The sequence below is a fragment of the Oreochromis niloticus genome, unplaced genomic scaffold, assembly GCF_001858045.2.
Source record: "Oreochromis niloticus isolate F11D_XX unplaced genomic scaffold, O_niloticus_UMD_NMBU tig00000235_pilon, whole genome shotgun sequence".
Classification (NCBI taxonomy): domain Eukaryota; kingdom Metazoa; phylum Chordata; class Actinopteri; order Cichliformes; family Cichlidae; genus Oreochromis; species Oreochromis niloticus.
In genome coordinates this window covers 211,388-267,011 of record NW_020327097.1, presented here as the reverse complement: position 1 = coordinate 267,011, position 55,624 = coordinate 211,388, and the positions used below count along the sequence as shown (strand labels likewise).

Genomic DNA, 55,624 nt, shown 5'->3' with positions numbered 1-55,624 from the left:
GCCCACGGGCAAATCTAATCAAATTTAATCAAAGACACTGAAGTAAATAAAATAAGCTTTTAATCTTAAGAGTCAGTAATACAATCACCTACCCAAGATGCAAAAACTATGTATGTATGTTACACAAACACGTCTTTTTCTTTCTTCTGACGAATTGATACAAATACATTCCACCTATGGGCTAACATTTCAATGCAAAGAACTTGCCAATTCTTTGGGCACTTTTTGATTTTACTGCAAGCAGCACAAGTATTTTTGTGTTAAACACTCTAACATTTCAAGACACCAGATCAAGGCACACACTCAGTGTTTTGATTTAGTCTCTTCTGGTTCCAAAAACACTATTAATACCCAGTGTTGGGGAGTAACGGAATACATGTACCGCCGTTACGTATTCAGAATACAAAATATGAGTAACTGTATTCCGTTACAGTTACCGTTTAAAAAGGTGGTATTCAGAATACAGTTACTTTGGTGAAATAAATGGATTACACGGCGGTACTTCCCTGTTTCATATTGTCGCGGGTCAGGACTGTTTGGGTTTGTTTGACAGCTATGTTCTGTTGTTCCAGGCGGCAGCGTTACGGTTGCCATGGTTACAGGGTGACGCGCTCTCTCTTTGCGTGTTTCCTGGGTGAGAGAGCGCCTTTTTGTTGTTGTTGTTGTGCTAAGCTAATAGACAGAATGCTACAGGCATAGCTCTAAAGCATGTAGCCTGATGGGCAGTGTAGTCCGTGCTGCAGGGAGAATGGACTGCCATACACGTTATGTGTCTGTGAGCGAGGGAGGGAGAGAAAGAAAAAGTCCGAGCTGTCACGGAGCAAAAACGGGAGCTGGAAGCATGTAAATATAATAATAACCACTGCAGCCAAGAAGAGTGCCTGAGGAGCCCATTTGTAAGTAAGTTATTAAGACTCAACTGTACACTGTGTTCGTGTTTTCCTCCGGAAACAATAAGTTTCGTTGGAGCAGCCTTTCAACGCCTCTCTCTGTCTCCCACAAGCAAAGTTGACCCAGACAACAAAGTAAAGCTAGTTTTCGGCTACCAGCCCGACACTAACCCGAGGTATTAGTCAGAGGTCCCTTTACTACGTTTCGGACCTTCAGTAACAGTAATAAATCACAGCAATAGTACATTCACGTAGTTGTAAACAGCATGATAATATATTAAGTATTCCAAAGTATTCAGAATACGTTACCCTCATTGAGTAACGTAACGGAATACGTTACAGAATACATTTTGGGGCATGTATTCAGTATTCTGTAGTGGAATACATTTTAAAAGTAACCTTCCCAACACTGTTAATACCACTACTTGTGAAATAACAATAGTCCCATGGGCTTCTACCAGGTCATTGCTGTGTGGATTTTTAACATTTTCTAAGCGGTAGAACGAGATATTTAGCTTTTCCACTACTGAAACAGTTTCTGCCATTACTGCTGTGTGAAAATGGGTTTAATAATCATTTCAAAGGTTTTACCAACAAAAGAAAATCACAACTGGACATCTGGGTGTCATTTGGCACCCCCTCTGTTCAAGGATGGTCATTCACAATGGACATAGATGGCTTCTTTCAGTCCTCTTTCAAACCGGTCTTGTTCTGTGGAGGTGGTTTTTCTATTTAGTGCCATGTGTTATGGCATTATGAAGTGGCTGTCTAGCCTCTCCAATAGGGCTGCTCAATTAATCGAATTTTAATCTCGATTACGATCTGGGTTTTCAACGATCATTAAAAATGACTGAGCCGATTATTAGCACCTCCCTCGTGCTTTACTCTCGCGCTGCTCCGTGTGGCAAATCGAGCGCACCTCTCTGCGTTTCGAACACGCGTCACAACAATTAAGAGGACCCGAGGGAAGCTCGGAAAGCTAAGCAGAAGTTATTTGGAGAGGAGAGGATAATGGCTGCTGAAGAAAGAATGCCGTTGGTTGAAAAGAGAGGTAAAACGACTTCAGTGGTGTGGAAACCAATGTTCCCTCTAAGCTGCGCACGTGCGCAATTGCGCACTGCTGGCACGGTCTCTGCGCACAGAAAATCTGCGTTGCGCACAAAAAAAATTAACCTGAATTGAAATTAAAATTAAAACTTTAACAATTCTGTTTTGCAGTGTTAGTCAGTAAGTGACTGGCTGCTCCTGTATGGGATTAGAACGATGCCACCTTATCCTATAGTCCAGCCAATAATGCGATTCACATTCGTATATACGCAGCCAATCAACGCCGTTGACAGGCTATGACAGCGTCCTTATGTGCCGACACCGGTGTTTTAGCTAGCAAAGCGGCGTGGCTGATGTGCAGTGAAGCCACATTAATGACAACGTGTACAACCATTGGAGATGTGAGCAGGACAGACGGAACAATTGACGGAAAAAGTGTGGACTTTATACCAGTTTTTAAATTGTGTTGATAGGCCACGTAAAACCAGAGTTATGATAAAAATATCTGCAGTGTTTGGTTTTCTTCCTGAATACTATCGTTGTTTATATTTACTGCGGGAAGAAACGGTAAAAACGGCGTTTTATAAGGAAAACGCTCGAAAGCACTCTCCGCCTGTGAGCAAAAACAAAACCAAAAAACCCCCCACCCTTTCCTATTGGTCGAAAAAAGTACCGTGTCGACCAATCAAAAAATGATATGGCAACGTGGCATCTAGTTGTTAAGAAACAGGGGGAAGTTTTAGGAGTGACGGCGGTGTTCTGAGATGTGAGAGATTTGAGACGTTTAGCGCAAATCTTGTGTAGTTAGTGTGTAGTGTAGTCAATAGTTTTGCTGTGTGTGTCAGAACAATGAGGCGGCTGCTGAATGTTACAGGTGTTACAGGAGTGATACATCTCCTGTTGTCAGGCCTGCAGGTATCAGGCTGTTGTTCTCCTTTATCTCATAGTGGACAGAAATTATTTTTTGGAGTGGCACAAATAATTTGTGTGGCATCAGATTTGATGCAGAACAGCTGATTGTTCTGTAAATAGTTTGAAATGTTTATTTAAAAACGCCTTGGCTGCATTAAAAAAAATAAATAGCTGCAAAAAACTTTGTTGTTTGCCAAACTGAGTTACTTTTTTGAAGTAGTAACTATATAATTAATTGCCCAACATTGGTCATTATATCCTGTATTTTGCAGACAGAGAGTTACAGGACTCTCTCCCAGACCACAGACTCATAATACAAGTCAGAGCTTTATGAAGAAAAAGAAAGAAAGAAAGTTGTGTTTTCAAAATTGGAGTTCAAGTTATTTTTACTTCCAATAGTGTTAACATACTACACCGGTCATGAACAGGATTTTTTACATTTTCATTGTAAGTGGGCTAAAGCAGTTAATTAAAAGTAGTCTAACATAAATGTAAATGCTGTAATTTGATTATTTTAATAAATCGTGTAACTTGGATGGATTAGATGCTGGCGTGACCACAGTGCACACGTCTGCTGTCGCTCACAGTGGTCCAAGGGATCGCTCAGGGAGTTTGTGTGTTCGCTCAGACACGTGAAATATTTGAGGGAACATTGGTGGAAACATTATGGGTTCGCGGAGTCAGACGTGGATCAAATATTGTGCAGTATTTTGAAGTTCACTAAACATAGATGTTTACATTTTTCATTTATTTTTTATATTGCAAACATTTGCACTGTAATCAGTATTTGCACACTATTTTATATAATTTTTTGACAATCTTTAAAGCCATTATTCAATACATTGTTATTGTTAAATAAATATCATCAAATAATCGAGATCTCAATTTCAGTGAAAATAATCGTGATTATCATTTTTGCCATAATCGAGCAGCCCTACTCTCCAATGTAGAAGTCTGAGCATTTCCTGGGCAGAACACTGCAAAAGTCTATGAACTGGGTGGAGAATGATCTCGTTTTCCGGTAATTGTTACAATGGATGTGGTTTCACCTTACTTCCCTGGTTACTCCACAGGTGGCAGGTGAGCAGTGTTGGGACTAACGCGTTATTAAGTAACGCGTTACAGTAACTACGTTATTATTGTGGTAACGAGCACGGTAACTAGTTATTATGCCAAAACCAGGAACGCGTTACTCGTTACTGGGATTTAGATAGGCTCGTTACTCGTTACTTCGTGTGGTGGATATCGCGGAGCTTCCACAGATTCAATAACATTAGCAAGTGGTGGAAGCCAGCAGGTGGATGAAGGAAAAGGGAGGCAAGAGGAGAGACCCGAAGCGGCCCCCGGTCCGCGTGTCAGGTGAACTGAACTTCAGGTAAGAAGTTATGACCTGCAGTTTATCGGAGTCAGATATAAACCAAGTTTAGGTGGAGTTTATTTTCGGTATGCTGACATTTTTGTACTGCGTGCTAGCTAGCATGACGGAGTTTCTATACAGCTGGGTGGGTGCTATATTACTGATGTTGAACTTTATTTTGTTCATACGGTTAATTATTAGAGTTGCCAACCGTCCCCTAAAAAACAGAATCGTCTCGTATTCAGAGAAAACATTATGCGTTTCGTACTGAGGTGAAAAGGAACACAGTTTGTCCCGGACTTCAGCTACAATGAAAAAGACACAAAGCTGGAGCTGCACAGCTGCCTCTTCTTCTCTCATTCTCTCCCGTTTCTACTTCAATCACGAAACTGATCAATGATCAGCTGATCGGCTTTTCTCTCTTGTTTGTTTATCGCTCACTTTGCGCCAGAAAGAGGAAACCAGCGGATGTCGCGTTAAACAAGAGCAGCACGTTTAAGCTTGATCAGCTGTTGTTAGAATTTATTTAATATTAATTTCTAGTATCAGCTGATGTTTGCTGGAGCCACAGCTGTAAAGCTGCTGGTCATGATATCGGTTTGGTTATCTGGTGAGAGGGAAACATGCAGATGAAACCAGGAGATGTCCTTACTGAATCATCAGAGCTGAACAGGTGATGTAGAAACAGGTTTACCTTTTAGGTGACATGAATGAGTTGAAGGGAAGTTATGAGCTGTTTCTGAGAGACAAATAACACCAGGATCCTTTTCTAAGTAGCTGACAGCTGGTAACTGTGCAGGGGCGGATCTAGCAAAGTGTTGCCAGGGGGCCAGGTAGGGCATTAACAGGGAAAGGGGGGGACAAGGAAATACTTTTCTTTATTATTCTCATTTAAAATGTCTCGCTTTTAAAAAAAATAATTATCTGAGTCTTACAACAAACGATTGATAGATTGATACATATATACCATCAGAACAGTGTACATCACTGTCACAACAGTGTTTATTTTCATTCAAAGGCTTTATGATTTTTCCTATAACGGTGGGCCGGTCTCTAGTCATAATGCCCGGGACGATTTTTTTGTCCCAGTCCAGCTCTGTATGCAGCTCATCTGCAGTCTGGTGTTACCTACATCTTCCTATTCAGAAGGCAGAATTTCCAAGTTCTGAGTACAATCAAAAGCACCACGACTGCAGTTTTTGTGTTGGATGTAAAAAGCAGGCTAGAATCATGCGGCGATCAACGACGGTCCAGGCATGGGATTTCTCTCGTGGAAATGTGCACATTATTTTTTCCTTTCTATTGGTAGGTGGCACAGTGCACTTGTGGCAAGTAAGCAAGCTAGAAGACTGACAATCTTGCTGGGTATCCAGTTACGGAAGCAACACATTAACAAGAGAATTCTGAGTAAAACCAAAGTTACTTTCCCTAGTAACTAGTTACTTTGAAAGTAACGAGTAACTTGAAGTAACTGAGTTACTTTTTTAGAGAAGTAACTAGTAATGTAACTAAGTTACTAATTTAAAGTAACTTACCCAACACTGCAGGTGAGTGAGGCTTTAGGGATGGGTATTGATAATATTTTAACGATTCCGATTCCATTTTCGATTCTGTTTAACGATTTGATTCTTTATGGATTCTCTTATCGATTCTTTTGAAAAAGGAGAACACTCAGGTCGATTAGCTTAGAACTTTGTTTTTATCTTCTCTTTGAGCAAGATAGAAATTTAGGAGTAACATGGCCTTACAAACCCAACAGTGCGATCTCAAGAGAACCAGCCTTCAATGGGGTGTCACAGGGTCCCCAGGAAAAAAAAAATGTAAATGTAAAATAATAAAATAAATATTCTTCTGTACTATAACATAAATTATTCTGTAGCAATTACACAAGAATATCCAGTAATGTCCCTACCTACAATTAAACACCTTCACTTACCGAAAATCGGGGGCATCTGCTGTGACAAATGGGTGCAAGCCTTTGACCACAAACTTAGTCACTGCTCGGTGACATTCATCCTGGCCTGAAAGGAGACGCTACCGGTAGACTGCAGCGAGAACTGCCAGCAGCTGAGCCAGCCAGACTCTGTCTGTCTCTCTCATCACGGTCACCTAAATGCACAGTAATGGCAGGTTTTGTAATAAAGCAGATCGCGCTAAAATAAATGCACTGTTAGTTGATTATTTACCTGCCGCATTAACGGGAGAGGACGCACAAACATTACCGTTGCTGCTGAGTTCAGATTCACGAGTCCGGAGCGGAATTAAAAACATGACATTCATTTAAGGTCATCGCGTGTTTTGTGAGCAAATGCTTTTGCAGATTCGTAGTGTTTCCTCCCTTAAGTGAAATATCTACTTTGCAAGTATTGCAAGTTGCCCAGTTGTCATCCGTTCTGGTAAAGTATAAACAAACTTTTGAGCGTTTGAGCCGCCATGGTTCCTGCCAGGTAAATGACGCTCCGCAACATGGTGACGTCACTCGGAGCGACTGGAATCGATAAGGGAATCGTTTAGAAAAATGGCAAACGATTCCAAGGAATTGAAACAGTGGGAACCGGTTCTCAACAAGAACCGGTTTTCGATACCCATCACTATGAGGCTTAGATATTTTGTATTGACTGTCTCTATGGGTTCTATTCTCATCACTCTTTCATCACAGACTGATTTCAAAGTGATGTTTTCTGCCATTCATGTCCACTGCTGTGAATGTGTCACCGTAAGAGCTCAATTTAGCCTCTCAGTGGCCTTCTACACTGTCAGCATTGCCAATTGTTTATCCAAAATTGATAGTGTGTCTCTTAATTCAAATATGCTGCTAAGAACTGATGGTGTTTCAGATTAACAGGTATTGCAGATTATATGGTGTTAGTCCAGCAGGTGTATGGCAGACTTGCTTTGTTTTAAAATTTGCATTCCCTGATTTTTTTTCTTTTTTGTGTGACATACAGAAATGTACTGAGACATTTTCTAATGCTAGTTTATGCTTTAGAACAGGATTCAATATATATTCAAAATATACTTGTTTGATAATTAAATTTTCCACACTTAGCTGTTTTGTAATTATTATTTTCTTCAGTTATTTATCTGAATGCATGACAGCAGCACTGAGTTTACATTCAATCACAAACCTCTTTATTACTTGCTGCTATTTTTTGCGTTGTTTAGTGTAAAATAAAAGAGAACCAATAAATATCAAGCTTTAAAAATGTTGCCTTAGTGTCACAGTCCTGGGTCATGAAAAACAGTGGGTCGTGTGACCAATGTTCCCTCTGATTTTTCACGTGTCTGAGCAAACACACAAACTCCCTGAGCGATCCCTTGGACCACTGTGAGCAACATCAGACGTGTGCACTGTGGTCACGCCAGCATCTAATCCATCCAAGTTAGATGGTTTATTAAAATAATCAAATTACAGCATTTACATTTCTGTTAGACTACTTTTAATTAACTGCTTTAGCCCACTTACAATGAAAATTTTTTAAAAAATCTAGTCAATGACCTGTGTAGTATGTTAACACTATTGGAAGTAAAAATAACTTTAACTCCAATTTCGAAAACACAACTTTCTTTTTTTTAATTTTTTTTTATTAAGCTCTGACTTATATTATGAGTCTGTGGTCTGGGAGAGAGTCCTGTAACTCTCTGTCTGCAAAATGCAGGATATAATGACAAATGTTGGGCAATTAATTATATAGTTACTTCTTCAAAAAAGTAACTCAGTTTGGCAAACAACAAACTTTTTTGCATCTATTTTTTTAATGCAGCCAAGGCGTTTTTAAATAAACATTTCAAACTATTTGCAGAACAATCAGCTGTTCTGCATCAAATTTGATGCCACACAAATTATTTGTGCCACTCCAAAAAAGAATTTCTGTCCACTATGAGATAAAGGAGAACAGCCTGATACCTGCAGGCCTGACAACAGGAGATGTATCACTCCTATAACACCTGTAACATTCAGCAGTCGCCTCATTGTTCTGACACACACAACAAAACTATTGACTACTCTACACACAAACTACACAAGATTTGTGCTAAACGTCTCAAATCTCTCACATCTCAAAACACCGCCGTTACTCCTAAAACTTCCCCCGTTTCTTAACAACTAGATGCCATGTTGCCATACCATTTTTTGATTGGTCGAGATGGTACTTTTTTGGACGAATAGGAAAGGGAGAGGGGGGTGGGGGTTGTTTTTGCTCACAGGCTTTCAAGCCCTTTTTCTTATAAAACGCTGTTTTTACAGTTTCTTCCCGCAGTAAATATAAACAATGATAGTATTCAGGAAGAAAACCAAACATTGCATATTTTTTGTAATAATTTTTTTATCATTTTATTATGGTTTTACGTGGCTTATCAACGCAATTTAAAAACTGGTATAAAGTCAACACTTTGCCAGCTAAAACACCGGTGTCGGCACATAAGGACGCTGTCATAGCCCGTCAATGACGTTGATTGGCTGCGTATATACGCATTATATACGCATTATTGGCTGAACTATGGGATAAGGTGGCATCGTTCTAATTCCATATGGGAGCAGCCAGTCACTCACTGACTAACACTGCAAAACACAATTGTTAAAGTATTAATTTTAATTTCTATTCAGGTTATATTTTCTTTGTGCGCAACGCAGATTTTCTGTGCGCAGAGACCGTGCCAGCGGTGCGCAATTGCGCACGTGCGGAGCTTAGAGGGAACATTGCGTGTGACCTGCTGTTTTTGAAACATTGACTCACAACACACAGCAGTCGTAGGACAAGTAAAAACTTAAGCAAAACAAACTAACAGTTTGCACATTTCCAGGAATCTGATTTATTCATAGGACAGTACAACAAACACAGGAAGCAAACACACACACTCTCACCCACAGCAGCTGATTGTAACATGAGCTCATATGAAAGACTTTGGAGCCACAGCAAGGACCGTGAAGCTGCGTTGGAATGAGAGCTGTGCCAAGGGGGCTTTCCAGAAGCCAACAGAGGAGATTGTGGACAACAGACGGGCACCTTAAGGATGAGGGGAGCGTGCCAAGCTCCATCGACAGCGCAAAGGGAGTCCAAGGATGACATCATGATTCTGTGAAAAGCACAGGAACCAGAAGCTGATGACAGAAGTTTCCTATGAACATCACATAATGCTGTGTCACTGTACTGTGCATACAATGACACACTGAAGACAGCTGGGATCATAACAGCAGTAAGACAACTGGATCCAGCACCGAGTATCCCCCACAGGACAAAGGCCTGAAGTGAGGTGATTGGGGTTGATAGAGGCTATAAAACTAAGGCTACGTTCACACTGCAGGCGAAAGCACATCAAATCCGATTTTTTCGCCCCTATGTGACCCGTATCCGATCTTGGTATGACAGTGTGAACGGCACAAATCCGATATTTTCAAATCCGATCTGGGTCACTTTCGTATGTGGTACTGAATCCGATACATATCCGATGTTTTAGAAAGCAACTGCTGTGTGAACGATCAAGTCGCATTAAATCCGTCTTTTACGTCACTGACACAAGACAGACGCCAATTATCAGCGCCGGAGAAGACATCGCGAAAGATTTCCTACCATCCGGTGAAACTGTTGGGAAGACAAAGTTGGAGAAATGTGAACATTTTATTTTTACTGTATTTTCTGCAGATTCTGACAGAAATCTGCAGCTATCCTTTGAAGCACCGCTCCTCTAAAACAGCAAAAAGGATCATTATTAGGTCATCTACATTATTATGTAAATAACAAAATAACTTAAAGCAAAAATCTGGAAACATAAAGTCCGAAGTCTTTATATTAAGGGCAATCAGTCAAACAATATTGTTTGCTCTGGGTCTAAACAGAGTGAGTTCTGTGTGACATCATCTTTTGCGCATGCGGGCCGCTTTGAGCGTTCACACTGGAGAGCGTTTGATGTCGCATTTTATGTGTAGTGTGAACAAGCAGACAAAAAAATCGGATTGATCAAAAAATCGGTATTGAGCATTAAGACCTGCAGTGTGAACGTAGCCTAAGAGTGCTGATGAGGCCTGCTACTTTCAAGATAGCTGAGACCCATGTTGACAAATAACAAAACCAACTGGTATGTTTGAATGTCTATTCTACATACATTTGGACTCTGGTCCTATGGACAGTGATGGGAACAACTGGAAGAGACATCTATGAGGCACTGTAGAACTTAACTGCTCTGCAGAAATATGTGGCGGACCACACATCAGGAGGAGATGCGTCACAAGGCTGCATAGCCTGGTTGACATCTGGACAATGGTGGAATATGTTCTTAAAGTTCTTGACACCCATTCTTACATTGGTGGCATTGTTTGACCTTACCGGAAGTACTCCGGAAGTGTGTAATATAATCCATAAGCGTGACGAATTGCATCCGGTGAGGGGAGGGGGGGGACTCCGGAAGTGTGTAATATAATGACAGGAAGGTCCACGTGTTTAACAATGGCTCTGATCAGCCTGGAGAACAGCACCAGGTTTACAGAGACCGAACAGAGATGAATGAAGACCTGCTGAGAACTGGAGACCTCAGTCTGACCCTGAAACACCCCACAGAGAGAGATAGTGGAGGATACAGATGTAGAGTCTACGGGGAGATCAAGAGATACAAAAGAGTGCTGCTCAGAGTCAAAGGTTTGTGTGTGTGTGTGTGTGTGTGTGTGTGCGCGCGTGTGTGCGTGTATGTGTGTCTCTAACTGTCTTATGTGTCCTCTGCAGGGAGAGATCAGGTCCAGGATCAACCAGGACAACCAGAAGCAGCTCTACTGATCTGACTCCTCTGATGGCTGATCAATCAGTTTGATCTGTGTGTTCTTTGATTATTGATCAGTGATGTCAGAGTGGAGTTGTGGTGGATTTTTGTGTGATATGTATAACTATGTAACTATATACACTATATATCTATGTGCACTGAACATATATATTTTAACTTTCATGTAGAGTCTTAACCACAAGACATGTTGCTTCACCGAGGTTTATTAGGTAGGAACAGTAACAGGGCAGTTAATGTAAGGGGAGAGTTCTCCTGAATAATTTACTCTCTGGTAACTAACCTTCCCTAATACACGCTCAACGTCTTTCATGCAGCACAACCAAAACAGTAACATTGTAACAGAGATCCTGAACACATCACAATAAAATATCATACAATATAATCACACACACACACACGCACACACACACACACATATTTTGAACCCACACTGAAGTGTTTTTATATATGAGAAAGCATGTAACCTATGTAGTTATAAGATTATATGTTATAAGATTGTTCCACTTGCTGTATAAGATTTAATAATTAGGATTAATGTGTGACCTTTGACCGTGTCATGACCTATTGTGATAAGCCAGAGCAAGGGGTAGTCAGAGTCCTGATTGGCCTTTGGCCAAGACTTTAGCCGCTACCTGACCCCTGCAGCTGTGTTGGGCGCGTGGGAAAGTTAGCCAGCAGCAGTGGGCGGGGATACTGGTCCCTATATATTAGGGGACCAGAGGACACCCCCAGAGCTCTTTTCCTCCTGCTGCTGCTTCATGTCCGTCTCTGTGTTACTCTGCTGTCTGTGCTCAAGGCTGTAGACCCCAGGGTTTTTGCTTTGCTTGCTTTCTGCTATATAATTCTCTTGCTAAATGTCTGTATGTATTTTTCCTGCTGTTCATATGACTCAGTGTATTAAACTCTGTTCCAAGAATTCTACTCTTTTACAGAGCATCTTTTTGAGTGTCCTGTTTTTAATTGGATCTAAAAGGGTTTTAGCATCCGGTGAGGGGAGGAGGGGACTCCGGAAGTGTGTAATATGATCCATACGTGTGACACCTGTTGTGAAAAAAAAAAGTTTTCTTCCTTAGAGGGAGGGGGGTCTGCGGAGGGAGGAGAATAAAAACAGAGAGGGCCGGCACTTTTCTATGCACAGACAACATGGAGCCCTTCATTCTGCAGCCCTGTGTTCCTCTGTACTTGGACGGGGAAGAGATCTGGGGATCCGAGAGGGAGGGGTTCCTGAGGGGTGACGCAGCAGATTTCTGTTGAGTCAGTGCTGTATAGAGAGACAGAGCGACAGTTAGTTTTCCACAGACAAACTCATAGTTTGAATGTTTAAATATAATGACAATTTTCTCAGTAAAGGAACAATTTCTTTCAATAGCGGCTTTATTTGACTTTCTTATATTACAGATGCAATAAAAAACCTTTAAGATTATCCGACTAGTAACGGATTGCAATTATATAGCGCTTGGTGGAGGCAAGCTACACCATTGCTTGTATGTGTTTAAAAAATATATATATATATCTCCCTTAGTGAAAAGAGCACCTCACACATATTCAGAAATCGGCCTTACTTAAACAATTAAAACACTCTCGGATGAGGTATTTTGGTTTTGTGCAGTGTCAGGAGTTTTCCTGTATTGCAACCCAGGTTGGAATAAAACGCTCAGACAGGTTACCGTGTACACGGGGAGACCCAGAGAGACTCTCCCTTATAGCATAAAGAAGTAGTCTTTTATTGAAAGCACATACAGGAAGTGATACAGGAAGAGATAAAATAGCTGCTGCGTGCAGACTGGAGTACAGAGTGTAACTTCCCCATTTAAGAGTCTGCACAAAGTGTGACTTACTGAAAGAGCAAACATAAACATAAAGAAATGTACTTTTGAGCATAACATAATAAACATTCTAAAATCCTAAGAAATCCCTTAACATGCAGCCACTCCTTCTCAGACCAAAGTAAACAGTTTTTCTTCATTTTTTGAGCTACTTTTCCAACAGGTTTTCTCAGTAGCAGAAAATAGACAGAAACCCTCAAAGAAAATGGCCTTGTTTTACGCACACCAAGGAGGAGTCAACAAAACGTCATCCATAAAAACAACCCCTCTAATTGATATTAGTATTTCTTAATGCTTGTAACCTAGCAAAGTACCGACACCCGTGCAAAGAATTTCATACACATTAAAAACAATTTCATCCTCGGATGAGGTATTTTGGTTTTGTGAGGTAAAGCGAACGGGTTTTCTCATAAGCAGAAAACAACCAGAAACCCTTAAAAGAAAACGGTCTTGTTTTACACACACACATCGCGGGTCAAGAAGTAGTCAACAAACCGCTCTAGTTATTATCAGTATTTTTTAATGCTTATAACCTACAGTGCGCCCACATCATTTGTGTAACAAATAAATAAATAAATATCCTTAGTGAGAAAAGCCTTGCGCACATATTCAGAACTCTATCCCAATTTTTTTATTAAAACACCTATATGAGGTATTTTGGTTTTGTGCAGCCACTCCTTCCCCGATCAAAGTAATGAGTTTTTCTTCATTATTTTGAGCTACTTTTACAACACGTTTTCTGAATAGACAGAAAAACAGAAACCCTCAAAGAAAATGGCCTTATTTTACGCACACCAACAAGGAATCAGACGACCGTCCGGGTAAATTACCTCCAAGAGATCGGGATGCTTCCACCGTCTCATACCATAAGCGTATGAGAAAAACAAACAAACATTATTTTTGTAAGAGTGTGTGTGTGTGAGAGAGAGAGAGAGAGAGAATCGATCAAACTTTTCTACAACACGTTATACCACTCCGGGTCAGGAGGGGCGATATAGCACGGACCGGCTGGATGACTACGCCGGATGGAAGCATAACCAGAAGCGTGGCAGCGAGTTTCCCTTTGGCCTTCATTTTGCTCCATGATCAGCCGTTAAATCTTTCCTCAATATTGCTGTAATATAACAACAAAGTTAGTTTTTTAAGATCAGACAGGTCCCAAAACATTCCTTACACACAGTCACTGAATTAGCATCTGTGGAACAAATAAGCTTCAGGGACTGACTTGTTTTTTTAGAACCGACCTTTGACACTTGGATGTTGGCTTAATTTTTACCCAAAGAGAAATTTGACCCTAATACGATACTGTTGTAACCACTTACCTCAACTTTGATGGGTTTTTTCACAGCTATTTATTTGGGAAAAAAAGTAAACAGGTTACAAGGACACAATGCACATTGCAGAGTACATGAATGGGAATTCCTCCTCTCTATACTTACACTCCTCCCTAACAAATGCCAAGTCATCATCTCCATATTGTGTGTCCCACTTTTTGAGTTTCATTGATGTGTGCCCAAGTGCACAAGATGTAAAAGAATGCATCAGTTTTTTAAGTCCCCGGTCCAACAAGATGCCATTCATTTAAGAGACTAATCATTTTTTGATTTTAAATGGTGCTAACTTCAACGCAGTAACATTACAAATAAAACATATTAGAACTCATTTTTTGTTGGACACAAGAACAACTCAAGCATATTTTTCGGGAGCCGAACTAGGGCTTACAAGTTTGCCGTGCCCCTGGGGACCAGTGCGAGGTTCTGCTGCAGATCCTGGCGTGGAGGGTCCAGACACTCCCACAGCGCAGACTTTGCTATCCGCAAAGAGCGTTTCTGGTGTGGCTTATGCAAGAGACAAAACAGCTCCCGGTAAGCATGTCTGTTGTAGCCTGCCCTTTATAAGTATCTCTTTGATTATTCAAACAGTGTTTAAATTGTGACTCGTTTGTTATCCAAAAACATTTTATCTATGTTACTGATTTAAAATATACATACATATATTTCAAGTTTTTACCTTAAACAGCAGTGATGGGTCGTTCGTGAATGAAATGGCTCTTAGAGCCGGATCTTTGAAGTGAACGACGCAAGCCGGCTTCTTATCGCGAGCCGTGGGTTTTTTTTCTTTTCTTTTTCTCACCCTCTCTCCAGCACTTTTTTTTCCGCTTCACTCCGAGCCTTGTGCTTTGCGCTGGGTAGAGGGGGGAGGGGCGGTAGTTACAGTCGCAGTAGCAGAGGAACAGAGCGGGAGGGGGAGAGAGAGAAAGAGAGCAGGGACAACAACGTCATATTAAAAAGGTATAGTAATCATCCACAACTATTTTCAGTTGCAGATAATAAAGGATTCAGAAAGTTTATTCATGCAGGCCCATATGACAGAGAATATGCATCTTCTTTTTGTTTTCATATTTTAATTTACATTTAATTGTGCTGTGGTTTGCAGTGTTTTGTGTTGTTTCATTTTAAGTTTGTTTAAAAGGAAAAGCTGAAAATTTAAATAGTTAAAAGTTGAACAGTGACTTGTTGGTTTTTGTATTATATGATTTATTTATTACATTTTATATGGAGTGACTAAATAAAAGTATATTTACGGTTGCACCTAGAGACAAAGCAACACGTACAAACTTCAAAACACGTACAAACCCTGAAACACGTACATACTCCAAAACACGTAAAAACTCAGAAGCACGTAAAAACTCCAAAACACATAAAAACTCCACACGTACCCGGGTATTTTTGAAAATGGAGATTTCTAAAAAATGCCTGTCAGGGTGGATATTTTCTAAAACTCCGTTTTTGCATTTACGCGTGGATGAGGAAAACGGAGCAAACGCAGCGTCAAAGATGTGCACCTTTTTTGACGTCACACTGTGTGCCACGTTCGGTGAAATGAATTTCTACAATACTGTTACTGTTAATTGTACTCTCTGCAGTGTTTAAATGCTTACATATACACACACAGTTACTGTCCCTCCACACATATGACTCGGTTCTGCTTCTATGACCCATCTTTGTTTACTATTTTCCACCGAGGCTTCTAGACTTCTGATTGGCCAACATTTCTACACATTTAGGAATATATCGGTACCTGTTGCTTTGGCATGCTCCTAGCAGCGTTTTCCTTCATTTCTGCATTTACATGTGGACGGGAGTATTTTTAAAAATGAAAACGGAAAATCTCTGTTTTCAAAAATACCCGTGTACGTGTAGACGTAGCCTCAGAAGCACGTAAAAACTCTAAAACATGTACAAAAGACAACAGAAGTGCTCCAGAATGCTAGGCGCAGTGTTGAGCTTTTGTTACCTAGAGGCTACACAAGCCAGCAAGTACCAACGACCGGTGTGTGGTAGTAAGAGGTAAATGAACTTTTTTTTTTTTAATTATTTGAATATATATGAGTGCTTGTGTATAAATACACAAACAATATGCATATGCTTTCAATTGTGTAATTTAAGTTATCTAGGTAGCTCTGTTTTGGAAGTTCAGTTAATGCTAGAAATGTGTTTTAGAGTTTGTACGTGCTTTTTGGAGTTTGTACGTGTCTCTCGAGGCCACTGTATATATTGTAGCGATGGTTAAATGTTATGTTACAGTCAGGTTGGTTATCTCTGCACGCTGTTGTTTCTTTAAGATACATGTTTGGTTGTGCTGCAGGAAAAAGGGTGTTAATGTGTGCAGGAAGGGGATGGGGGTCCTGTTTTTTTGTTGTGGTTGTGTGTGACTGCGCGGGGCTGAAGTGAGGGGTTGTACGAGTGCACTCTCCCCGGAGTTAACGGCCCGTTTGCCTGTGTCACTAAATAAACGGACAAACTGAGATCGAAACGTCTGTTTTTTGAGAACGTTACACTGGTGTCAGAAGTGAAGCACGACCACCTAAAACGCCTGACACCCTGTTGCTGGTGACGCCGACCGTCACGAGACACGAGGATGTTGCCGGACAAGGTTGAGAGGGAGATGGAGGAGAGGGAGGTTCGTCCACGCTCGCCTGCCCATGGAGTGAGGGAAACGGCGCTGCGGCTGTCTTCTGAGGCTTGGCTAGGCTCGGGACCTTTTCGCACCGTGGCAGCGATTCCAGTAGGAGGGAGTCGTCCTCGCTTGGCGCGCCGTCACGTGATGTAAACAAACATGGCGTCGGCCAGCAAGTTGCGGCGAACATAAAAACGCCTAAGTTCAGCAGCAAGACGCCATGGGAAGTGTTTATTGCACAGTTTGAGCTGTTAGCCGTTGCAGCTGGCTGGTCTGAGGAACATAAAGCTATCCAATTGGCTTTGTGCCTGTGTGAGGATGCAGCTGCATGCCTGCTGCTGCTGACCGAGGAGCAGAGGGGAGATTATAATGCTCTGGTTGGGGCACTTCAGAGACGTTTCGGGCAGTATAACCAACCGGTGCTGCTGAGCTCGGAGTTCCATAACAGACGCAGATTGCCAGGAGAGCCCCTTCACATTTTGGCCCATGAAGTCGAGTGTCTTTGCCGGAGGGCGTATGACAGCATGCCACCATCAGTGCAGGCGGAGTTAGCTCGGGACCAGTTCCTGCAGGCCCTGAGCCCTAAAGAGCTCCGTATGCAAACTCAGCTTGCTCGACCGGCCACACTCAGTGCAGCCCTGGAGCTAGCGTTGGAGAGGGAGATGCTTGCAGGATCCTCTGGGGGCGCTGATGACACACGTGGTGAGGGCTGTGTCAGCGCCTGTGGAGCAGATGGAGATGCCAGCGGGCCTGTGCACTTTGGTTCAGACAGCTTCTCTGCGGTCACCTTCCCCTCGGGCTGGCCCACGCCGCCGACCACAGAGCTGCTGGGGATGTGGACAAGTCGGACACCTCATCAGGCAGTGCCCCAAGCTTGCAGCGGTTCAGGGAAACGCCCACGGGCCCGTGTAGGTGGAAGTACACGGGCCAGGGAGAACGACATCCCACACCACCGCCATTTCCACCCGGTGCGGTCATCGCTGTGGGCTGGACCCAGGTTGGCGACTTTTGCCATGTTCTAGTGATGATTGCGGGGGTGTCCTGTACGGCCCTTCTGGACACGGGGTCCAATGCGACGCTGGTCCGACCCGATGTCGTCCCAACCGGAGCTGCTGTGCAACCAACTAATGTGCAACTTAAGACTATGACCAGTGATCTGGCCCCTATTAGAGGGAGGGGAGTGTTCCAGTTTAAGGTGGGGGACCTCGGTGTGCCTTATGCTGCCTGGGTGGCTGACGTGCAGGACGCCTGCATCCTTGGGCTGGATTTTTTGCGAGCCATTGGTGGTGTACTGGACTTAGGCAAAGGCTTCCTTATACTTCCTGATGGGAAGAAGGTGCAGGTTATTCCTCCCCCGGTCTGCCCAGCATCTGCCGCTGCGTCCACCTCCACCTCGGAGACCCCCGCAGACCCCCCGGCGGAACAGCAAGCGGGGGAGGAGGAGAGGCTCTCAGCAGTGAGGAGCATCTGGTCCAAGAACTGTGAGGGGCTGACTCCACAGCAGCAAGAGAGTCTATGGCAGGTACTAAGAGAGTTTAGGGACATTTTTGCCCTGAAGGAAAGTGATGTTGGCTTGACACACTTGGTAGAGCATGTCATTGAGACCGGGGATACCCAGCCTATTAAAGTGCGCCCCCGCCGCCTTCCCCTGGCTCATCAGGAGGCTGCTGACAGAGAGTTGTGTGAGATGATGAAGGCGGGCATCATAGAGCCATCTGATAGCCCGTGGGCCTCCGCTGAGGTGATGGTGCCTAAGAAAAACAGCCCAAGGATGCGTTTCTGTGTGGACTACAGACCACTCAACAAAGTCACGAAAAAGGACTCTTACCCCCTTCCCAGGATTGACGAGTCTCTCGATTTAGTAGCCGGATCCTCCGGGTTCTCCAACCTGGACCTGCGGAGTGGCTACTGGCAGGTGCCACTGTCCCCTGAATCCAGACTGAAGACAGCCTTCTGCACTAACAGGGGACTATGGCAGTTCAAAGTCCTGAGCTTTGGTCTTTGTAACGCTCCTGCTACCTTTGAGAGGCTGATGGACAGTGTGCTGGCTGGTGTCCCACGGCAACGGTGTCTGGTCTACCTGGATGACCTTCTAGTACACCGGAGCTCCTTTGATGCTACCCTGGATGCCCTGAGACAAGTGTTGGGGAGGGTGGCAGCTGCAGGCCTGAAACTGCACCCAGACAAGTGCCACTTCATGAGGAGGGAGGTGGAGTTTCTGGGCCACAAGCTGGGTGAGGAGGGCATCAGCACTTTGGAGGAGAAAATTCACACCATTACTGAGTGGCCCACACCAGCGGACCAGAAACAGCTGAAAAGCTTCCTAGGACTGGCGTCTTATTACAGGAGGTTTGTGAAGGGCTTTTCCTCTATAGCTGCACCACTCTTCCGCCTGCTGCAGAAGGACCGTGACTTCATCTGGACCCAGGACTGTCAGCAGACATTCAACACCCTCCACAGATCGCTGACAGAGTCCCCAGTCCTCGCCCCCCCTGACCCCACCCTGCCTTTTGTCCTGGACACTGACGCAAGTAATGTGGGGCTGGGAGCTGTGTTGTCGCAGGTTGGGCCGGAAGGTGAGAAGGTGGTGGCGTACTTCAGCCGGGTCCTGAACTGGAGTGAGCGGTGCTGCTGTGTCACACAACGAGAGCTGCTGGCCATGGTGGCAGGGGTGAGACACTTTAAGTACTACCTATGTGGCACATCATTTGTTATCAGAACTGCTCATGCCGCCCTCCAGTGGCTGATGTCTTTCAGGGAGCCAGAGGGACAGGTGGCTCGCTGGCTGGAGGAGCTCCAAGCCTTCAATTTCACTGTGGAGCACAGAGCAGGGACGCACCATTCCAACGCAGACGCCCTCTCTCGCCGCCCATGTGCTGCAGCTGGCTGCCGTTACTGTGAGAAGCGAGAGCAGATAGAGCGGGAACTCACAACAATAGACGGAGCAACACAACTCGCCTGCAGGGCTCTTTTGGTGGTAGATGCAGCGGAGTGGAGGGCACGGCAGGAACAGGACACTGACCTGCTGCCAGTCCTGCAGTGGCTGGAGAGGGGGGAGCGACCCCTTTGGGATGAGGTCACTGGGTTTTCTGTCTGTACCAGGGGGCTGTGGGCCAAGTTTACGGCTCTCAGGCTGAAAGAGGGGTGGAGCGTGCCTGGAAGGATCCTGCCACAGGGGAGGAGAGGTGGCAGGTTGTGGTGCCAAGGTCGCTGAGGTCAGCTGTGCTGGAAGCCTGCCACGGGAGCACTGGCTCTGGCCACTTTGGGGTCTCCAAGACCCTCCGCCAGGGGTACTACTGGGGTCAGCAGCGGAGGGATGTGGAAGACTTTTGCCGCAGCTGTGACGCATGTTCCTCGCACAAAAGGCCACAGGACCAGTCCCGGGCTCAGCTTCAGCAGCAACCAGCAGGAGCTCCAATGGAGCGAGTAGCTGTGGACGTCATGGGCCCATTTCCTCATACAGACAGAGGAAACCGCTATGTCCTTGTGGCCATGGACTATTTCACCAAGTGGCCAGAAGCATATGACATCCCAGATCAGGAGGCTGAGACTGTCGCTGATGTGTTAGTGGAGGGGATGTTCAGCCGCTTTGGAACAGCAGAGACCCTCCACAGTGACCAGGGGCGTAACTTTGAGTCCAAGGTATTTGCTGCCATGTGTGAACGCCTTGGGATTAAGAAGACCCGCACCACCCCACTTCACCCCCAAAGCAATGGACTGGTGGAAAGGTTTAACAGGACGCTGGCCCAGCAGCTAGCCATCCTTACCTCAGAACACCAACGGGACTGGGACTACCATCTTCCCCTTATCCTCATGGCCTACAGGTCGGCATTGCAAGACTCCACCCAATGTACGCCTGCCCTGCTCATGTTAGGGAGAGAGCTTAGAACTCCTGCGGAGTTGGCTTTTGGGAAGCCCCCGGACGCGCCAGAGGCACCACCAGGCCGGGACTACGCAAGGAGGCTGCAGGACCGGCTGGATTCTGCACATTCCTATGCCTGGGGTCAGCTGGCGAAGGCAGGCCTGCGCCAAAAGAGGAATTATGACATCACCACTAAGGGGACGCACTTCCGTGCTGGGGAGCTGGTGTGGGTCTACAGCCCAAAGAGAAAGAAAGGACGGTGTCCTAAACTGGATAGCAGCTGGTTGGGGCCCTGCAGCGTCCTGGAGCGAGTGGGGGAAGTTGTCTACAGGGTGCAGTTGCCTCCTAGAGGGAGGAAAGTGGCGTTGCACAGAGACCGGATGGCCCCCTATAGAGGGCAGTCCCTCCCCTCCTTCCTTGAGCGACGTGTACAGAGCCCCCATGACCCTGCACAGAGGGACCCCCGGCCGGAGCTGCGTTCCCCTCCCTCGGACTCTTTAACGATGGTTAAATGTTATTGTTATGGGGTGGCTGTAGCTCACGTGGCAGGGCAGGTCAGCCACTAATCAGAAGGTCGGTGGTTCGATCCCAGGCTGCTCCAGGCTGCATGCCAAATATCCTTGGGCAAGATACTAACCCCATGTTTGCCTACTGGTGGTGGTCAGAGGGCCCGGTGGCGCCAGTGTTCGGCAGCCTCGCCTCTGTCAGTGCGCCCCAGGGCAGCTGTGGCTACAATGTAGCTTGCTGTCACCAGTGTGTGAATTAAGCACCGGTTGTGCTGCAGGAAAAAGGGTGTTAATGTGTGCAGGAAGGGGAGGGTCCTGTTTTTTTGTTGTGACTGTGCGGGGCTGAAGTGAGGGGTTGTACGAGTGCACTCTCCCTGGAGAGGGAGACGGCCAGTTAACTTTTTTAATTATTTGCTTGTGCTTGTGTATAAATACACAAACAATATGCATATGCTTTCAATTGTGTAATTTAAGTTATCTAGGTAGCTCTGTTTTGGAAGTTCAGTTAATGCTAGAAATGTGTTTTAGAGTTTGTACGTGCTTTTTGGAGTTTGTACGTGTCTCTCGAGGCCACTGTATATATTGTAGCGATGGTTAAATGTTATGTTACAGTCAGGTTGGTTATCTCTGCACGCTGTTGTTTCTTTAAGATACATGTTTGGTTGTGCTGCAGGAAAAAGGGTGTTAATGTGTGCAGGAAGGGGAGGGTCCTGTTTTTTTGTTGTGGTTGTGTGTGACTGTGCGGGGCTGAAGTGAGGGGTTGTACGAGTGCACTCTCCCTGGAGTTAACGGCCAGTTTGCCTGTGTCACTAAATAAAGGGACAAACTGAGATCGAAACGTCTGGTTTTTGCGAACGTTACAATATTTATATATAACTGTGTGTCTGCTGTTGACAACATGGAGAGTTGCAGAGATTTTTTTTTGTTACCCAAACAGGTGTGACCAAATGTTGGTAACAGTTGGTCGCACTGGTGCGACCAAATGTTTTTTTTTAGTCGCACCACGGAAAAATTTGGTCGCACTCTAGAGCCCTGATTTTGGTTTTTGCTACATTAACAACTTTTCCAACTCTGATTTCCTGCAGGACCCACACGGACATCAGTCCAGACTGAAATCCGGTTCAGACAGCACACGCAACATGTTCAAGCTTGCACGGAGGCCTTTCAGTCAATATACGAAGATGGTTAAGGCGAGAGAGTGCTATTCTGTCTTTTACATCGGTGCAAAGGGAGGGCTAAATGCCAAAAAAGAGAAAAGTTTTTTAAAAAATGACGCTTTAAAACAGTTCAAGTATCTTTGTGTTTACGGGGAGAAGGGAATAACTGCGGCCGAGGCTCTGAAAAGAGAAGGTCGCTTCGTCGATGACCTGGGCTACTTTGAGCTGGTTAACATCGACAACGAACGTAAGACTGAGTGCACAGACATAATTGATTGTCTGGACAATAAGAAATTCCAGATATGATTTCCACGGGGAGCAGATACGGAAATAAAAGATGTAGCCATCCCGGGGCAGCAGAAACCTCCACACGCATCAAATAATACAAAGCGCAGCGATGGAATGACATCAGTCTTAGATGTAGCACGGCAGAACGGATTGAGTCTAAAAATGGCAATCAAAGAAACGGGCAGCGGCATTGACTGTAAGGAGGTTTACGATCTACTTTGTCAGCAGTATCCGCGTCTGAAACGATGAATGGAGAGTAGATTCCCCAAAAATTCTTTCCAGGAAGCACTGAAATACAGGAAGGAGACCTTTGGAAAGAGCCGACAGCCTTTTACTGAAATTCGCAGCGTTATGTTGCTGCTCGAACTGAGCGAGTCAGTTTGTCTCATAACTGGTTCCTTCATAAAGCAAGGCACAGGCGTTGTGCTATTTGACAACTTTGTCTTGACCAACGACCACTTGTTCAACTACTGGGTTAAATCAAACACACCTAACTGGCGTGAATTTGTAAATGTTATCGCGGTCTTTAACTTTGAAGACCAAGAATCAAAGACACAAGACGTAAACACAAAGATACTTGAACTGTTTTAAAGCATAATTTTTTTAAACAACTTTCCTCTTATTTGGCATTTAGCCCTCCCTTTGTACCGATGTAAAAGACAGAATAGCAATCTCTCGCCTTAACCATCTTCGTATATTGACTGAAAGGCCTCCGTGCAAGCTTGAACATGTTGCGTGTGTCACAGTCTGGCGGGGGCAGACTGTATGAATTGCAAAAAAGGACCCAAAATGCAGACTCTAAGGAACAGGGAGCAAAACGTGAATGTTAACAAAAAGCGAGCCATTTACTGAGGCTGGTAAAAGGTACAAACAAAAGGCAAGGCAAACTGAAGCAAAATTAACACAAGCCTAAACTGGGAAATCTAGACAAACAATAAGAAAAACCTAGGTAAGAAACTTGAAAGCATGGCATGGCATGGGAAATATGACGTGGACAACTGACGACCTGACCAGGAATGAACAGAAACACACAGACTAAATACACACAAGGGTGATTAGGGGAAGTGGAAACACATGGGGAAACAGCTGACACTGGTCTGACATAACGAGACAAAGGATGCAAAGCTGACTACACTGACATAGGACATAGATCTTCAAAATAAAACAGGAAACATGAGACACAGACAAGACAATATAACCTTGACAACATAAGACACGCAGCATGAAACACATAAAGGCCAAAAGGAAACTAAAACACAGGGGTAGAAGACACAAGGGGAATCTAAATAAACAAATGAGCTTAGATAACCTAACGAAGTTAGAAATAAACCATAAACATCAAAATAAACTAAATCTCAAAATGCTGGGTCAACAGACCCAGGAACGTGACAGCGTGTGCTGTCTGAACCGGATTTCAGTCTGGACTGATGTCCGTGTGGGTCCTGCAGGAAATCAGAGTTGGAAAAGTTGTTAATGTAGCAAAAACCAAAATGTATTGCATTTTGTTCATAATCTCTTTAAAGTCATGATAGACTAAGGAGCTTGGAAAGAAAAGCGTCTGGACTTCTTGAGTTGCTTGAAGAGGGAACATGTTCTGCCCGGTGGTGTAGGGTCCTGATTACTCCAAGTTTATGTTCCAGAGGGTGATGGGAGTCAAAGAGGAGGTACTGGTCCGTGTGTGTGGGCTTCCGGTAAACATCATCACATTCCCTCTAAGCCTGAAGGGAACACACAGAGAAGGAGAGAAACAGAAAGATCATTAATGCAGAGGATTGCAGCTGCTCTTGGATTTTCAATCTCTGCCGGATTTCGGAAGAACGGTCACATAAATTTCATTACAATTTTTTTGCCTTTGCTTCAATGTATCTTTAAATCCTTTCTCATTCAAATTGTTTATTCACATAGTAAAGAAGTAGCTCAGTAAGTAGGAACAGCGATAGTTTAAAGACATTTTCTACAATACAGAGGATTTCATCATCTGCGGTTTGTGAAAACTGTAGTTAAAAAATAAATCTGTAAATTCACAAATGATGGACTCTTTTCAGAGGAACGCTTCATGTACTGATTAACATACACTTAAAAGATGTGCATTAGGCTGCACACTGGTTATGTCATTACGGATTTGACTCAAGAGTCTGTTTAATAGTGATAGGATTTCCGGCTCTTTTTAGAGAACTGGCTCTTTCGGCTCGGCTCACTAAAAAGAGCCGGCTCTTTCGGCTACGAACCGGGTCTTCAGGTTGTTTTGTTGCTTTAATTAATTTATTATTACAATAATATAAAATTATGCACAAAAGGAATTACTAATGTAAAAGAGTGGTTTTATTTATATATGGTTATATATAAATATATACAGTGGCCCCTAGAGACACGTACAAACTCCAAAAAGCACGTACAAACTCTAAAACACATTTCTAGCATTAACTGAACTTCCAAAACAGAGCTACCTAGATCACTTAAATTACAGAATTGAAGGCATATGTATATTGTTTGTGTATTTATACACAAGCACTCATATATATTCAAATAATTAAAAAAAAAAGTTCATTTACCTCTTACTACCACACACCAGTCGTTGGTACTTGCTGGCTTGTGTAGCCTCTAGGTAACAAAAGCTCAACACTGCGCCTAGCATTCTGGAGCACTTCTGTTGTCTTTTGTACATGTTTTGGAGTTTTTACGTGCTTCTGAGGCTACGTCCACACGTACACGGGTATTTTTGAAAACAGAGATTTTCCGTTTTCATTTTTAAAAATACTCCCGTCCACATGTAAATGCAGAAATGTAGGAAAACGCTGCTAGGAACATGCCAAAGCAACAGGTACCGATATATTCCTAAACGTGTAGAAATGTTGGCCAATCAAAAGTCTAGAAGCCTCGGTGGGAAATAGTAAACAAAGATGGGTCATAGAAGCAGAACCGAGTCATATGTGTGGAGGGACAGTAACTGTGTGTGTATGTAAGCATTTAAACACTGCAGAGAGTACAATTAACAGTAACAGTATTGTAGAAATTCATTTCACTGAAACAAAAAGTGGCGCACAGTGTGACGTCAAAAAAGGCGCACATCTTTGACGCTGCGTTTTCTCCGTTTTCCTCATCCACACGTAAATGCAAAAATGGAGTTTTAGAAAATATCCACACTGACAGGCATTTTTTAGAAATCTCCGTTTTCAAAAATACCCGGGTACGTGTGGATGTAGCCTGAGTTTTTATGTGTTTTGGAGTTTTTACGTGCTTCTGAGTTTTTACGTGTCAAATCATTTTTTATTGTCATGTCACATGTGCAGGTACACTAGTACAGTACATGTGAGTGAAATTCTTGTGTGTGAGCTTCACAAGCAACAGAGTTGTGCAAAAATACAATAACGTAAAACAAGCAAAATATAAAAATGGCTAATCTAAAAAGTAATAAATATATGTACAATATATAAAGGTATATACATTACTGAATGTGTGTACTAAATATGTTTTTTACACGTGTGTGTGTGAGTGTGTATATAGTGTGTATATACATGTTTTACAAATGAAATAAAGTAAACAATAAAATAAGATATATAAAATATACAGAGGTTGGTAGTTGGACATGTGCAAAACAGTGGCATTAATGTACAGTATGGAGTGCATAATGTTGAAGTTCCAGTAGTGAGGGTGAGGTGTCTATGAAGTGTTCAGCAGTCTGATGGCCTGGTGGAAAAAGCTGTCTCTCAGTCTGCTGGTACGGGACTGGATGCTGCAGAACCTCCTTCCTGATGGAAGTAGTCTGAACAGTTTATGGCTGGGGTGACTGGAGTCCTTGATGATCCTCCCCGCTTTCCTCAGGCACCGCTTCCTGTAGATGTCTTGGAGGGAGGGAAGCTCACTTCCAATTATCCGTTCAGCACACCGCACTACTCTCTGGAGAGCTTTGCGGTTGTAAGCGGTGCTGTTGCCATACCAGGTGGTGATGCATCCAGTGAGGATGCTCTCAATGGCACAGCGATAGAAGGTCCTGAGGATGCGGGGGCTCATGCCGAATCTTTTCAGTCTCCTGAGATAGAAGAGGCGCTGCTGCGTCTTCTTCACTGTTTTGTTTATGTGTACTGACCACGTAAGATCCTCAGCCAGATGTACACCAAGGAAGCAGAAGCTGCTCACTCTCTCCACAGCGGCGCAGTTGATGGTGATGGGGTTGTGTACTCCTCTGCACCTCCGGAAGTCCACTATCAACTCCTTTGTCTTTGCAACATTGAGGGTGAGATGGTTGTCTTGACACCAGTGGGTCAGGGCGCTGACCTCCTCCCTGTAGGCCGTCTCATCACCGTTGGTGATCAGACCCACCACTGTAGTGTCGTCCGCAAACTTCACAATGATGTTGGAGTTTCTAGTGGCCGTGCAGTCGTAGGTGTAGAGTGAGTACAGGAGAGGGCTCAGTACACACCCCTGTGGAGCACCAGTGTTCAGTGTGATGGGGGATGAGGTGGAGCTGCCCAGTCTGACCACTTGGCGTCTGTCAGACAGGAAGTTAAAGATCCAGCTGCAGAGGGAGCTGCTCAGTCCTAGATCCTGCAGTTTCCTGTCCAGCTTCGAGGGAACGATGGTGTTGAATGCTGAGCTGTAATCTACAAACAGCATTCTCACATACGTGTCTCTCTTCTCCAGGTGTGACAGGGCAGCATGGAGTGTCATTGCTATGGCATCATCAGTGGACCTGTTGTGGCGGTATGCGAACTGTAGAGGGTCCAGTGAGTCGGGTAGTGCGGAGCAGATGAAGTCCCTGACCAGGTTCTCGAAGCATTTGCTCACGATGGGGGTCAGGGCTACAGGTCGCCAGTCGTTCAATGAGGAAATGGTGGAGGATTTGGGTACAGGGACGATGGTGGCCATTTTGAAGCAGGCTGGGACTACAGACAGAGAGAGGGAAAGGTTGAAGATGTGTGTAAACACTCCAGCCAGCTGAGCCGCGCATGACTTGAGGACGCGGCCGGGAATCCCGTCCGGACCAGTAGCTTTGCGCGCGTTCACCTTCCTGAAGCACTTCCGCACATCCTCCTCAGACACAGTGTGCGCACTGATGTCATCCGCGGTGCGCACACTGTCCGGTCTCGTGGTGTTCGCTGTGTTGAATCTAGCGTAGAATATGTTTAGATCCTCACACAGAGAGGCCGTGGTCTGCGGTGTGCTGGTTTTCCCTCTAAAGTCTGTGATTGTGTTTAGTCCCTGCCACATACTCCGAGGGTTGTCAAACTGTTGCTCCACCCTGTCCCTGTACCCACGTTTGGCTGCTTTGATCGTCTTCCGGAGTTGGTAATGTGCGTGTTTGTAGTCCGATGTGTTTGCGGAGGCAAAAGCAGTGCTCCGTGCCACCAGTGCCGTGCGAACATCTCCGTTAATCCAGGGTTTTTGATTTGGGAAGGATTTAACTGTTCTGGATGGGACGACATCTTCCACGCATTTTCTGATAAATCCGCAGACTGAGTCTGTGTTTTGGAGTATGTACGTGTTTCAGGGTTTGTACGTGTCACTGTTCAACTTTTAACTATTTAAATTTTCAGCTTTTCCTTTTAAACAAATTTAAAATGAAACAACACAAAACACTGCAAACCACAGCACAATTAAATATAAATTAAGATATGAAAAAGAAGATGCATATTCTCTGTCATATGGGCCTGCATGAATAAACTTTCTGAATCCTTTATCATCTGCAACTGAAAATAGTTGTGGATGATTATGTTACACCGCTGAAATGATGGGCCAACTCATCTCTCGTGCAACATATTTATTTTTACAGAAAAAATGTAAAGACAGAAAAATATCTGATTAATCAGTTCTTTCGGCGCGCGGGCCGTACGCTGCCTCTTCACCACTGACACTACTTTTTCTAGTGTAGCGAGCATTACTTTATACAAGTAACTTATACAGTTTCATATTCATATGCACCACTTTGATAAACTGGTTAAATCACAAAAATACATTTTACTATACGCATGAATAACACAGTGAACTCTGATTACAGTTTTATAACGTTTTTACTACTGTTTTAATCTATTTATGAACCTGTCTTCTTAACTGTATTTATCAAACCAGATCTCTTTCAAATAAACATTTTTCCTTAGCATATTGTTACAGCATTCACTTTTCATGAACTAAACATACATCAATTGACATTCTCTTTTATTGTGCAAAACATATATCTTGTGGCTTTAACCCAAAAATACCTGCACCGAGCGCACTGAGTTTCGGTACAGTCTAACACTTGGATCGGCACAGGCTAACAACTGGACCAACTTGGAAATTAGTTCTTTAGCTTAACATTCGGCACAAACGACATTTATCATTAATCGCAACTGCTGTCTGTCACTCTTATAACATCTGTTTATATTATCAACCACCCAGCTTACCTGTAAAGACAGAAAAATATCTGATTAATCAGTTCTTTCGGCGTGCGGGCCGTACGCTGCCTCTTCACCACTGACACTACTTCTTCTAGTGTAGCGTCAGCTACCAATGCGTACACGACTGAGCACCCTCTGCTGGTGGAACATATACAACAGTAAAACTGACATTACAGTGGCCTTACTAAAAGAAAATGTCTCTGAGCATCAAATAAAATGGGGGGCTACTATTTTCATGTCTCTGTCTTTAACATAGTGCCACAATTACTATACCAGAAACGCTCTGTGCGGATAGCAAAGTCTGCGCTGTGGGAGTGTCTGGACCCTCCACGCCAGGATCTGCAGCAGAACCTCGCACTGGTCCCCAGGGGCACGGCAAACTTGTAAGCCCTAGTTCGGCTCCCGAAAAATATGCTTGAGTTGTTCTTGTGTCCAACAAAAAATGAGTTCTAATATGTTTTATTTGTAATGTTACTGCGTTGAAGTTAGCACCATTTAAAATCAAAAAATGATTAGTCTCTTAAATGAATGGCATCTTGTTGGACCGGGGACTTAAAAAACTGATGCATTCTTTTACATCTTGTGCACTTGGGCACACATCAATGAAACTCAAAAAGTGGGACACACAATATGGAGATGATGACTTGGCATTTGTTAGGGAGGAGTGTAAGTATAGAGAGGAGGAATTCCCATTCATGTACTCTGCAATGTGCATTGTGTCCTTGTAACCTGTTTACTTTTTTTCCAAAATAAATAGCTGTGAAAAAACCCATCAAAGTTGAGGTAAGTGGTTACAACAGTATCGTATTAGGGTCAAATTTCTCTTTGGGTAAAAATTAAGCCAACATCCAAGTGTCAAAGGTCGGTTCTAAAAAAACAAGTCAGTCCCTGAAGCTTATTTGTTCCACAGATGCTAATTCAGTGACTGTGTGTAAGGAATGTTTTGGGACCTGTCTGATCTTAAAAAACTAACTTTGTTGTTATATTACAGCAATATTGAGGAAAGATTTAACGGCTGATCATGGAGCAAAATGAAGGCCAAAGGGAAACTCGCTGCCACGCTTCTGGTTATGCTTCCATCCGGCGTAGTCATCCAGCCGGTCCGTGCTATATCGCCCCTCCTGACCCGGAGTGGTATAACGTGTTGTAGAAAAGTTTGATCGATTCTCTCTCTCTCTCTCTCTCACACACACACACTCTTACAAAAATAATGTTTGTTTGTTTTTCTCATACGCTTATGGTATGAGACGGTGGAAGCATCCCGATCTCTTGGAGGTAATTTACCCGGACGGTCGTCTGATTCCTTGTTGGTGTGCGTAAAATAAGGCCATTTTCTTTGAGGGTTTCTGTTTTTCTGTCTATTCAGAAAACGTGTTGTAAAAGTAGCTCAAAATAATGAAGAAAAACTCATTACTTTGATCGGGGAAGGAGTGGCTGCACAAAACCAAAATACCTCATATAGGTGTTTTAATAAAAAAATTGGGATAGAGTTCTGAATATGTGCGCAAGGCTTTTCTCACTAAGGATATTTATTTATTTATTTGTTACACAAATGATGTGGGCGCACTGTAGGTTATAAGCATTAAAAAATACTGATAATAACTAGAGCGGTTTGTTGACTACTTCTTGACCCGCGATGTGTGTGTGTAAAACAAGACCGTTTTCTTTTAAGGGTTTCTGGTTGTTTTCTGCTTATGAGAAAACCCGTTCGCTTTACCTCACAAAACCAAAATACCTCATCCGAGGATGAAATTGTTTTTAATGTGTATGAAATTCTTTGCACGGGTGTCGGTACTTTGCTAGGTTACAAGCATTAAGAAATACTAATATCAATTAGAGGGGTTGTTTTTATGGATGACGTTTTGTTGACTCCTCCTTGGTGTGCGTAAAACAAGGCCATTTTCTTTGAGGGTTTCTGTCTATTTTCTGCTACTGAGAAAACCTGTTGGAAAAGTAGCTCAAAAAATGAAGAAAAACTGTTTACTTTGGTCTGAGAAGGAGTGGCTGCATGTTAAGGGATTTCTTAGGATTTTAGAATGTTTATTATGTTATGCTCAAAAGTACATTTCTTTATGTTTATGTTTGCTCTTTCAGTAAGTCACACTTTGTGCAGACTCTTAAATGGGGAAGTTACACTCTGTACTCCAGTCTGCACGCAGCAGCTATTTTATCTCTTCCTGTATCACTTCCTGTATGTGCTTTCAATAAAAGACTACTTCTTTATGCTATAAGGGAGAGTCTCTCTGGGTCTCCCCGTGTACACGGTAACCTGTCTGAGCGTTTTATTCCAACCTGGGTTGCAATACAGGAAAACTCCTGACACTGCACAAAACCAAAATACCTCATCCGAGAGTGTTTTAATTGTTTAAGTAAGGCCGATTTCTGAATATGTGTGAGGTGCTCTTTTCACTAAGGGAGATATATATATATATTTTTTAAACACATACAAGCAATGGTGTAGCTTGCCTCCACCAAGCGCTATATAATTGCAATCCGTTACTAGTCGGATAATCTTAAAGGTTTTTTATTGCATCTGTAATATAAGAAAGTCAAATAAAGCCGCTATTGAAAGAAATTGTTCCTTTACTGAGAAAATTGTCATTATATTTAAACATTCAAACTATGAGTTTGTCTGTGGAAAACTAACTGTCGCTCTGTCTCTCTATACAGCACTGACTCAACAGAAATCTGCTGCGTCACCCCTCAGGAACCCCTCCCTCTCGGATCCCCAGATCTCTTCCCCGTCCAAGTACAGAGGAACACAGGGCTGCAGAATGAAGGGCTCCATGTTGTCTGTGCATAGAAAAGTGCCGGCCCTCTCTGTTTTTATTCTCCTCCCTCCGCAGACCCCCCTCCCTCTAAGGAAGAAAACTTTTTTTTTTCACAACAGGTGTCACACGTATGGATCATATTACACACTTCCGGAGTCCCCTCCTCCCCTCACCGGATGCTAAAACCCTTTTAGATCCAATTAAAAACAGGACACTCAAAAAGATGCTCTGTAAAAGAGTAGAATTCTTGGAACAGAGTTTAATACACTGAGTCATATGAACAGCAGGAAAAATACATACAGACATTTAGCAAGAGAATTATATAGCAGAAAGCAAGCAAAGCAAAAACCCTGGGGTCTACAGCCTTGAGCACAGACAGCAGAGTAACACAGAGACGGACATGAAGCAGCAGCAGGAGGAAAAGAGCTCTGGGGGTGTCCTCTGGTCCCCTAATATATAGGGACCAGTATCCCCGCCCACTGCTGCTGGCTAACTTTCCCACGCGCCCAACACAGCTGCAGGGGTCAGGTAGCGGCTAAAGTCTTGGCCAAAGGCCAATCAGGACTCTGACTACCCCTTGCTCTGGCTTATCACAATAGGTCATGACACGGTCAAAGGTCACACATTAATCCTAATTATTAAATCTTATACAGCAAGTGGAACAATCTTATAACATATAATCTTATAACTACATAGGTTACATGCTTTCTCATATATAAAAACACTTCAGTGTGGGTTTAAAATATGTGTGTGTGTGTGTGTGTGCGCGTGTGTGTGTGTGTGATTATATTGTATGATATTTTATTGTGATGTGTTCAGGATCTCTGTTACAATGTTACTGTTTTGGTTGTGCTGCATGAAAGACGTTGAGCGTGTATTAGGGAAGGTTAGTTACCAGAGAGTAAATTATTCAGGAGAACTCTCCCCTTACATTAACTGCCCTGTTACTGTTCCTACCTAATAAACCTCGGTGAAGCAACATGTCTTGTGGTTAAGACTCTACATGAAAGTTAAAATATATATGTTCAGTGCACATAGATATATAGTGTATATAGTTACATAGTTATACATATCACACAAAAATCCACCACAACTCCACTCTGACATCACTGATCAATAATCAGAGAACACACAGATCAAACTGATTGATCAGCCATCAGAGGAGTCAGATCAGTGGAGCTGCTTCTGGTTGTCCTGGTTGATCCTGGACCTGATCTCTCCCTGCAGAGGAGACACAAGACAGTCAGAGACACACATACACGCACACACGCGCGCACACACACACACACACAAACCTTTGACTCTGAGCAGCACTCTTTTGTATCTCTTGATCTCCCCGTAGACTCTACATCTGTATCCTCCACTGTCTCTCACTGTGGGCTGTTTCAGGGTCAGACTGAGGTCTCCAGTTCTCAGCAGGTCTTCATTCATCTCTGTTCGGTCTCTGTAAACCTGGTGCTGTTCTCCAGACTGATGAGAGCCGTTGTTAAACACGTGGACCTTCCTGTCATCAATGTCCCACCACACCACTTTAGCATCTTCAGGCGGGTTTTCTGTGGTTTTGTATGGCAGTTGGACAGACTCCGCCCCTTCCTCCACCTCCACCTCGCAGACTGAAGGGACAGCAAACACAACATGAGTTGTACAGACACCAGTAGGTTTCAGAAATGAAAGAGAAAGCTAAATGACAGAAGCAGATCAGAGCAGAAAGTAAAAGGACAGATCTAGAAAGTCAAAGCAGCTTTAGTACTGCTTCACAGCTTTTCACTTCAGCTGACACACCCAGCAGCAGCACTGACCTCTGACTTTCAGCTCCACTTGTTTCATCAGGATTTTTTTCCCCTCCCTGTTGCAGACGGTGCAGGTGTAGATGTCTGCGTCCCAGTCTGTGGGGTATTTCAGGGTCAGACTGAGGTCTCCAGTTTCCAGCAGGTCTTCATTTATCTGTGTTCGGTCTCTGTAACGGTTGCCCTGATCTTCAAGCTGGTCAGATCCATTCTCATACATGTGGACCTTCCTGTTGAATCTGTCCCACCACTCTATTTTAGCATTTCTAGGCAGGTTTTGTGTAGTTTTGCAGGGCAGGAGGATAGACGCCTCCCCAGAATCCACATCCACCTGGGGGACTGAGAGGAACAAAAACACAACATGAGCTGTGCAGACAGAAGCACTAAGCTTGTTTTGATTAGATAAAATTATATCTTTGCAATAAAATCTTGTCAAAATGTTTGACTGGTTCCAGTCTGAAACATGTCTCATTTCTCCACTGGACACAAACAGTGTTTTATTTGATTTCTGTCCAATCAGCAGCAGAGCTCTCTCTTAAAGTATTCTGCTGTTTTATTTAAGAGTCAAAGCAAAGCACTTAGACATATAAAGATTACTGTAGGAATCAGCACAGTATTTGTTTTATTTATTTCTAATGACTTCCTTTCAGGTCTAGTCCCTTTATGAGCCATTTAATAATTGAGCTTAGAAACGATCCTTCAGTTTTATGATGAGTTATCTGATCTGGTCTACTGCTGATCAATAAGCTCTACCTTGCTAAACCACTTAGAACCTGAACTGGTCAAGAGTCTGAAGTATGGAGAGAAAATAGTGTCAATTGCAAAATCTGTTTATTGCATGAAACTATAGTCAGACCTCTGACACGGAGCTCCACTTGTTTCTTCTTCAGGGTTTTTCCCTCCCTGCTGTAGATGGTGCAGGTGTAGGTGGAGTTGTCGTCATCTGTGGGATGTTTCAGGGTCAGACTGAGGTCTCTAAATTCCAGCGGGTTTCTGTTCATCTCTGTTCGTCCTCTGTAAAACCGATGCTGTTGTTCATGCTGGTCACATCCATTCTCATACACATGGACTGTCCTGTCGTCTCTGTCCTTCCACTCCACTCTAGGGTTTTCGAGGAATCTGACTATAGCTTTGCAGGGCAGCAGGACAGACTCCACCCCTGAATCCACCTCCACTATGTAAACTGAGAGGACAACAAAGGACAACAAGATGACATCAGCAGCAGCTGTGATTGTCACATGACCTCCCTGTCCCCTCCTTGTCTTCTAGTCTCAGTCAGATTGTGTCTCAGTTTGTTCCTGAGCTGTTCCTGACTCGTTCTTTGGTAACTAGTCTGCAGCGGCCTGTAAAGTGCTGCAGACATTTTGGATGAAGAACAGAAGAACAGACAGACTGAGCCTCCACACTCGGCCATGTCTCACACACATCAGCACAGAAACCATGAAGATCTCATGTGAACACAGTCAAATCACCATCGAAATTATGGGTAGAGCAGTGCGAGGGACTCACCTGACATGAAATAGTGACGAAAATAATATAAAAGACCTCCAGAAACCACAAGAAGCAACAGGAGAACCAGGAAACCTGCGATAACCGCTAGAACGTGGGCCCAAGATGCAAATGGTTCTGTGGAGACATTTTATATGAAAATAAATATGACTTCTGATCTCTGATCTGTATCTGCAGCACTAACCTCTGACTTGTATCTACAGCAATAACCTTTGACCTGCAGCACTACTTTTTGTCTCAGGATGTCTTTGTCCTTGTGGATGGTGCAGATGTATCCCCCACTGTCTCTCTCTGTGGGTTTTTTTAAGGTCAGACTGAGGTCTCCAGTTCTCAGCAGGTCTTCATTCATCTTTGTTCTGTTTGTGTAAAGGTCGTCCTGAGTCATAGGGTCATCGTTTCTGTTTGGATAAGCATCCACCATTATGAGTCCGAGGTCAGAGCGAGTCCACTCCACTGTGGTGTCTTCAGACACGTTAGGTTTTGTGCTGCAGGGCAGGATGACAGACTTTGACCCTTCCCTCACCGTCACCATTTTCTGCTCATCTGAGGGGAAAAGAAATGACTGTATTAACACTAGTAATCCTTCTGGTAACTAGAGCATGAATGAGTATTTACATTCCTGACCGCTGACTCTGTCCAAGAACCGTTAATAATGTATTCTCTAGGGGGGGGGGGGGGGGGGGGGGTTGTTTGTTTTTAATAGTATTTTTTTAATAGTAAATAAACAGGTTAGCATAAAAACTCTGATTCTGATCAAGTTCCCCAAAAAAAACAAAAACCATTTTGAATGTTTTGATTTTAGCAACGAATAAAAAGTCAGCTAGTTTTTGCAAATGTATATTCCCCCCCCCCCCCCCCCCCCCCCCCCACCCTAACTGACATGGACACATAGACTTCTGAGCAGAATCTGAAGAACCTAAATGCTAATTTGTACGATCATATTTTCTTCTGCTTGGTTGTTCATGTTTGTCTCTCTCCACTTAGGTTAGGTCTGTGCTAAAGGTTCCTGCTACCTTCAGTACTGATGAAACATCAGTTAGTGCATCATAGTTAGTGCATCAGTTTGACCTCTGACCTTTGGCTACAGTACTGACATATGACCTGTAATTTTACCTCCTCACAACGTACGACTCTGGATACTGTAGCTCCTGTGAAAACTAAGGTCTCAAATCCGAAGTACCTGACTCCGTGGTATAATTCTCAAACACGTAGCCTAAAGCAGATAACTCGTAAGCTGGAGAGGAAATGGCGTGTCACAAATTTAGAGGATCATCATTTAGCCTGGAGAAATAGTTTGCTGCTTTATAAGAAAGCCCTCCGCAAAGCCAGAACATCTTACTATTCGTCACTGATTGAAGAAAATAAGAACAACCCCAGGTTTCTCTTCAGCACTGTAGCCAGGCTGACAAAAAGTCAGAGCTCTACTGAGCCAACAATCCCTTTAACGTTAACTAGTAATGACTTCATGAACTTCTTCACAAATAAAATTTTTATCATTAGAGAAAAAATTACCAATAATCATCACACAGATGTAATATTATCTACAGCTACTTTTAGTACCATTGATGTTAAGTTAGACTCTTTTTCTCCAATTGATCTTTCTGAGTTAACTTCAATAATTACTTCCTCCAAACCATCAACGTGTCTTTTAGACCCCATTCCTACAAAACTGCTCAAAGAAGTCCTGCCATTAATTAATTCTTCAATCTTAAATATGATCAACCTATCTCTAATAATCGGCTATGTACCACAGGCCTTCAAGCTGGCTGTAGTTAAACCTTTACTCAAAAAGCATCTCTAGACCCAGCTGTCTTAGCTAATTATAGGCCAATCTCCAACCTTCCTTTCATATCAAAAATCCTTGAAAGAGTAGTTGTCAAACAGCTAACAGATCATCTGCAGAGGAATGGCTTATTTGAAGAGTTTCAGTCAGGTTTCAGAGCTCATCACAGCACAGAAACAGCTTTAGTGAAGGTTACAAATGATCTTCTTATGGCCTCTGACAGTGGACTCATCTCTGTGCTTGTCCTGCTAGACCTCAGTGCAGCGTTCGATACTGTTGATCATAATATCCTATTAGAGCGATTGGAACATGCTGTAGGTATTACAGGTACTGCACTGCAGTGGTTTGTGTCATATCTATCTAATAGACTCCAATTTGTTTAAGTAAATGAAGAGTCCTCTTCACCCACTAAGGTCAATTATGGTGTTCCTCAGGGTTCAGTGCTAGGACCAATTCTGTTTACATTATACATGCTTCCCCTAGGCAGCATCATTAGAAGACATAGCATAAATTTTCACTGCTATGCAGATGACACGCAGCTCTATCTATCCATGAAGCCAGGTAACACACACCAATTAGTTAAACTGCAGGAATGTCTTAAAGACATAAAGACCTGGATGGCCGCTAACTTTCTGCTTCTTAATTCAGATAAAACTGAGGTTATTGTACTTGGCCCTGAAAATCTTAGAAATATGGCATCTAACCAGATTCTTACTCTGGATGGCATTACCTTGGCCTCCAGTAATGCTGTGAGGAACCTTGGAGTCATTTTTGACCAGGACATGTCCTTCAGCGCACATATTAAACAAATATGTAAGACTGCTTTCTTCCATTTGCGCAACATCTCTAAAATTAGAAATATCCTGTCTCAGAGTGATGCTGAAAAACTAGTTCATGCCTTCATTACTTCCAGGCTGGACTACTGTAATTCATTATTATCAGGATGTCCTAAAACTTCACTGAAAAGTCTTCAGCTAATCCAAAATGCTGCAGCAACAGTACTGACAGGGACTAGAAAGAGAGAGCATATTTCTCCTGTTTTGGCTTCCCTTCATTGGCTTCCTGTTAAATCCAGAATTGAATTCAAAATCCTGCTCCTCACTTACAAGGTCTTAAATACTCAGGCCCCATCTTATCTTAATGACCTCGTGGTACCATATCACCCTATTAGAGCACTTCGCTCTCGCTCTGCAGGCCTACTTGTTGTTCCTAGAGTATTTAAAAGTAGAATGGGAGGGAGAGCCTTCAGTTTTCAGGCCTGTCTTCTGTGGAACCAGCTTCCAGTTTGGATTCAGGAGACAGACACTATCTCTACTTTCAAGATTAGGCTTAAAACTTTCCTTTTTGCTAAAGCATATAGTTAGGTCTGGACCAGGTGACCCTGAATCCTCCCTTAGTTATGCTGCAATAGACGTAGGCTGCCGGGGATTCCCATGATGCATTGAGTTTTTCCTTTCCAGTCACCTTTCTCACTCACTATGTGTTAATAGACCTCTCTGCATCGAATCATATCTGTTATTAATCTCTGTCTCTCTTCCACAGCATGTCTTTATCCTGTTTTCCTTCTTTCACCCCAACTGGTCGCAGCAGATGGCCCCGCCCCTCCATGAGCCTGGTTCTGCCAGAGGTTTCTTCCTGTTAAAAGGGAGTTTTTCCTTCCCACTGTCACCAAAGTGCTTGCTCATAGGGGGTCATATGATACGATTGTTGGGGTTTTCTCTGTATTTATTATTGTGCGATCTACTGTACAATATAAAGCGCCTTGAGGCGACTTTTGTTGTGATTTGGCGCTATATAAATAAAATTGAATTGAATTGAATTGCAACTGGTATTCGAATTTATTGCTGACCTTTGACCTGCAGCTGGATGTCTCTAAGTCTCCGTTCTTCTCCTCCAGCACTGATGGAGCAGGTGTAGTTTCCGCTGTCAGTCTTTGTGGGTTTCCTCAGAGTGAGGCTGAAGTCTTCTGTAATGAAAGCGTAACGATTCATTGATGTGCGCCTGCTGTAACACTGGTTTTGTCCTCTAACATCGTCTCCTCCTTCTCGTCGTAGGTGTACAGATTTGGGATCCAGGTCACTGCGATTCCACATCAATGTGGAGTCCTCAGGTATAAAACCTGAGAACAGACAGGGCAGCTGGACAGACCTTTCCCCCTCATTCACCTCCACCACCACAGCCAGAGCATGCTGGGAAACTGAGGATACGCAAAGAGAAACTCAAGTCAAATACATGTTGTGGGTTTGACTCAATGTTAACATGATGGAATACAAGTAGCATCATTTCTGTTCAACAAACAGAGAAAAAAATCTAATCAAATTTAATCAAAGACACTGAAGTAAATTAAAAAAGCTTTTAATCTTTAGAGTCAGTAATACAATCACCTACCCAAGATGCAAAAACTATGTATGTATGTTACACAAACACGTCTTCTTCTTTCTTCTGACGAATTGATACAATTACATTCCACCTATGGGCTAACATTTCAATGCAAAAAGCTTGCCAATTCTTTGGGCACTTTTTGATTTTACTGCAAGCAGCACAAGTATTTTTGTGTTAAACACTCTAACATTTCAAGACACCAGATCAAGGCAAACACTCAATGTTTTGATTTAGTCTCTTCTGGTTCCAAAAACCACTATTAATACCACTACTTGTGAAATAACAATAGTGCCATGGGCTTCTACCAGGTCATTGCTGTGTGGATTTGTTCTAAGCGGTAGAACGAGATATTTAGCTTTTCCACTACTGAAACAGTTTCTGCCATTACTGCTGTGTGAAAATGGGTTTGATAATCATTTCAAAGGTTTTACCAACAAAAGAAAATCACAACTGGACATCTGGGTGTCATTTGGCACCCCCTCTGTTCAAGGATGGTCATTCACAATGGACATAGATGGCTTCTTTCAGTCCTCTTTCAAACCGGTCTTGTTCTGTGGAGGTGGTTTTTCTATTTAGTGCCATGTGTTATGGCATTATGAAGTGGCTGTCCAGCCTCTCCAATGTAGAGGTCTGAGTATTTCCTGGGCAGAACACTGCAAAAGTGTATGAACTGAGTGGAGAATGGTCTCGTTTTCCGGTAATTGTTACGATGGATGTGGTTTCACCTTACTTCCCTGGTTACTCCACAGGTGGCAGGTGAGTGAGGCTTAGATATTTTGTATTGACTATCTCTTTGGGTTCTATTTTCATCACTCTTTCTTCACGGACTGATTTCAAAGTGATGTTTTCTGCCATTCATGTCCACTGCTGTGAATGTGTCACCATAAGAGCTCAATTTAGCCTCTCAGCGGCCTTCTACACTGTCGGCATTGCCAATTGTTTATCCCAAATTGATAGTGTGTCTCTTAATTCAAATGTGCTGCTAAGAACTGCTGGTGTTTCAGATTAACAGGTATTGCAGATTATATGGTGTTAGTCAGTGTTGGGGAGTAACGGAATAAAAAAAAGGTGGTATTCAGAATACAGTTACTTTGTTGAAATAAATGGATTACACGGCGGTACTTCCCTGTTTCATATTGTCGCGGGTCAGGACTGTTTGGGTTTGTTTGACAGCTATGTTCTGTTGTCCCAGGCGGCAGCGTTACGGTTGCCATGGTTACAGGGTGACGCTCTCTCTCTGCGTGTTTCCTGGGTGAGAGAGCGCCTTTTTGTTGTTGTTGTTGTGCTAAGCTAATAGACAGAATGCTACAGGCATAGCTCTAAAGAATGTAGCCTGATGGGCAGTGTAGTCCGTGCTGCAGGGAGAATGGACTGCCATACCCGTTATGTGTCTGTGAGCGAGGGAGGGAGAGAAAGGAAAAGTCTGAGCTGTCACGGAGCAAAAACGGGAGCTGGAAGCATGTAAATATAATAATAACCACAGCAGCCAAGAAGAGTGCCTGACGAGCCCATTTGTAAGTAAGCTATTAAGACTCAACTGTACACTGTGTTCGTGTTTTCCTCCGAAACAATAAGTTCCGTTGGAGCAGCCTTTCAACGCCTCTCTCTGTCTCCCGCAAGCAAAGTTGACCCACACAACAAAGTAAAGCTAGTTTTCGGCTACCAGCCCGACACTAACCCGAGGTATTAGTCAGAGGTCCCTTTACTACGGTTCGGAGCCGCTGACCTTCAGTAACAGTAATAAATCACAGCAATAGTACATTCACGTAGTTGTAAACAGCACGATAATATATTAAGTAATCCAAAGTATTCAGAATGCGTTACTCTCATTGAGTAACGTAATGGAATACATTACAGAATACATTTTGGGGCATGTATTCAGTATTCTGTAGTGGAATACATTTTAAAAGTAACCTTCCCAACCCTGGTGTTAGTCCAGCAGGTGTATGGCAGACTTGCTTTGTTTTAAAACCTGCATTCCCTGATTTTTTTTCTTTTGTGTGTGACATACAGAAATGTACTGAGACATTTTCTAATGCTAGTTTATGCTTTAGAACAGGATTCAATATACATTCAAAATATACTTGTTTGATAATTAAATTTTCCACACTTAGCTGTTTTGTAATTATTATTTTCTTCAGTTATACAGGGAGTGCAGAATTATTAGGCAAGTTGTATTTTTGAGGAATAATTTTATTATTGAACGACAACCATGTTCTCAATAAACCCAAAAAACTCATTAATATCAAAGCTGAATGTTTTTGGAAGTAGTTTTTAGTTTGTTTTTAGTTTTAGCTATTTTAGGGGGATATCTGTGTGTGCAGGTGACTATTACTGTGCATAATTATTAGGCAACTTAACAAAAAACAAATATATACCCATTTCAATTATTTATTTTTACCAGTGAAACCAATATAACATCTCCACATTCACAAATATACATTTCTGACATTCAAAAACAAAACAAAAACAAATCAGTGACCAATATAGCCACCTTTCTTTGCAAGGACACTCAAAAGCCTGCCATCCATGGATTCTGTCAGTGTTTTGATCTGTTCACCATCAACATTGCGTGCAGCGGCAACCACAGCCTCCCAGACACCGTTCAGAGAGGTGTACTGTTTTCCCTCCTTGTAAATCTCACATTTGATGATGGACCACAGGTTCTCAATGGGGTTCAGATCAGGTGAACAAGGAGGCCATGTCATTAGTTTTTCTTCTTTTATACCCTTTCTTGCCAGCCACGCTGTGGAGTACTTGGACGCGTGTGATGGAGCATTGTCCTGCATGAAAATCATGTTTTTCTTGAAGGATGCAGACTTCTTCCTGTACCGCTGCTTGAAGAAGGTGTCTTCCAGAAACTGGCAGTAGGACTGGGAGTTGAGCTTGACTCCATCCTCAACCCGAAAAGGCCCCACAAGCTCATCTTTGATGATACCAGCCCAAATCAGTACTCCACCTCCACCTTGCTGGCGTCTGAGTCGAACTGGAGCTCTCTGCCCTTTACCAATCCAGCCACGGGCCCATCCATCTGGCCCATCAAGACTCACTCTCATTTCATCAGTCCATAAAACCTTAGAAAAATCAGTCTTGAGATATTTCTTGGCCCAGTCTTGACGTTTCAGCTTGTGTGTCTTGTTCAGTGGTGGTCGTCTTTCAGCCTTTCTTACCTTGGCCATGTCTCTGAGTATTGCACACCTTGTGCTTTTGGGCACTCCAGTGATGTTGCAGCTCTGAAATATGGCCAAACTGGTGGCAAGTGGCATCTTGGCAGCTGCACGCTTGACTTTTCTCAGTTCATGGGCAGTTATTTTGCGCCTTGGTTTTTCCACACGCTTCTTGCGACCCTGTTGACTATTTTGAATGAAACGCTTGATTGTTCGATGATCACGCTTCAGAAGCTTTGCAATTTTAAGACTGCTGCATCCCTCTGCAAGATATCTCACTATTTTTGACTTTTCTGAGCCTGTCAAGTCCTTCTTTTGACCCATTTTGCCAAAGGAAAGGAAGTTGCCTAATAATTATGCACACCTGATATAGGGTGTTGATGTCATTAGACCACACCCCTTCTCATTACAGAGATGCACATCACCTAATATGCTTAATTGGTAGTAGGCTTTCGAGCCTATACAGCTTGGAGTAAGACAACATGCATGAAGAGGATGATGAGGACAAAATACTCATTTGCCTAATAATTCTGCACTCCCTGTATATCTGAATGCATGACAGCAGCACTGAGTTTACATTCAATCACAAACGTCTGTATTACTTGCTGCTATTTTTTGCGTTGTTTAGTGTAAAATAAAAGAGAACCAATAAATATCAAGCTGTAAAAATGTTGCCTTAGTGTCACAGTCCTGGGTCATGAAAAGCAGTGGGTCGTGTGACCAATGTTCCCTCTGATTTTTCACGTGTCTGAGCAAACACACAAACTCCCTGAGCGATCCCTTGGACCACTGTGAGCAACATCAGACGTGTGCACTGTGGTCACGCCGGCATCTAATCCATCCAAGTTACATGGTTTATTAAAATAATCAAATTACAGCATTTACATTTATGTTAGACTACTTTAATTAACTGCTTTAGCCCATTTACAATGAAAATTAAAAAAAATCTAGTCAATGACCTGTGTAGTATGTTAACACTATTGGAAGTAAAAATAACTTGAACTCCAATTTTGAAAACACAACTTTCTTTTTTTAAATTTTTTTTTCAGAAAGCTCTGACTTATATTATGAGTCTGTGGTCTGGGAGAGTCCTGTAACTCTCTGTCTGCAAAATGCAGGATATAATGACAAATGTTGGGCAATTAATTATATAGTTACTTCTTCAAAAAAGTAACTCAGTTTGGCAAACAACAAACTTTTTTGCATCTATTTTTTAATGCAGCCAAGGCGTTTTTAAATAAACATTTCAAACTATTTACAGAACAATCAGCTGTTCTGCATCAAATCTGATGCCACACAAATTATTTGTGCCACTCCAAAAAATAATTTCTGTCCACTATGAGATAAAGGAGAACAGCCTGATACCTGCAGGCCTGACAACAGGAGATGTATCACTCCTATAACACCTGTAACATTCAGCAGTCACCTCATTGTTCTGACACACACAACAAAACTATTGACTACTCTACACACAAACTACACAAGATTTGTGCTAAATGTCTCAAATCGCTCACATCTCTAAACACCGCCGTCACTCCTAAAACTTCGTCCCGTTTCTTAACAACTAGATGCCACGTTGCCATACCATTTTTTGATTGGTCGAGATGGTACTTTTTTGGACGAATAGGAAAGGGAGAGAGGGGTGGGGGTTGTTTTTGCTCACAGGCTTTCAAGCCTTTTTTCTTATAAAACACTGTTTTTACAGTTTCTTCCCGCAGTAAATATAAACAACGATAGTATTCAGGAAGAAAACCAAACATTGCATATATTTTTAATCTGGTTTTTTTTTTATCATTTTATTATGGTTTTACGTGGCTTATCAACATAATTTAAAAACTGGTATTAAGTCAACACTTTGCCAGTTAAAACACCCGTGTCGGCACATAAGGACGCTGTCATAGCCCGTCAATGACGTTGATTGGCCGCGTATATACTAGTGGTGCAACGGATCAAAAATCTCACGGTTCGGATCGGATCACGGTTTTAAAATCACGGATCGGATCAATTTTCGCATCAGCAAAAATAGAAAAAAAAAGACAAAAATTCTACTCGCCGTTTACTTATTTATTATCTATTAAAATACATTTAACTGAAGACTCATTCCACGCCCTTTAATAAAAACAAATTAAGGTGCAATATGGACATTATGGACCATCCTCTGCATCCACTGCACACAGCCATAAATAACCAGAGGAGTCTGTTCAGTGACAGGTTGCTTCTCCCAAAGTCAAGGACCAGCAGACTTAAAAAGTCTTTTGTCCCACACGCCATCAAACTGTTTAACTCCTCGCTGGAGGGGAAACGGGGACAGAGGAGGGGGGAACAAGTGCAATAGTTTTTGTTAATATCCAACGGTGTAATAGACTCACAATACTTAAAATGTGGCGTTCCCTTGTATTCTTATTCCCATTTATTCTATGTATCCCTTTTGTATTCTATGTATTTATAAATGTGTATATATGGTATATTTCTGCTCACATTCTGCAACTTCCGTTGGTGCTGTGCTACTGGAAACTGAATTTCAGTTTGAACCCACCCGAGGGATAAATAAAGTTTCATCTAATCTCATGTAATCAATAGGGCAGTGCAGGGCTTTGTATCTACCACTCCGCTGTGATATAACGAGCGGTCAAGGTCACGTGGCTTTCCGTTGCCCTGGAGCTCCACCCATTTGTAGTTTGAGCAACAGAAGATGCCTGGGACAGTTCAGCCATAACTTTAAACTTCTCCTGCTCATACATGCTTGGAACGATCTTGTCACTGAAGAGGACGCGCAACAAGATGTCATAGCGTGGCTCAAGCACGTTCATCACAGTTTAAACCCCTTCTTTTGCACAACAGACGACGGCCTCCCGTCTGCAGCTAAACACATCATTAGCTTTGGTAATAGCTTTAGCCCGGTCAGACTGGGCAGTAAAGGGCTGCTTAAATGCTGCAAACTCCTCTGCTCCGCTACTTGGACCGCTAGCGCTGACCATAACTACCGCTTGACACACTGACCACGCGTACCATACGCAAACTTTGTTTTTCTTTTTCGAATCTTCGGATCATGTGCGTACCGAACCGTGGAGTGGGATCAGTTCGGATTTCGGATCAACCGTGATCTGTTGCACCATTAGTATATACGCATTATTGGCTGAACTATGGGATAAGGTGGCATCATTCTAATCCCATACAGGAGCAGCCAGTCACTTACTGACTAACACTGCAAAACCGGATTGTTGAAGTATTAATTTTAATTTCAGTTCAGGTTAGATTTTTTTTGTGCGCAACGCAGATTTTCTGTGCGCAGAGACCGTGCCAGCAGTGCGCAATTGCGCACGTGCGGAGCTTAGAGGGAACATTGCGTGTGACCTGCTGTTTTTGAAACATTGACTCACAACACACAGCAGTCGTAGTACAAGTAAAAACTTAAGCAAAACAAACTAACAGTTTGCACATTTCCAGGAATCTGATTTATTAATAGGACAGTACAACAAACACAGGAAGCAAACACAAAAACACACAGCAGCTGATTGTAACATGAGGTCATCTGAAAGCCACCAAGAAGAATCCAGTGATTTGAAAGTTGCTGCTTTGGACTGTTAGTTGAATCTGAATCAGAATCCAGTGTTTGATGGAAATCTTCTCCTGCTGCACTTCAACACATTAAAGAGAGAGAGATGATGATGAGAGCAGAGAGAGGAAGGTGTACTTACCGTGCAGGAGGATCACAAACACCACAAACATCTTCATGTTCCTGTCAAACTCAGAGAGTCTTTAAAAGCCCTTCAGGACATCAGCTCACAGCAGCTCTCACTTTCCTCTGCTGATCATCTACTGACACTCTCACACTGCTCACACTGTCACAGCTCAGAATTCAGCTTCACACTTTGTTAAACCAGATCAGTGGAAACAACTCCAGACGCGCACGGATCACTTCTGAAAAAAGAGGAGGACGTTCAGTTTTCTTATAGTTTCACACCTGAGCGCTCCGGTTGGAGGTGGCTGCTGTGGCCTCACCCTGACACACACAAAGCTCCACCTTTAGTCCTGACACTGAAACATGCACTGAGGGAAGGCCTGAAGCTCAGCCAATCACAGAAGAGAATCGGGAAAGGACTTGATCAGCTGTCAGAGTGAGGCTACCTCACTGCTGACAACAGTGGACCTGAACCCCTTTCTTTGTGTAACCTCCCACCAGTTCACAATAGGCAGTCCCACACCCACTTTCACACCTTGGCGCATGTGATTAGAGGATCACCAGGGGGTCCTTTGTCCCTCCTTGGGGGGATACTCCCACTGGGTTTAAATCTGGGACTCTCGGCCATTTGACCTTAGAACTGAAGAAGCTTCTCGGATGAGAGGTGAAACGTCTTCAAGCAACTCAAAGAAGTCCAGACGCTTTTCTTTGCAAACTCCTTTGACTACGATGACCTGGATGACTGAGAACCTTCACAGACAATAGGCAGTTCTCTTTGGGTCCTCACAAAAGCAAAGACCTCTAGGGCAAAGGTGAGGTATTCTTCCTCCCTGCATGTGACATACAAAGAAACGGCAGACAATCCTTCGCCTGTACATGTGTGTCATGGTCCTCCAGGCCTGCTGTGTCACTGCCATTTCTCTCTCAGTATGAATATGCAGTGTTTTTGTGTTTGTTTCTTTACTCAGGCCTGCTGGGTCCAGGACTTTCATCCTCCTTCTCTAACCGTGCTAGTGAACCAGCTCGCATCTGTAAGTCTGCTTTCCTTTTGTTGCCTCTAAATTTACTCATTTGTCATCTCCTCTGTGCAGCAGCCCTGGTGTTGTTTCCCTGCAGACAAAGCGCGAGAGTTGTGGAGTAGTGCTGGTAGAAGTGCATCAAGACTTCGAAACGACCTGAAACTGTCTCCACGGTGACACCTGCTGGACAATTTGGCTATCACCACATCTTGATGATGATATTCTGTGAAACAGTGACACAGTAACATTCATGTTGCTCACAATAAATCAGTTTATAAAGCCAAACACAGAGAGGAAGGACTGCAGCGTTTCCTGTAATAACCATGTGTTTGGGTCACTTTAGGTTTTCTGGTTTTATCAGGTTTTTTTAACACAATGTAAAGCAAAGATAGAAGCTGACATAGCATTAGGTTGTTTTTAATGAATTAAAAATCACGCTGCTGTGGATGTTTTATCCTGTGACACTGGCATGATGTTTTACTGAGACTGTGAACCTTCATTACTTCTGTTGTTTATGATAAATTCACAGCAGAAGCTTCAGTGGGAATAAAAATGGGAAAAGAAAAAACGAATTTGCCATGAAAACAGTAAAGAAGTAGATCACCTGTATTTAATGGATGTGTTTTACAGACTATTTTCTTTCTTGCTCTCGCCCTGAGTGAGCACTTGGTGACATGAGGCCTGGGATTTTCTTCTCCTTTCAAGAGACTGAAAGGAAGCTCAGTCGTGTGAAAGCCTGGCTTTCAACATCCCATTACTCCTGTCAACCTTCTTTATCTCTTCGACTGTTTAACCCTTGGCTCTACCTTCACTCACTTTCTCTTGTTGATTGAAAAAGAACAAACTCTGGGACTGAATTCAGAAGTTCAGATGGTTCAACTTTAGACTTGAGAGGAAAACGATACTTCTGAACCAAAGGACTAAACTTTAGGATGGAAATACAGGATTTTACACACCAATGAAATGAATGGGACTAAATGAGAGGAGAATTTAATGCAGCTCAAGTTCAGAATCATGAGGCCAGATTAATGGCATGGTTAGTTTTCCCTGTGGTCTCTCTTTTCTGCCTGCCTGTAAGATCAGTCTTCAACATCCTTTGTCCAGTGTATCCACTGTCCCTCCCGTGCACATGTCCACACCGTCTCAGTCTTGTCTTTCTATCTTTGCAGCGAGTGCACTTCCTTTACCAGCCTCAGTCCTTGTGTTTAAAGTCTCTACTCTCACCTCCACAGTCCTGTCCTTCCTTCTGTCTTGCTGCCTCTGAACAGCTTTCCTCGTCTCTTCCTTTGTTCAGTTTCCATTAACACCCTGTTGGTCAACAGCACCAGAGGCCATCATCATAAACCTGGGCCCTGACTGATTCAGTACGTTTATGATCCGCATGTTTGATTTTGCAGAGATTTTATGTCTTTCCTGATTTTACCTTCCCTATTCAAACACAGTCAGATGCTGCTCTGGTTCCTCTGCTTCCTCAGATCTGCTCCCAGCTGCTAACAAGAGTTCAAACTGTCTCACTGACATCATTTCATATGTATGAATGTGTGATTCAGCTTCTACTCCTGCATCAAACTATAATGTTCTCCATGCCAACGTCACTTTTTTTCTTCACTGTGCAGTTTTTGAGGACTTTTTGCAAAAATGTAACACATTTGGGCTATATGTGTATATAGGCTACATGGCAAGTTCTGATCAGTAAAATAACACAGTGTGTAACATCCTTCAGCATCAACTTAAATCTCTGGAACGCTTGATGTAACCCAACTCTGACGATGAACACCTCAGTCGCTGTGCACCAGTCCAACACTGTGTTCTTTACTGTGTATTCACCACAGAGAGGCAAGCTAGCCTAATTCTGCCCTGAAATGCTATTTTTATGCAACCTTTAAATAGGACAAAGTTAGTACACCTCCCATTGTTATGCAGGAGCATTCACAATATGAAAAAATATAACTTCACATCATATACTGTCAAGATTTATTCTAAAAGACACTTCTTCAGCTGAGAGTCAGAGAGTGAAGACACACACGCTGCAGATTTGACTTGTTTTCACAGAACGAGTGGGGCCCTGTGAAGTGCGCGCTCTGTTCTTGCACTTGTCTTTATGTATACACAAGAAGAATGAAAACATTTGTTCAGTGCAATGTTGATACGTGAGCATGTGTGTATGTAATTGTGTGTGTGTGTGTGTGTGTGTGTGTGTGTGTGTAGCTTCTCACTATCGCTGTGGGAAGATTCAGATAAAAATATCAGAACACGTTTTATAAAGAACAATCAGTTCAAAGCAAGTATTCTATCACATGTAAACTTATATCATTAAAAGCTTATACTGACTACTAAGTACAATTTTCCATTGACACAAAGTTTGAAGATGCAGAGCATGATGTCGCATCATCAGACTGTAAACAAACATCCACCAGGCTTCTTTGCTGGCAGAGGTGATGATTCTCCCATCAGGCATCAGTAGAGTGTATTAACCTGTGGTATAAGCAGCAGTCAGTGAAATATTACTGTTTCAAATAAGAAATCTAGCACATGAAAGCCAGGGTGGGAGGGATCTCTGCAAACTGACTCACCTCTGCAAGTGTGAAGCTCAACAAAATTCTGACTCTGCAGTCACAGACAAACAAAAAACTCCAGCTGGGAGATAGAAAACGCTGTCTGGGTCTTGCTGGATGTTGCTGGTCAGAGTCCCAAACTATTTTCATCACTTTGGTGTATCTCCACATTCAGTTATGCAGACATACGTGTTCTTAAAAGCAATTCTTTGTTTTGCGGGCGGAGTGGAAGCCATTTTGCTTCACAGTGCACCTTAACAAAGAGGGGATGCTTTTTATTTACATCTAGTGAAAAGTGTTGGTAATAGTGTTTTAATCACACTAATTTATAATTCTGACAATATCTCAGCTTGCAGCGATGCATGCATTTTATTTTAAAAACGGCACAAGTGGGAATTTCTTCTGAATGGGTAATGTCAGCTTGTTCACAAGCGTTTCATTTAATCAAACCACTAGTTTTAATTGAACTAGTTTTTACGCATCTACTGGGGTTTCTTTCACGGGTTGATGAGATCATTTTATTTAAAAATCGGGATTTCGGAATGTTGAACTAAGAGTGAGACAGGGGCTACTAGTTTTAACACAACAGATGGTCACAAATAACATTCATAGACTATAGAATAACATAGAAGAGCGCACTACATGGTTTAAGGACATGTTTTTTATACAGTGCTGCGACTGGAGAGCTTTGCTGCGTCTCTTTAGCCAGATTGACGACACCATCAAAAGGGAAAGGCTCAACACTGCGTACGAGGGTATTAGAAAACGCCTTGTTTTTGATGATTTTGCGACTTGTCAGAAGACTGGCATGCATTCTACCCTGTGCAAACCTAAAATCATAAGGCCGTCTGACAACTAAATAAACCAAATGGTAGGTTAAATGTGTGTGTGTGAGTATCTATGCAACAAAATATAACATCTTGTTATTGTTCTCATTTTTCAGAGGGAGACATGCAAGCATGGGACCTCTCAGACTCGCCAGACTCTGAATTGCCCGAGTATTACTTTGACACCCACTGTGATGATGTGATGCTGAGGCTCAAGACATTCCGATTCATCCCCGCCACAAGCTTGTTTGTACGCTCATACACAGTCGATGGGACTGGAACACAATTCAGCAGGTTTGCAGAACACACCATGACTGAACTGAGATCATCACAACATATAGTGTGATGGAAATTCAGTTTCCAGTAGCACAGCACCGACAGAAGTTGCATGTTACAGATACGCTAAGGGAAATGAGAGTAAGGATATAAGCACACAGCCCCACTCCACTGACGACCTGCTGTTGGCCAACACCCTCAACGACTCTTACTGCTGGTTTGATGAGACATCAAGCAGCCTTGACACCTCCACCTTCCCCAACAATAGAGACACTTTGGTCCATCATCCCCCCACCTCCCCACTCCCACCAGCACAGAGCCATCACCACCATCAAAGACTTCACCCACAGGAGCCCCCTCCTCACTCCACAGCTATGAGGATTTCACACCACCTTCTCCCACTACAACCCTTCATATTCATGATGTGAGGACGCAGTTTGACCCTTTAGACCTACTAAAGAACCCAGTCCGCCTGAGCTTATCTTTATATTTTTACATGTTGTAGTGCCATTTCTGGGAGTATTTTAAGTTGCTATACATCAATACAACCATTATATCCCAAATTTTAATCATATGTATGCATCAAGTCATCAGTAACTACATAAATTGCAATAGTGGTATTTTTACACAAATTTCTAGTTAAAGTAATTTCAGAGGTTCATCCCTGAAAATTGTAAATGTAAAAAAGTTGCATAAAACAGTTTCCAAATTAATTTTGAGAGTCTTCATAGTTTTATTTTTGAGATACACCAATTTGTATATACTGCAGCCCCCAACTTTGAAATTCTCATTTACATGACTTATTTAAACATTCTCCTCTTGAATGCAAAATTCTTAAAAACATCTTTTATGCTTTAAGAGTAAATAAATCTGAAAGCTGTTCCATCCTAAAAGAGTACAACAATGTGTAGTTTATGATGTTCTAAAGGTTTCAGCATCTTTTTGAATTTGTCACATGTGTGGAAAGGTATGAGTGAGCCTTTGTATCATACTGTGAGTGATGCTCGTCAGCACACAAACCCAGAGTTTCTCTACAGGAACACAGAGAGAGTTATTCCCTGTACTGTAAGGACACATTCAGCATTGTGCAGTAAATCCAGATCATCCCAGTTAAATGATTACATGGATGTGAGTGTGGTCGTCAGAGCAGCACTGATCAGTGTCAGGTTATAATGACCAAGGTGTTCACAAACACTAAGTTTGAGTGTGTGCAGTGAGACTTCAGTCAAAGCATTTAACTGAGGTGTGAAAAATAAGCTGAACTCTACAGCTTGTTGTGGTCCCCTGTGGCTTGACAGCCTTCCAGCTGTTCTCCAGCATTTTCATTTACAGTCATAAAATATCTCCACATGTTGCTCCTCTTTCTCTCTCTCTGCAGTCCAAATGCGTCTTCTGAGCGCATCTGAGTCACGTGACGGCACAGTAACAAATCCCAGCAGGGCAGGAAGAAGGGGGCGGAGCAAAGTGCGTCTGCCGCATAAGAAGAGGTGTTCACACAGACAGAGCTGCTTTTTCATCCACAGCGAGTAAATAGTGAACCTCCAGGAGAGAAACAAACTAAAGTATCGATCATATACCACTACCAACGTTTGGATCGATATCTGCATCGATCTGCGCACCCTTGTCTCCTGGATCGTAGCTGAGATCAGCGTGAACCACGTGGGTCTCTGCTCCCTGACCTGTTTCCTGTGTTTGGAAAGAGTTCCAGCTTCATCACGGAGTTTCTCTCTGTTTGTGGGCTCATCTAAAGGTAAGCACCGAGCTAACTTCAACACTAGATTTACTAACCCTGCGCACATTTGCAGAAATCCCTTGAAACCAACACCTACTAGAATATATGTATGTATGTATGTATATATATATATATATATATATATATATATATATATATATATATATATGTATATGTATATATATATATATATATATATATATATATATATGTATAGAAGCGGGTGGGGTAGGCGAGGTTATTTAGCTTCTTGTGACAGAAGCCATTTTTCCTCGTTCACTACAAAGAATCGACTCTTAGAGCAAACTTGTGAACTTCACATCACTACCAGCCTCGGGTTTAAAACTAGTGTTACTGGTGGGAGTTTGAAGGTTCAGTTTGTTTCACGGCTGCATTTCACACTGTCCCGATCCTTTTATTTGAGTTCGAGAAAAAACAACCAACACTCCAGAGAAGTCCAGTCAAACAATGATTTATTGATTACATGTACGTGGGAGAGGTCTGCAGTGTCACTCACTTACAGAGATCTCAACTAGGAAGCACACATCACACTACTTTTGTATATTCAAGTCCAGCCTCACAATACGTAAGCAGATATCATAATATGCGTCAGTTACTTGACTTCTATAACACTTAAAAACCGTCCTCAGCGTCTCACACTCTGTGTTTCCTGCTGTTTTTCTCCTCGTACACGTCTCTGAAACATCCAGAGTACATTCTGTGCTAATCTCACTGAGCAGGCGTACAGGCACAGCCAAATGTCTCTAATCTTTGCCCTAGAAACAAGTCTAATGTTTATCTGTCTGTAAGCGAGTTTGCATTGACACTCAAAAGACTGAATGCCAACTCTCATGAGCACATTTGCAATGTGAGTAAGGCAAGGCAAGTTTATTTATATAGCACAATTCAACAACAAGGTGATTCAAAGTGCTTTACAGAGACATTGAAAACAAAACAGATAAAAAGCATGATTTAAAATTGATTAAGACAAACAAACAAACAAAACAGTATATAAAATAAAAAATCAAAACAGTAGATAAAATCAAATCAGTAGTTAAAATGTAAGTTTTGAAATTTAAGCTTAAAAGTGTGGATTTGGTGCTTTATTCAAAAGCAGCTGAGAACAGGAGAGTCTTCAACCTGGATTTAAATAAACTGTAAAGTGTTTTAGTTGATATGAGGCTTTCTGGGAGTTTGTTCCAGATATATGGAGCATAAAAGCTGAATGCAGCTTCTCCGTGTCTGGTTCTGACTCTGGGAACTGATAAAAAACCGGATCCAGATGACCTGAGGGATCTGGAAGGTTCATACTGGGTCAGGAGGTCACTGATGTATTTTGGTCCTAAACCATTCAGAGCTTTATAGACCAGCATCAGAACTTTAAAGTCTATCCTCTGACGGACAGGCAGCCAGTGTAAAGACCTCAGAGCTGGACTGATGTGTTCCACTTTTTTGGTCTTAGTGAGGACTCTAGCAGCAGAGTTCTGAATGAGCTGTAGTTGTCTGACTGATTTTTTTTTAGGTAGACCTGTAAAGATGCTGTTACAGTAATCAAGCCTGCTAAAGATGAATGCATGGACTAGTTTTTCCAGGTCCTGTTGAGGCATCAGATCTTTTATCCTGTACTGTTTGTTCCTCTTTATGAGATAACTCCTCGTTTATCTCAGCCTTGGCACCAAGCACAGATGGATGATGTATGGAATAAAACAAGTTGGAGATGAACAGTTTCACCCCTGACTTGTTAAAATTAAATCCATTTGCTTTAAACAGATGCCTGCGTTCCCAAAAAATATTAAAGTTGTTGATAAAATGCACTGAGTGGTCAGTACATGCTGATATGAGCCATTTATTCAGTGCAAACAACCTGCTGAACCTCTCGTCTCCTCCTCTGACGGGCGGTACAGGCCCACTGATGAATACAGCTGCATTCAGAGAGTTTACAGTATTTAATAATCCAGTAAAGTGCCGTTTCAGAGCCTCCGACTGTTGTTTGGACACATCGTTTGACCCTGTATGCAGAACAATGTTTGTCACAGTTTGATATTCATCTGCAATCTGAAGAATTCTCTCCTTCAGGTTGTTGACCATATCCTTAGGAAAGCAGAGGACTTTAGTGTTCTTACCGCACATCCTTTGTACATCCTTTACGGCAGAGTGCCCCACAATCAGAGTTTCAGGCCTAGCCTTTAGCTTTCCCTGTGGCCTTTTACTTTTCAACAGATTTTCAGACCTTACTTCGCTACTTTTAGGTGGATGGTTGTCCGATATAGATCCAAGGTCCTTTGATAGTGGAGCAAATCTGTTCTGCAGTTTCACATTCAGTTGTTTTGGAGGTTTGTTGTTAACCTTCCTATTCACGGTTGTCCAGTCCTGTTTCCTCCCGTATACAGGGTAGAAGAGCTTCTCTGTCTCGTAGGAAGTGAAGGCCAGTCGGTTTCAGAGATTTCAGCTCGCTGTGCTCTGCCTGTGATACATCCTCCCCCTTCCAGGAGACATGATTTATGTCTTGGTTTTGCACCAAGACAGTCCAAGGGGGGATTATCGCTTGAGGATTTATAATAATGATGCACAGAGTCTACTTTCTTGGTCATGTTATCTGTGCTCCTTAACTGTGTACTAGCTTGCTCATCGCCATTGCTTTGAATCAAAGGCAAGGTTGTTTCATTTCCACACAGTCCATTTACCTCCACATTTACTTCTAAGCGATGAATTTTTGTTTAGAAGCACTCCAGTACTGCAATCTTCTGCAGGAGGCTGTGGTAGTCATCTGTGGAGAGGGAGGGCATCTTGTTGCTAGTTAGCCTAGCGGTTAGCACCTTTCCAGGCTATCCGGTTGTTCAGTCTGACGTCACTAGCCGTGTCTGGGCCTAAACTCTGCTGCAGGTCCATATATCAAATGATCACTGTGGCATTACTGAGAGTTAAAACACTGTCTAAAGTCTTTCATCTTTAATAAAATGATCAGCGTTCTGCTCTACCAGGTGTAACAATTGAGTTTAACATCCAGGCATCCATGAAAACAGAATTTATGACATTTAATGGAGTTAGAAGTTAGCAGGAAGTTAGCTCGCTAGCTTCCATCTAAATACAATATAGCATGTCCTGACTGCGGGGGTTTAGAAACAAATTAAAACGTACAGCTGTGCTGTAACTTCCAACATAAATGAAGACAGAAAACTAAACA

The 55,624-nt window shown here is 42.8% G+C and overlaps 1 protein-coding gene and 2 long non-coding RNA genes across 3 annotated transcripts; 1 reads left to right on the top strand and 2 right to left on the bottom strand.

Moving 5' to 3' along the window:
* Positions 1–11,805: 11,805 nt before the first annotated feature.
* On the bottom strand, positions 11,806–14,954 carry LOC109195611 (uncharacterized). Its single transcript, XR_003217190.1, has 2 exons — positions 14,814–14,954; positions 11,806–14,641 (listed from the first exon to the last, which is right to left on the bottom strand). It is a non-coding gene; the product is annotated as an uncharacterized LOC109195611 (long non-coding RNA).
* Positions 14,955–29,250: 14,296 nt separating this feature from the next.
* Positions 29,251–32,053, top strand: LOC112844466 (uncharacterized). Its single transcript, XR_003217195.1, has 2 exons — positions 29,251–30,050; positions 31,621–32,053. It is a non-coding gene; the product is annotated as an uncharacterized LOC112844466 (long non-coding RNA).
* Positions 32,054–33,261: 1,208 nt separating this feature from the next.
* On the bottom strand, positions 33,262–38,948 carry LOC112844473 (uncharacterized). Its single transcript, XM_025904181.1, has 6 exons — positions 38,650–38,948; positions 35,228–35,560; positions 35,018–35,134; positions 34,428–34,691; positions 33,575–33,847; positions 33,262–33,401 (listed from the first exon to the last, which is right to left on the bottom strand). Exons 1-6 carry the CDS (start codon positions 38,891–38,893, stop codon positions 33,262–33,264), a joined length of 1,371 nt encoding a protein of 456 aa, XP_025759966.1. The 5' UTR covers positions 38,894–38,948.
* Positions 38,949–55,624: the final 16,676 nt, after the last annotated feature.

What these genes read in the sequence shown, in the direction of transcription:
- LOC112844473 (XM_025904181.1), bottom strand. Translation starts at nt 38,893, where the DNA reads ATGTGGAATCGCAGTGACCTGGATCCCAAATCTGTACACCTACGACGA. An exon ending in CATCCAGCTGCAGGTCAAAG is followed by an intron (nt 35,561 to 38,649) that starts GTCAGCAATAAA and finishes TTTTCCCCTCAG; the next exon opens with ATGAGCAGAAAATGGTGACG. An exon ending in CATCTACACCTGCACCGTCT is followed by an intron (nt 33,402 to 33,574) that starts GCAACAGGGAGG and finishes TCTGTCATTTAG; the next exon opens with CTTTCTCTTTCATTTCTGAA.